Source organism: Lemur catta, chromosome 4 (genome assembly GCF_020740605.2).
Source record: "Lemur catta isolate mLemCat1 chromosome 4, mLemCat1.pri, whole genome shotgun sequence".
Classification (NCBI taxonomy): domain Eukaryota; kingdom Metazoa; phylum Chordata; class Mammalia; order Primates; family Lemuridae; genus Lemur; species Lemur catta.
Window position 1 is genome coordinate 68819434 of NC_059131.1, and position 70858 is coordinate 68890291.

Consider the following 70858-nt stretch of genomic DNA (forward strand, 5'->3'; position numbering starts at 1 on the left):
CAGGTGAGTAGACAAAACCTCAAAATTATGGAAGACTTGGCAGACTCAAGAAGGCTGAAGCTAAGCTGGCCCCTGCAAGGCTCAGAAATTGGAGCCTCAGGTACCTTGGAAGAGAAATGAAGGAGGGGCTTAAAATTAGAAAGACTGAAAAGTCTAAGAAGCCATTTGGGAAGATGGGGTATTAGAAGATGTTAAACAATTATTATTAATTGTATTGGACCTGGCCGGGGGCGGTGGCTCATGTCTGTAATCCTAGCACTTTGGGAGGCCAGGGCGGAAGGATCCCTAGGAGTTCGAGACCACCCTGAGCAACATAGCAAGACCTCAGCTCTATTTAAAAAAAAAAAAATTAATTAATTGTATTGGACATGACATTTTTTGTAGTGTGGTAAGATTTTTAAAAACACTGTATCTTTTAGACATATCCTCAAGTATTTTACAGGTGAGATGTCTAGGATTTGCTTCAAAATACTCCAGAGCAAAAAAAAATTTTAAGTGTGTGAGGAGGAAGAAATAGATGAAATAATAGCAGAAAGTTGCATGTTCTTAGAGCTGGATAATGGGTACAAAGTATACACAGGGTTTGTGTACTCCTCTACTTTCACGGATATTTTCAACATTTCCATAACGAAATTTTTATTAAAGCAACAGCTGTGAAGCCCCAGGATCCTTTTCTCTAGGCTGCAATGTCAGGCATCTGTCTTCCACATGGCATTGGGCTGGCAGTTTACATTAGAAAGGGTACAGGAGAGGGTCCATGCATTGGGAAATAGCAGGCAAGTAATATACTGGCAGTCCTCACTTTGTATGTAGGTGTAGACCCATAAAAATGACTATGCAAGCTGAAGACATGCAAAGGGATCTAATAATCAACAAGAAAAATTATGGTTACCTTGTAGACTTTAAAACTCTTTGTTAAACATTAAAAACTGTTATAAATGTATAGGGAAATAAAAAAATAGTAAAACTATTTAGTATACTGTTATTTAAAACATTAGAAATATTGAGACTAAGTGTTTTTGGATCAGCTTTCAATATTTTATCCTTTAGGCTTTCAGTGCCATAAAAAATCTCTAAGAGGTCTCTCGGTGCGAAGTTTTGCCAGCATCACTTCCTCTGGGTTATCTGCGTTCTCTTCATCACAGTCACTTTCCTCATTTTCATTGGCAAGTTTAACTTCACTATGTTCCTCTGGCTGCCTATCCTAGAATCTCTCAAACAGTAGCCTGATCAACCTTCCCATGGTCAAATATAAGTCAACCGATGTACAATTTGGACTCTGCAAAGTTATTTTCAATGTAGTTTCCATCACATTGAAAATTACCATTAATTCTTCCATGATGCTTTCAATTTCTTCCAAACCGCAGTTAAAGAAATTGCAAGATCTCTGGAGATAGCATCAAAAGCCTATCCAAAGTCCATCTAAGATAAAAAGCTTTAAAAATCACGTATAACCTCTTTGTGCATTGGCTGGATTAATGAAAGTTGTGTTTGATGATAAAAAGCAAACTTTCATTTTCATTCAGGCCCCCAGGAGAATCTGGAGCATGATGCAACAGTAGTGCTAAAAGTTAGCCTACAGTATCTCTACTGCTGGGAGTTAAGGAGGCAACCCAGTCATAGGCTTTCTCATCTATGGGTGAACTAAGTAACAGATGCATAATAACCAATCACCAACAGACTTTGAAAAAAGTGACGTGGTAGAACCTGATCATGATACGCATCTGTCAGTTTCTAAATGTGATAGGTGGACTAAAGAGCTAGCTCTTTAAAGTTTGTACTTCGTGCAATTATGTAGTTAATATACCATGATAACTGAAATACGAACTGTGTTGTCAGGGAACTGGTATTATTTACTTAAACAGAGGTAACTGAAATCTATGCCTATTGGAGCCACACAAAGGAAGGATGCCTGCATTGAAACCAAGGTTAAAATACATGGTGGCCACCTACCCCACTGAGCCCCAGAACTTTGAGCAGTCAGGCTTTCACCCTTCTAAGTCATCTCTGGGGTTCCCCCCCCAAGGAAACAGCTCAATCAGATCACTCTAGAGGAAGGTTTCTCAACCTCAGCACCACTGACATTCTAGCCCAGATAATTCTTTGTCGTGAGGGCTGCCCCATGCACTGTAGGATATTTATAGCAGCATCTCTCAATTGTGACAACCAAAAATGTCTCCAAATACTGCCATATATGAGATGGGGGAGGGACAGGGATGGGGACTAGCAATAGCAAAAGACACCCCTGGTTGAGAACCCTGCCCAAGACAAAGGCCCCACAGTCCGACAACTGTCACCCACATTCATCCAAAATTGAAAAGAGAATGGTAATACAAGTACATTAGATATACAGAGGCAAATACCAAAAAAACTGAAAGTGGTTTCCTCATGAAAGGGAATTGGTGGCAGGAGGCCTCAGTGTTTGTTTTGCAAGCCTTGCCGAACCCCCTGACTCTTTAATATGCACACACAACTTTGATTTAAAAAAAAAACAAAAACCTTTTTTGGTTAAAAAAAGGCAACATCAGGTGGGCCTAGTGGCTCACACCTGTAATCCCAGCACTTTGTGAGGCCAAGGAGGGAGGATTGCTTGAGGCTAGGAGTTTGAAACCAGCTGAGCAACATGGTGAGAGCCTGTTTGTACAGAAAATAAAAAAATTAGCCAGGCATGGTAGCATGCACCCACAGCCCCAGCTACTCGGGAGACTGAGATGGAAGGAGCGCTTGAGCCTAAAAATTCAAAGTTATAGTGAGCTATGACTGGGCCATGGCACTCTAGCCTGGGCAATCAATAGAAACTCTTTTTCTAAAATAAGAAAAAATTAAAAAAAAAAAAAAGAAAGAAAAGGCAACATCAGCAGTAGCAGTGGCTCACACCAGTAATCTCAGCATTTTGGAAGACCAAGACAGGAGGATGGCTCGAGGCCAAGAGTTCTAGATCAGCTTGGGCAACATAGCAAGACCCTATCTCTACAAAAAATAAATTAGGAGTGGTAGCCTACGCCCATAGTCCTAGCTACTTGAGAAGCTGAAATGGAGGATCACTTGAACCCAGGAGTTCGATGCTGCAGTGAGCTATGATTGTGCCATTACACTCCAGCCTGGGCAATAGAGCAAGACCCTGTCCAGGAAGGAAGGAAGGAAGGAAGGAAGGAAGGAAGGAAGGAAGGAAGGAAGGAAGGAAGGAAGGGGAGGGGAGGGGAAGAAAAGGAGGAAAGGAAAAAAGGAGAGAAAGGAAAGAAAGGAAGAAAAACATCTCTGTCAAAAAAAAAAAAAAAAGCCAGGTTTCTCACCAGCATGGGGCCTCACCCCATGGCACACATGACTAGAGGTGGAAACACAAACTCCTCTCTGGTCACTTCCTAGCTCTAGGGGCTCCTCTTCCCAAGGTCTAGCTGATCTTCCTAGAGAAACACTTCCCTGGTCTAAGTATTTTCTCAGCTGTCCTCTTCTGAGCCAAGAGAAAATGTTGGGGAGGATACTATTCTCCACTTAATCACAAGGCTCTAGAAGGGTCTGGGCTTGTATGAGATCATACAGCAAAAGAGGAAGCCAGTACCAGAACTCGGAGGAGACCACCACCTCCTTCCCTCAAAGTCAAAGCTAGTTCCAGCCAGCCCCAAAGACTACAACCAATGTCCATCTCTGCTTTTAACACTAGACAAGAACAGAAGTTATCCAGGCCTGTTTGATCATCTATAAAATCTGAATAAAGTCTACCACAAAAGGTCATGAGGACTAAATGTATATAAAGCTTAGTACAGGGCCTGACATTAAATGGCAAACATCTATGAACAACTCTTCAATGAGATCATTGACAACAGGCTCCAATGGCATGTACCCAATGGCATGAAACCTCTCAGCAGCAAGCCAGATTAGGCACTGCCTTATCCTGTTAGTCTCAGTGCTGGTTTCTAATAAAAATACCATCAATAAACTCATCCCACACTCTCAGGATAGGAACCTTCAACCTCATATGTCAAGAAATGCTCTTTTCATTAACTGTTCTGATCAAGGGCAAAAGAGATAGAACCACCCAACACTGAGAATTTTTAAATGAAGCTTAGCTACACACACACCCCACACTCATTTTTGCTTTCCTTGTACAGCTGACTCTTGAACACGGATTTGAATTGTGCTAAGTCCATAATGAAGATTTTCTTCCACCTCTGCCACGCCACCCTCAAGACAGCAAGGCCAACCCTTCCTCTTCCTCCTTCGCTTACACAATGTGAAGACAATGGAGACCTTTATGATGATTCCTCTCCACTTAATGGATAGTAAATATATTTTCCCTTATGATTTTCTTAATATTTTTTCTCTACCTTAGTTTATTATAAGAATACACAGGATACATATACAAAATATGTGTTAATCAACGATTTATGGTATTGGTAAGGCTTCTGGCCAACAGCAGGCTTCTAGTGAAGTTTTGGGGAGTTATATGTGGCTTTTCAGTCGCATGTCGGGGGTCAGCATGCCTAACGCCTGTGTTCTTCAAGGGTCAACTGTAATATCAAAGCTGGAAACAATGTTCATAAAAGTTATAGTAAAATAGAACAGTTCAAACAGGAAAACTTTGGCTGTTAAAAACCATGAGTAGGTCTATGTATACTAACATGAAAATGTCTACGCTATGCTATTAAAAAGGATAATGCCAAATTGCTACAATAGTCCCTATGGAGTAAAGTCATGCACATTCTGGGGTCACAGGAAACAGGGAGGGGTGCGGAAATTTAAGTTGGAAAGTAGCTTTTACTTGTCAAGTTATTCATATTCTCCTAAGAATCATACAAGGCTAACTGATCAGGACCCCAAATGATTTGAATATGAACAAAAACCGTGAGAACAAATTTTCTAAAAACTGTAGGCTTTTTTATTCAGTTAAGAGGTAGACAGATGAACATGGAAGGCTGTCCATTTAACTTGCCCAAAGTTCAAATTCCACTTCATTCATCCATCCCACACTGCCAGAAATCTTAAAGAGTGAACCAAGTTTGCCAAAAGGCCTTTTCTTCTTACTTCTTCTTAGTGATATCGGTCAATGAATTGCTTGCAAAGAAGTTACTACTAACTTAAATTTTCACTGTGTTCAAAGAACCTCATCCCTCTAAGAAGTTCCCACATATGCCAATAGAACCTGCCACTATAGACAGGAGGACAGAGTACCAATGACTCTATTATATAAGAGACTACAAGGGAAGCTTTAATTACATTTTTTGTTGTTAAATCCCTGTGCATGTTAGGGCAGAAGCTGGTGAAACCAACAAAGCAAAGCACTCTGTCAAATGGCTCTGCATGGTTGTTTAAAAAAAAAGTCACAAGTTATCTTCAGAGACAACATTAAAACATAATGGAATTGAAGCCTGATACAAAAGTAGAGAAATATGTACAGGAATTCACAGCCCAGAAGGAAAGGGGACCTCAGCAGGAACCAGTGGAAACGCTGGCTCTTTTACATAGCTAATTTTGAGACAAGTCATATTTAGCACAAAAGCAATTATAGCACAAGTAATACTTCCCTCCCCTAGCTCCCAAACTTTAAAGACTCTTGTCAGTCTTCGGTAACACTGTAGTCATTCTTCAAGGGAGCAGGAATGTGTAAGGTGGTCCCAAACATTGATGCGAATTTTAATCTCGAACAGCTTCACACTCAGAGGATGACATATTTGAAGACTGCCATGATGGCAGCACTGATAACGCCAGAAATGGGGACCGTGACAAACCAGGCCATAAAAATGTTGCGGAAGAGTCGCCAGTCAACAGCCTTCTTGGATCGGAGCCAGCCAACAGATACAACAGAGCCCACCTAGGAGAGAAACAGACCAACGCAACTGGTTACTGAAGTGCCAAAGGTATTTTGGCAAATAGACACCAGGGATTGAAAGCTGGTTTATGACAGGTTAAGATTACTCATGAGAAGATGAAGGTAATATAAAAATCCAATCATTAAATCTGTGCTACCTGTGGTAAAATGTGATACCAAAAAAAAAAAACTTCCTTCTCCCTTTCTCAGCTATTAGAATTTAATGAACATGTACTGCCTTTAGTAATAAATTAACATTTAGGTTTTCCAAAGATCATTTAAAGGGGGTCTGATATTAAATCCAGTAAGGTGACTGCCAGGAGACATCCTGGTAGAAAAAGGATGACCGGGCAATCTCCATGATGGGCAAGTTTAAATTCTCTTAAGGAAGCCAGTTTCTTCCTTATCCTATAATTATCAAATGGTCATTCAGCACCTTAAGAGCCAATAAATTTCTCAGTACTTCAATCCTGAGAGGCTCTGCTTTCTATAAATATATGGCCCTTCCAACAGTCCAACAAGCCTCACAGGCTTGTTAAAACCAGGCCTTCTGCCACCACAAATGGTAGCAAAAACCCACCTGGCCAGAATTAAACAGCTGGCCAGTTTATTGGCACACACATTCAAACTAAAAAGAACATAACAGTGCTAAATAGAAATACCTGAAATCAAAAAAAGTTATAAAGCTACTGCAATGAGGGAGGATTAAGTAACACAGGAAGAGGTTCATAGCAAGAAATCGTAGCTAGCTCTATATGAAAGAATTTTCCCATTATTTGGGGAGAATATACACTTAACTGCTTAAATAGAAGAAACTGTAAAACATAAGCCTTTATTCTTTTCTCTTGTCCTAAACTTGTAAATTCGAGACTCCAACTGCATGAAACTTCTAAGTCAAGTTATCAAAGTAAAATTAAAAATCCTACATATTATTAGAACCACTTGAAAGACACATGACATTTGTACTACACTTACTTTACAGTGTGTTGTACTGATGGGCAGGCCAATATTTGATGCAATTACCACAGTGAGAGCAGATGCCAGTTCAATACTGAAGCCACTACAGACATAAAAAGATTACTGTCAAGAATTTATTTATTTGATAAGCTAACACTACCTCAAGTTAACATAATTCTGCTTTGTTCTACTCAGTGACAAAACCTCCACTGACATCTTTATTTGCTATTAACTCCTGAAATCTACTTTCAATCAGGCCATGGGATGCCCTTTTTCCTTATTCTAAGGTTTAAATTTCTGCATTCTTCTAGAAGTCCATTATTAAATAAAGTCTGCACTTTTATTTTGAAGAATTTCAAAATAGTGAAAAAACCATTCAAGCAAAACGTTTAAGGGCCAGAAAGTAAAATCTGAAAAGTTCACACCAACATCATCAGAAACTTATACAAATTTGGTTACTTTAACTGGAAAGATTTGTGTGTTAGCATTCTACAGTATTACATCTCTAAAGAAAATGAGCACTCACCTCCCTAAGACCTGCTTTACCTACTTACCTAGAAGGTGTGATTGGTGTCAGATCCTTCCCCATGGTCTGGATAACTCTCCTTCCCCAAACCCACAGGCCCATACAGATACCAACACCACCATAGAGTAAAAGCCATATGGGTGTCGCCACTTTTGAAGAAACATCTCCCGTGTAGTAAACCAAGTACAAAGCAACCAGAGGACCGATGGCATTGCTGGAAGAAACAAGAGGGTGAAAGTGATTTTTCTGGCAGAACTAGATCTTGGCAAGATCCAAGTTGCTGAATGACTTACCAAAGCACAGCTTTCAAGCTCTTTTAGCAAACAAGCCTTTCTTTGAAAGGAAATAAATGGGATCCCAAATATGTTAACAGAAAAAAAATGAATGCAGCTCTGATGGAGGGAGTCCCACACATGTGGTGCCTCTTTCCTCCTACAAGGAGCTTAAACCAACTCCCAGGTTCCAATAAACGGTTTACAAACTACTGAACTAAGACTAATGATCTACAGAGTCACTCACTCTAGGGCAGTGATTTTAAGTTTTTCATCTTATATCAAATTTACTATCCAAAAACTGGATCCCACCTTGATAGACAAAAGCCTACTCTGTGACAGACCTATGTGTTCATATTTATTATATGCAGGAAAAAAGTTAAAAACACTCTTTGTAATTCCTGTAAAGCTGCGGTCCCCAATCCCCAGGCTGTGGCCAGGTACCAGTCTGTGGCCCGTTAGGAAACAGGCCACGCATCACTGCCTGAGCTCTGCAACACCCACCGCCCAGGCCCATGGAAAAATTGTCTTCCATGAAACTGGTCCCTGGTGCCAAAAAGGTTGGGGACTGCTGCTCTAAAGAATAAAATTTTACCGTCTCACTAAGTCAATAACTGCTTTTACCTCACTCAACCTATCTAGATTATTCAGTGTCCCATGGTGGTATGAATACCAATACAACGAGCACAGGCTTATAGAAAGGGTAAGATGGTTTAAAAATAGAGTCAGCAATGCTAAAATTCAGTTTGACTGACCTGACATCATTGCCACCATGGGCAAATGACCCAAAGCAGGCTGTAAGGATCTGCAGAAACTGGAAGAGGAGAGAGACTTCAGGCTTATCCTGGTCATACCATTCTTCTAGAGAGCTACTACTTCCTTTTCTGTCACCCAGACCCATCTCTGCCTTGACACTCATGTCCATCTCAGACGCCGAGTGAAGGTCAGATACAGCATTGCAGTAACTGGTGTAACTGTCCATTCGAATTCGCTTCTTGGAGTCTGCGTTAGGCCATGTCAGCTTCTCCATTTCTTCACCCTTCTGTTCACCTTCTTTGGCACGGAATGAATCCAGAGGCATGCCACATATTGCCATGGTATAGGAAGTATAGCTATTATTACGCCTCAAGGGTTTGTCGCCAGAGTCTCCCATGCAGTCTCCCACCTTGGCAAGATGTAATTTATGGAGCAGCTCTTTGTACAAGCCAGAATCTTTATGCACAGTGTGATACTGATAGTGGCCACTTGAGTTTATCTGGTTGCTGACAGCTTGACTGAACTGGACAAGGTTCCCATTAGGCAACTCCACTGCACCTAGCCAAGACAAAAAAGGTAACATTCAGTACAAAACGCATCAAGTCCAAAACAGTAAGTTTTCTCACCACTACAGATAGCAAAATGAAATTGGAATCCAGCTCACCATTCATGGTGCTGTCTATGCTGGTTTCTTCTTTCAGGTCCACACTGGGAAGCCTCTCTTGTTCTGGAGCTTCCTCCAAGTCTCCAAGTTTAAATGAGACTGTTCTCTCCTCCACCACTGCCCGGAGGGGCACAGTGGCTGACCCTACCTCAGAAACAGGATTCCCATTTTCACTATCACCAAGAGACAACTTTGTTTCTTCATGGTCTTCTTTCAAGCTATTCTTTTTTTCCATTAAGGGGCTTTCAGAAGGACTAGACTTTATTTCTCCTAGAAAAAAAAGGTTTTTGGTTTGGTTTTGACCATACTGCCTTATTACACATCTTTTTTCTCCCACCCTAACAAATCCATTCAAAATAAGAATGTATGTAAACTTAAGTTAAAATTCAGGATAATCTTCCTGCCTGCTTTATTATTTGCCAAGTCATCTTTCACTTGGGAACACAAACCAAGAACAGCCCTTATCAGGGGTCCCAAACTTTCTGTAAAGGGCCAGACAGTAAATATTTTAGGTTTTGCAGGCTTCTGTTGTAGGTTCTTGTTTTTATTTTTACAACCCCTTACAAATCTAAGAACTCGTCTTGGCTCTCTGCTGACCCATTTCTGTAGCAGAAGGTAACTCACGCATGGGGCTGACAGACTATAAATCTGGACCGCACCTAATTTATGTTCTTTTTGAAAAAAAGAATCTTCCAAATTTCAGTATAAGAGTTCAAGCAAAGTGACACAGCTCAATGCAAACAACTGAAGGTAACAACTTTAATTCCCACCTCTATAAAACAGAGATATGCCTAAGGGCTCTAAATCCCATGAACAGACCAGAGTATCTTCTGCCTATCACACCAGTGTTCAGTATGCTGACTTACCCATTCAGGCACCTCAGTCCAACTATACGCTAGCATTAAAGGAAGACTTGTCTATCTCCCAGACTGAGGGGAAAATGAGGTCAGACAGTACTGAAAACCTTGTTCCCACCGTGCACTCAGCATAGCCAGACTAGCGGAGAGCCTCTAGGAGGCTCCTCAGTTCAGCTGCAGTGACACAGCATTCTGCCTAATGCCACTGCAGTCTGTGCATCCCTCAGCTTCTAAAGAAACTCTGACTTGCTAATCTAGCATTTGCATAGATAAAAACTGACCAAAATTTATCTGGTATTTAAATATACTACAACAATGTGTTGTAATGGCCTAAATAATTTCTTCACACGACACTTCAAAATATCTACTTCTAGAATTTGTGCTTTAACTCTAGCACAAATACAATGTGTAATTGTAATACACAATGTGTACATGTATTCTAGCACATACACACATATGCACATTAGACTCTGCTTTGCTTCTTGGAATCTGAAATATAAATAGTTGGGGGCAAAAGTTGGAAAATATTGTGTACCTTTATCTTAGTTTTCATTAAGATATCCTTATACTTCCCAATTAACGTATGCAACAATTCCTCTATCATACCACTGGCAACTGACCGAGATATATTAAGAAAACAAATTAAATGCCCAGCTTGTTCTACAGCACAGGTCAAATATTATTTATGACTGTGTCTTAGGTCATTTAAATCCGTTTAGGAACAGTCTACACAAACCTGTACCCTCACATTTCCATTTAAAATCTCTTACTTTGCTAATCTATCCAACTAGTGGATTTTTACAGGTGGCCAAAAAAACAAATAAGCACATTAGTAAACTTCTGCTACAAGTTATTACTTACGTTCAATTTTTCTCTTCATCCTGGGACATACAAAGAACCAGACGATAAGCGCACAGAAAACTGCACATCCCACCGAGATGAGGATGGTACCCCACAGAGGAAGTTTGTCAAAGCCCAGCACTAGGAGATAAAATGGTGCATCTTGAAAACCCCAGGGCAACAGCCCCCTGCAATACTGTGTAAACCCTCCTTGGGGACTGAAGGGTTCCCCAGGCCAGCCCATCACCCTTGACAGGCACTGCCAGCTTTGTTTCCACAGGGTTTACTGTGCTAGTGGCTACACAAATTTGGGAGAAAGATCCAGTGATCATCTTAAACCCACACCAGCCTGGCCCACTTACATACCTGCTAGACTCAAGTGTCCTAAGTTTTTTCACATACTAGCTTTTTTTTTACCTTCTTCACTTTAAAGGATAGTAAGAATCACTATACTCTGAGGACCTATGACTATAATTATGAAAAAAACAGAAGCATTTCACTCCCCAGCTCCTAATCGTAACTGTCATATATAATATTGGTACAAATTCTAACATTAAAAAAGCAAAGTGCTTCAGTAGTCACATTTGTCATGTTGACAGAATTCTGTGGAAAAGGGGTAACATCTATTGTACTAGTCTTTAGTAAAATCCTTTAACAAGATCATCTCTTTGAAAGCATTATCAAACTAAGATATAGAAAACATGAATATTAACTATCAAAAGATAATAGTTTAAAAAGTTTTGTCTTTCACAAAAGGAGTTTCGTGGTAATTGCATTAACAAGCCATCTTAAGAGACTTGCGTACTAACACTTTTCATATGGCTTAAGGATCAGTAATATCAGTCATTTCCTACTTGTCATTTACATACCAAGTGGCTCCAAACCATTAGCCTATACTAAGGACAAAAACAAAGCATTGTACAACCCTATTTAAGTCTAAAACATATTATAATGATCTGTAGTTGATCCAAGAATAGCTTAATTATTTCTGCTTGTTTTGCTTTATTTGCTTTTTATGTATTAAATTACCGATGCTCCTCGACTTACAATGGGGTTACATACCCAACAAGCCCGTTATAAAGTCAGCAGATCCTTAAGTCAGACCATTGTAAGTCAGGGAACCCTCTGTAACTATAAAATGGAAATTCTTTTACACTCCACAATGATGAGTCTTTAAAAATGAGATATAAATTGAGGTCCCTCCAAAACTAAAATCCTATGGTGCCTATAAGTCTTTTCATTTTAATTTGTTTTCCATTTTGATCATGCAGTCACACAAAAATATAAATGAAATTTAATTTATCTCTATCAAAATTTCTCTGTATTGTAAGTCAAAAGGGGAAATAAGGTTTTTCTTGTAAATGAGCCATAAAGGACAGAATAAAAATATCGAAGTTCCCATTTTCAAAATGATTGAAATTTCTCTAATTTTACCCAACTATGAGCTTTGCTGCTCCACATAAACCATGACTACTTAGAGCCTCATGGGAGACATTTTAGTTTAGCATTAAGAATTCAGTGTACAACAGAATGAAAATTTGACATACAAACTTCTCTTCACCTGCACATGATAAGTGTTCCATATCCCCTAAGTAAGAACAATATTCTCATAAAGTTGTCTGTTTCTTTCCTGATGATGTATGGCCTATAGTTCTTCCAGTGGGTCAAAAGAATAAAAGCCACTGACTATGTAGTCACAGACCATCATCAAGCTAAATGAGCCTAGATACCAAAACTGTATGTCCTGCCTGACAAGTTACAAGTTTTCAATCTTCTATACTTGCTAAATTGAACATGTAGCACCATAATTTAATACATGCCTTGCCTTACTCCCAAACATGAAAGTAATCAACATTTCAACATTTATACTCTCACAAATTATTTTTCCTCTTAGCTGCATGAATTCTTCTTCCAAGTGCACTTACAGCAGGTGTTAAACATCCCAACTCCTCTCATTCAACAGCAGATTTAGGGGAGTAAATTTAGTACTTAGAAATAAAAGGAGCTCCATTTGGGAGAGAAAAAGGAGAATATCCAGCAAACCAGTCCTCAATGACTGATTATTAAAAACCAGATGTAACTAATGACTCATTAGTCAAGGTCAGTTATCAATTCCAGCATTTTTGGCATAGATATAGGAGAAAGGGAGGGAGAAGATCATATTATCGATGGATCCTGTGAAGACTAAAGAGGAAAGGTCTATATGATTTAGAATCTGAGCAGGTCTCTTTGGTTGAAAAACTATCTAGGTTAACTCAGCATACACTAGCCTGCAGCCTTCTGAAATGGGCGCAGGCCAGCCACCTTCTAGGAGATTTCAGCCCTGTAAAGCAAAAAGGGTAAATTGGGCATTTAATGCAAGTCTTGGAAACAACTTTAAATTCACATTTAAATATTTTAGTATATACTTACACGGTGCTCCAGTATACATGATGGAAAAGAGGTTTATTCCAATTGTGCAGGCATAGAAAACTGGCAAAGCTCGCAAACCATTAGGAACTGGATCTGCCTGTAAAATATCATTAGAAGAAATATCTTAAAAGTTGTTAACCATTTCCACAGAACCTTGTGACAGGGCCAGTTTGAAAATTACAGTGCCAATAACTGTTCCTCCAGGGTAGTTTACAAGTCCAACTGGGTTTTTCCTGCATTTACTCCTGGAAATGCCGGAAGTCTCCCTATGAAGGCTCATTCCATTTTCTACCTGAAGCTTATTTATTTTTTGCTATTTGTAACAAGGCTACCCATACCAGTGACTGATAACATCCTGAATAATCACCTTCCATGCCCACATTCTAAAGTACCTAAAGCCAACATGTAAACCTGAACACATGTCTGTGCTCTACTACACAATTGTAAGAGATGTCAAAAAACAGGCTGTGAGAGAAATTCCTATCCCTCTTTCCCTTCCCTGCTAAAAAAAAAAAAAAGAAAAAAGAAAAAGAAACAGGCTGTGGCTGTGAGATGTTAGAACACTGCTTACCTGACTTCCTACTTTCAAAGATTAAAAATAAAACATGCAGAATATACCTGCAATAACCATCTTATCTAAACATCAGATAAATATGCCATAATTAATGCTTTACCAAAGTACAAAGATAAAAATCAATCGTGCAAAAGGTCATCCACTCACTCAACAGACTAAGCCAAGCACTAATCCTGACACTGAAATATACGAGGGAATGAGACAAGTTCCTTTTCTCACAGAACTGATACTCAAATTCTAGTATGGAATAATGTAAAGTCCTGACAAATGCTGTGAAGAAAAATAGAGAGGTAAGAGGATAGTGATGGAAGGAGGGGCACATTTTACTTAGGGGGGCCGGGGGGTGTCAAGAGTGAACATGACATGAATATAGTAAGCCAACAAACCATGTGCATTAACTAGGGAAAGACAAGGAGCAAGCCCTCTGCTTATCTGGGGGCTGAATGTTCCAGACACAGGCATCAACACATACAGAGGCCCCGAGGCAAAAATCTGAAATGTTTAAGGAACCTCAAGAAGGCCAGTGTGGCTGAAAATGAGAAGATGCCACTATAACAAATGTGTATTAATTCTACAGGAAAAGACTCAGGTCAAACACTTAAAGAAGGGTAGCACAGATCTGAATAAATATTTGCGAAGGCTAAACTTTAAAGACCTTGGCCTACAAGTTTAATGCTATCTTGATCACAATTCCAATAGAAAATCTTGCGGAGGGAGAGGGAGGGAAAGACCCAAGTGATTCCAAAGCTTCTGACAAGAACAATCAATATATTGGGGAGAGGGAGGTAGTGGCTTAAGATCATGAAACAAGAGAAAGTTCACAAACTCCTGTGTGGAGGAAAGGTGCCATCCCAAATCAACAGAGATGGGCCCTCATTGAAAACCACTCTATATTTTTATTCTCTCATCCACTGTTTACAAAAAACGCTTAACAGGAGGTGAAATAACCAGAACAAAAACAACCCCCTACAGAACCAAGGAAGGGTTAAACATCCCTGAATGACTCAACAGTGGTCATACCCAGAGGGCAGTCAACAAGGTTATGAACCTGAAGTATATGTTTTTCTTTTAAGGACTATCCATAGTCTTAAGAAAATTCTCCAAAAAACCCAATATCCTCAAAAATTAAAACCCTTTAGGGTTCTACAGACATTACATGAGGACTTCTCTTAACAGATTTTCAAAGACTATTTGGTAATGTGGTATCTATTTAATACAAATCAAACTGTACTTGACTGGTCAGAGATAAGAAGTAGCAGCCTAAGTATTTATTCTCCAGTACAGCCCAATTAAGTATTCCCTGAGGGAAATGTGAGTATTCTTTGCATAAAGAAGTTCAGATAGGGTAGTAAACAAACGACACTACTACCAATAGTTTATTATGAACTACAGGCTCATAGTTTTTTTTTTTTAAAAAGTCAAAGTTCCTAAGAGTCTAGGAAAAAAGAAAAAACAAGAAAGGTTTCTCCCTTTTACTCCCTCTCCAGCCTCCTTTCCTGTCCCTCCCAGGAGGGAACCAGCACTAACGATTTTCATGAAATAGTTTTTATCACTGTTTGATCCACCTCACACACTTAAAACTTTACCTGGAAATAACGTGAATACCTCATCATCTAGTTATGTGGGATGGGAAGGGGGTCTTCAGATCCTCCTCATCTTCAGAATAGTTTATATTTACATTTGGATGTTCCTGTAAGTTTTTGTCTAAAGAAAAGGAAGATATCCTAGATATATTCAACGTGATTCCTTAACAAATGGGAGAATAGTAAAACCCCCATTTTGTTTTTTACTAGAATTTAAAGATACTCAACAATAGTAGGAGGAGCAGACCACTCCTTCTGTGTAAGGACATCACCCTTAACAGAAGCATCGCACCTCCATTCTGCCTTTTCCTACAGTATTATACACATAGTTGGGACAAACATTCAAATAATTGAAAAATTTTAAAAGGCAATTTTGTTGAAATTTTAAAAATGCTACTTTAATCTTAATTTTCAAGATTGAATTTTAGGAGTTGGAATGGTGAAATACTCATACTTTAGCAGGCAGGATTCTTGAAGTTTACCAATGTAAGGATGTTTTCTTGAAATTTAAAACCTAATAGTAACCAGAAATATTCAAACTCATCAACTAAAAACACCCCATCTGTTACTGAAAGATTGGCATGCAAGAGTGAATGTGTGTGTGTGTGTCTGGGTGTGCACACCTACACATGACATAGAGTGAAGAAGGTCCTCAGTCAATATTGTTTTAAACACTTCTAATCATTCTCAATCATTTGATTATGCCCATCCCTACACTCAAGTAAGAAAGACACGGTTCAGTGCCAAGTGCAGGGGCACACGCCTGTAATCCTAGCACTCTGGGAGGCAAAGGCAGGAGGATAACCTGAGCTCAGGAGTTTGAGGCCAGCATGAACAAAATCAAGACCTGGTCTCAACAAAAAACAGAAAAAATTAACCAGGCATGGTGGCACACGCCTGCAGTCCTGGGTACTTGGGAGGCTGAGGCAGGACTGCTTAAGCCCAGAAGTTTGAGGTTGCAGTGAGCTATGATGACACCACTGCACTCTAGCACAGAGACACAGTGAGACCTTGTCTCAAAAAAAACAAAAAAAAAAAAAAAATGAAACACATACTTCAGAAATAAGTTAATGTATCTAACTGAAGCTCTCAGTAACAGGGTGGAGGTACAAATACCTGGCATGCATTCCTTAAATAAGAGGTTGGGGGCACCTGAAAATCCCTCTACACCTCAGAGCACCACCATTCCTTCTGCAGGAAAAAAGACAAGTTTGTTTTGAGGTGAGACACACAAAGCCTCTCCAGAATCAGAATGATCTGCTTCCCAATAATCGACAAATGGCCAGTGTAAACCTTTATGAAACAGGAATTCTTAATAGGGATATTATTAATGCTTCTGATTCTCTGGTATGTAGCAGGATACAGGGCTCTAATAAGAACACTAAAAAAACCTGATCCATGACTACCAGTGAGCCTCAAATTAAAGCATCCTATTATACACTACACCTGTGAGGAGTGGGTAGGTAGGTGCTCATCATACCTGCTTGTTGAATCAAACAGTACCAAACTTAGAGTCTGTAAGTATCAATGAACTGTTTGCTCTCGGTAGAATAATACCAAGCTATAGATGTTTCAAGTTTTGAAAGTGTTAAACTGCTATATTCCAGCAGACACAGGCTACAGTCAATAGTGATTAGTGAATTGCTTTACCAGTCATAGAATTTCTGTAGAGAAGAGACAAATCCCTCCCTAGAGAAGTCTAAAACTAGACCAAACAACAAGTCTGAATACATTCTTACCCCTTGGGATTAAGCTACCTATCTCCCTTCACTCAGATTTCTACAGTTTAAGGGCATTTTTAAGAACAATGGACAGTTAAGAGCCATTCACCTTAGAAAAACCGAACTTTATTCTCACTGTAACCCAGTCCAATGCCAACATAATCCCTTGCTGTCTACACTTATTTTGGAGCCGGCATGACTTCTTTAGAAAAAGAAATGCTATCTGGTCCCTCAAAAGGGATTTTCCAATGGACAGGAAATGGCCTCCTGAAATTTTTTTCCGGGGATCGGGGGCCAAAAACTACCTTTACTGGTTCTTTTATTTATTCTGAGAAACTGGAGAAGAGTCACTATGAGAGGGATCGTCCTCATCTAGCAGCTTATAACCTGGTTATGATTACCAGCACTGCAAAACACCCATTTCACTGGCAGCTTAGTAAAAGCCACAGGAAACACCGTGATTTGTTGAACCCCAAGCATACACTTCAAATTGGCCTGAATATAATGGCAGTTTAGAGAAAGTAATAATCTGCATACACCTACACAAAGACAACCTAAATAAATTTCCTTATTTTTTCACTTCCAGTCTCTCCTGTTTCTTGACACACAGCAGTATCCAATTTTTTAATACCTTTTGGGTATTAAAAACTTATGTCTTTAGGAGAACTCCATAACATACGAGAGGTGTACAGAACTAAGAACTTTCCAAGGCCACATACCACAAGCTAATCATATTTGCAAGAATGCCATCAGGTTTGAGTGTGACCAATGAAAGGTCATAATGGAGGGAGAAGGGTTACCTTACGGAGGATGAATGCACGAACAAGGAAGAATAATATTCCAGACATAATTCCAGAAAGCAGTGGAGACACGAACCAAGACATCACTGGAATAAAACACAGTGACAAAAAAACGTTAAATAAGGAAAATCAGAAACCAAAAAAACACTTTAAATGTTGATGTTCTATTTTCAAAACTCTCAAGTCCATCCCTCCACCTTATACCATAAACTCCCATACACAATGCCATGGTAACATATGACAAAAATAAAAATGAATAAACCATTCAGAATCAAACATACCAATTTTTATCAGTTCAGACCACTTGACACCCTCCTGCCCCTTCGCCACGAGAGAGAAACCAATGGTTGCGCCAACAATACAATGGGTCCCAGAAATGGGGAGCTTCAAAAACGAAGCCACTAGTTGCCACACAGCAGAACCTGAAACGACCAAGTTTTACTAAGTAATTGAAAAAATTCCATTATGTAAGCAATGCATTCTGAAGGCAATAATCTGAAAGGTTCAGCACAAAAATGGAACCACCCATGATACAAATTTGCTCACCCACCACTAAGGGGACAATACATAAAAAGAACTCACCAAACATAGCGCTGACTGAGCCAGCCACCAGCTGTCTCGACCCGTCGGTCGAGTTGTACATCTCCACGTCAATCAAGCCCTTCCGGATGGTTTCGCTCACTTTGGCCCCCAGTAAGACTGAGCCCACGGTTTCAAAGACGCTAGCTAGGATACACGCTTGCTTCAGGGTCACTACACCTGAGCCTACAGCTGTACCAAAAGAATTTGCTACATCATTGGCTCCCACGGAGAATGCCAAGACAAATGCAATAATAAAGCCTACGATGACCATCCAGAGGTCCACCGAATGACCAGAAGCAGCAGTAGCAGCTATAGTACTGGCGATCAGCGTTGCCATGGTAGATGCCATTCTCTATAGTGGTTTTCTTTAAATTAAGAAGAGAATTAACGAGCGGTTTTCAAGATGTGTAAACAGAATATGAGGTATCAAAAATGCTATAATAAATAATATATATTATATAAAATTAAATACTGTAAACTACGGCACAGAAACTGAGCAGGGAAGTTACTGCTATACGCTGCGTTTGGGCGTCTGTTGTCTGGGGGTTCTTTGGCTCTGGAGGGCTAAAAGCACGGAGCGGAATTCCATGGCGGAGAAGAGAAAGGACGAGAGTTCATCCTGGGGGAGGGGGAGAAATGACAATAGCGGCGGCACTCCGCTCTGCCCTCCGCTCGCCGCCGCAGCCCCTGGCCCCGCAGGACGCGCGACGCGGCGAGGCACGTGGCGCCGGGGCCTCCGCCGCCCGCGGAGCTCCCAGTCGGACCCCGAGCCGTCAGCCCGCGCGCGCCGCCCGCGCGCAAACCGGAAAAGGGCCGTTCCCGCGCGCGCCGCCCGGGGACCGCCAAAAAGGGCCCGCGGGCGGGGTGGGGGAAGGAAGCGGAGGGAAGCGAAGCCAGAAGCCCGCCGCGCCGCCCGCACCCGCCCAGCCGGCCGCCGCCCGCACCGCGGCGTCCGCGCCCGGAACCGGGGAGAAGAGCGAGCCTCTTCAGGGCGGCGTCGCCACTCACCAGAGGAAAGGGCGGAGAGGGAGACCAGGAGACCGAGGCGGGGGTGGCGGGCTGGAGCTGCGGACACACGCTCCTACGGATGGCGACCAGACGGCCCGGAGAAGCGGAACAGGCGACGACTCTGTGGTGCTCTTGATCCACCCGAGAAAGCAGTCGCAGGTGCCTCAGCAACCGAGGAGAGAAAACACGCAGCGCGCGCCGGCAGCCATCACTCTGGCGGAGCACGCCGCCGGCCCCTACTTATAGGCGGCGCCACGACCCGCGTGACCCGCCGCGCCTCTTGCCGGCCCTGGAGCCCCGCCCCCGGGATGACGCAGCCCGTCGGCCCTGCGTGCCCAGCCGGGTGAGCCCAACGGAGGTGCTCATTGGTCTGTTCCACACCGCCGGCCACGCCCCCAGGCAGGAGCCGGTCCACGTGGGGTGAGACAGCCCCCTCCCTTCGGCCTTTCGCGGGCCTGCCCGCACCGTCCTGCCGCGCCGGCTGGTGATCGCGGAGACCGCAGGGTGCCCTCGCCTTGCCCCGGAGGTCGTCATACGGGGTTACAGAGGCTGCGACCAAGGTCATTCCTGGTTCCTCCCTCCCAAGCCCTGTTTTGCAGCGCTGGCCGCTCCTCAAGCCGCACTTTCGGCGCTCGGGACCTGCTGCACCCGGTGGCCACACCCTTCCCGTCTTCCAGGTGACGCTGCAGGAGAGCCTGTGGCCTGAGGCTCCGGATCCAGTTCTGGCACGTTATCACTTCTGTGACTTGCCCTTGGCCAGGCACTGTCCCTCGCTTGGGGTGGGAGGAGGACGCTCACGTGGTGGCTTTGCACCCTTAGTCATGGACTGGGTGAAAACAGGACTTAAAAGTCACAAGAACCAGCCTGTCTTTCCAATTATAGCACAGAGCTACAGGATGGCTGTGGGTCATTAATTTCCCTGTGGCACACCTGTGTGTGCCGTGGTGCGGCTGTGGCTGAGGGAAGGACACTGCTTCAGATTCAAGTTCTGACTCCTTGCTGCAGTGTGTCACCTTGAGCAAGTTCCACATCAGACTGCATTCTCAGGGACGTAAAATGTTAGCAGTCGGTACCTGCCTTGTGGTGGGAATTACATAAGTTAACGCCTGTGCACGTGACTAGAACTCAGTAGATACTCAGGAAATGCTGATTTCCGTTTTGCTCTTTCCGTGAATATGCCTGTTTGAGGATGTAGAAAAGGGTGTAAGGGGATGTTCTCTTTGCATCCTGGAAGCTTTCTTAACCTTTTAAGGTGCAGATTGATTTCTGGCCCCCTATGTTGTGTATAGTATAGTTTTGACGTGAAGATTCATTCTGCATGTTTGGAGACATTTCATTATAGGACTTAAGATTGATAAGGAAAACCCCCAGCTATTACTTGGTCCCCCTGAGACCCCCACCCCTCAGGGAAGACCTGCATCAGCATAATACCTATTACCTGGCCCATCAACTAATCTATTACCTGGCGCATCAGCGTAACACTAAACCTATTACCTGGCGCATCAACATAATACTAACCTATTACCTTAGCCACCTGAGACCCCCACCCCTCAGACCACCCCAACTTAATAAAAGTGGGAAAAATCGGGTAGATGGGGCTCAGAATTTGGTGGCGAGACCCCTCTGAGCCCACCGGCAAATAAACCTTGATTCTCCAACTCTGTGTGTGCCACTCGGTTTGTCCTCGGGACCACCCACCACCTGCAGTAACACTTGCTATAACAAGATCTGCACTAACCAGTCACTCCGTGGAGATTAAGGTCTTGGTCTCTTGTCAGGGTTGTAATGAGATTAAAAAATTCCAGCCAGAAATCCCCACGAAGCTTAGAATGATCTGAAGCCCTCCCCACACTTGCCATCTCTAACTGGGCACTGAATAGCAGAAACAAAGACATTGTAAATTGTTGCTGTCTGAGTCATCTATAGAGACTTAAAGTCTCAACCTGAGTGTCCTCTGACCTACCTAAAACATCTGCTGGAGTTGTATGAGTAACTAAGAAAGTTATAGGTCCCAAGGTCAGTCTGAAAAAGAAAGTTCATGCCCAGGAATACTAACCCTGGAGTCTAATCCTGGCACCTTAGAATGAACTGCTCCTGCCACCTCCCTTCACCTCAAGGTTATGAAAATGTTGAGTAAAAAGACTGATCTGTTAAAAGCCCTTCATATTCTGCAATTTAAAGGAGTAATTTTCAAAGCAGGTTTTTGTAAGGAAATTGCCTAGAACTTTGCCGTGTGTGTGTGTGTGTGTGTGTGTGTGTGTGTGTGTGTGTGTCTTTCTTTCTTTCTTTCAGTCCGTACAGGGGCATGCTTTTGATGGTCTGTGGTAGTAGCGCTTAAAGTTAGCAAACACTTGCTGGACCACCACTGTGAGGTAGCCATGGTGACTATCCTTCTAGGTGACAGAATACCTTCCAGGACCCTGGGCAGAGTTTACCCTGTGAGTGCTAGGGTGGAGATTCAGAGGAAATTCCCTTGTGTTGCAAGTGAATCTTGCCACCATCTGCAGGCTGCGGAATGGTCTTATCATTCCTCTTTGGGAAGGAATCCTTATCATTCCAACACACTGAGTGCCTCTGCCTGAGGGTGCGAGAGGCCCTCACTGGCTTACCTCCAGAGAGATCTTTGGGGAATGGCCCTTAGAGACCTAGAGCAGCCTGAGTTGGAATACTTTCATCCTCCCATAGGAAAGAAGAGGTAGGGCTCTATCTACCTGTTGAGAGCTTTGAAAACAGAAAGAGGAGGTATAAGGTCCACCAGTAAAGGAACAAATGTCATTGGTTCTGGCCTTCTCTGTGGACACTGGGGAAAGAAGTCCTGAAGATAATCTAATCTCTGTTAGAATCCAGGCATTGGTACAAACACTTTCTAGGATCTTAGGGAGGCCTTTGGTCTAGTGGTTAAACATGCAGATTATAAGACTACCTGCTCTGCTACTCACTAGTCATGTGACGGTGAGCAAATAAGTTCTCTGCCTCGGTTTCCTCATCTGTGAAGGGGAGAGATTGCTGGGCGCAGTGGCTCATGCCTATAATCCTCTCACTCTGAGAGGCCAAGGCAGCAGTATTGCTTGAGCTCAAGAGTTCGAGACCAGCTTGACCAAGGGTGAGACCCCGTCTCCACTAAAAATAGAACAATCAGCGGGGCATCATGGCACCTGTAGTGCCAGCTACTTCGGAGGCTGAGGCAGGAGGATCACTTGAGCCCAGGAGTTTGAGGTTGCTGTAAGCTATAATGATGCCACTGCACTCTATCCCAGGGTGACTGAGTGAGACTCTGTCTCAAAAATAAATAAATAAAATAAAAATTAAAAAAAGAAATAAAGGGGAGAACAATTGAAAGTTCCTACTTCACAGGGCTGTTGTGAGGACTAAATGAATCAATGTACATAAAATTCTTCCAAAGGGCTCTTACTGTCCTTATTCAGCAACTAGCTGAAGGCCAACTCTGCATAGCCCATGTTTAAAATGAAGTGTGTGTCAGGTGATAAGACCCCACTCCTGTCCCCCTGCCATCTGGGCCAAACTCTTTCACACTTTTCCACTGCTGATAGAATGAGAAACCATGAAGAACAGGCTGCTGCCAGAGGTGGAGGGCCAGGGTTGCAACGCATGGCACATGGATGGGCTCACTGGCCTGGCCCAGACCTTGACTGCCCACAAGATCTTTGGTGAATCCTGCCACTGAGCCTGTGAGCCTGAAGGTCCCTCCCCACCCTCACCTTTAGGACAGAACAAGACAACTTGCCACATGCCACAGAACACCAAGCTGAGCACTGTGGGTTTGAAGTTTCCTTGAGGATATTTCCACTTCTGACTAACTCAGTGGGTGGACTTTAGCTACTGAGAGGTAGGAAGGCTGACCCCACGCCCAGCCCCTCCAGCCCTGAGGAAGTCCAGACAAAAGGAGGAGACAGTACCACCTTGGCAGTTTCTGACCTCAGAGACACAGTCAAGGAAATGCATCTGAGGTCACTGTTCACTGTGCATGAAGTCAGCATCCTGGAAATAGTCTGCTTGGAGGAGGGAGACTCAGTGGGCTTGGACATATTGTGGAGCCAGATCAGGAACAAAGGCAGCTTCAGAGGCCACCCATGAGGACTTAAATGGGAGCAGGGGAGAGAACATCCAGGGAAGAGAAGGTAGGTGCCTTCCAGTGAAGAAGAACCACCTCCTCTCTGCACACCAGTCCCCACCCCATCTCCAGATGCACGAGGTAGTAGTAATATCTGCAGTGTAGTTGAATGCTTACTCTGTGCCAGGCACTTTCAGGTGCTCTGCTATGTGTGATCTCATGTGACACTCTTCCTAAAGCTCTGATGAGGCACTTTCACCTTATTTTACAGATGAAGAAAGGGAGGCACAGAGAAAGAAGCAGGAGGTAAAGCAGTGAAGAACCTAACAAATTTAAAAACTGTGAGTGCTTTTTCCCAGGGTGCCAGTAAGTGCAGAGCCAAGTATGATATAGCCCTAGGTGTTAACTCTTATTTGCACTTAACACATTTACAACCTCCTCCTTTCCTCATTTTGATTAACTCTGTTGCTTTTCCAGCCTGTGTTTTAAGTCTCTCCAAACCCTGTTGCAACAGAAAAGGGCATTTCTAGGAGACCAGTCTCCAAGATTGGCCCCACTTTCCCCAGAATAGGAAGAGGCAGGAAGCCAGAGCACATGTTCTCTCCAGAAATAAAGTTGTTGCAATGGCCTGATCATGTCTTAGAGTTCCTGAAAGCTCTGTTCTCTTGAGACTTCTCAAAAAAGGAAACCTATCTTGCAAGACAAAACCCACCTGTAGTCAATTCCTACAAGAAATAGGTTCAAAATAATGTTTTCAACAAGGACCAGACATCACCACCACTTTCCCACCCGCTTTGGATGTGGCTGGCCTCTCTGTCTCCGGACATTTCCCGTTTCCTCACCCCTCACCACCCAGGACTGGGCACTCAGCCTGTGTGGTTCTGCCCCTACAAGGTCCTCGGGAAGCTGGGGACCTGGGCTGGGGGTAGGGGTGGGGTTCTGTCAAGCACCCAGACAGCCAGGCTCTGATGTGGAGACGCACTGGTTGAGGCTGGTCTCAGGCCAGCACCCCACAGCAAGCAAGAGCTGTGGGAGGCGGTGCCAGGCACACGGGTGGGTCATGTCTCTGCTGATGCAGGCGTGTAGGAGTGGCCACCCACTCTGACTTTATGTGCCTCCTCCCTGGCCGCTCATTGCCTGGTCTCTTTGCTTTGGTTTTGAGTTCACACATGTGTGTGTGATGTTGCCTGAAAGCCAAGCAAAGGGAGCAGAAGCACAGGCCTTAGAGCTGCAATGGTCCAGATGTTTCTGGTCCTCCTCTGAGCCAGCTTCCAGACAGCACAGCCTCCTGAGTACTTCTTCAGTAAGACCTCTCTGAAGACCTAAACCAGGACTCCTCATTTTCCCCAAGCTTTCTCAGCTCTTAATTGGGGAAGAAAGGCAACTCTTTGGAAACTCAAGTTGCTGGCACTGTGTGTGATGAAGATCCTGTGGCAGGAGAAAAAGGGGTCAGCTTGCTGCCCCCACACCCAGGACTGTGGTTAGGCTGAGAAAGTGGTGGGGGGTGGGGGTGCAGCAGGACGTGACTCATCCACACAGTCATCCCAGGAGGAGGTGGAGGGTAACAGCATCAGGCTCTGTGTGGCTTCCCTAGCCCTCCATCCATTCATTCGTTCATTCCACAAATAGCCTGCTGTGGATCTAGCAGGTCAACAGGATGGACCAGCCCACGCCCTCACAAGGCACAAACTTCTCCTTTACTTTAGTTTCACACCAAGGACTGGCCATGCATACAACAGCCAAGGAGGTAAAGTCAACCTCCCCCCATCCACCCCACCAGACCTGCCATTTCTGCACGTGACCCCCACACCCATCTTCCAGTACACCCTATTTGTCATTCAGTCTCTTGGCAGACACTTCCAGAGCACAGGAGACTATGACAGGCCTCTGGTCCCACAGCCCAGCCTACCTCACAGAGCTTCCTGCTCCCCAGCGTCCCTCCCTGCAGGCTCAGGCCCGCTCAGGCATCTGATCCTCCCAGCATGAGAAAGCTGTCCTAGAAGAGCCCCATAGGGCCAGTGGGGGACAGAAGGGTGTCTGTCCTGGGGGAGTGACTAGGGCCTGGGGCTACACCTCGCCCTTGCTGGTCCAGAATTCAGGTGTTCTTGGAGCTCAAAGGAGGGCTTCAGCTGTTGGGAACTGCCTCATGGGAGACTGAGGTTCAGAGCGGAACCCCATTTCTTAATTTTCAGTGGGGAAGTTCATTTCCAGTGATGGAGACTGTCTTGCCCTCTGCCTAGAGCCTTACTCCTCAAAGTGTGGTCTGAGGACTAGCAGCAAGGGAGCTTGCAGAATCTCTGCCTGCACCCTAGACTTCCTGAATCAGAATCTGCTTGCTTTTTTTTTTTTTTGTGACAGGTCTTGCTCCATCACTCAGGCTAAAGGGCAGTGGTGTCATCATAGCTCACTGCAACCTCAGACTCCTGAGCTCAAGTGATCCTCCTGCCTCAGCCTTCGGAGTAGCTGGGACTACAGGCTTGCGCCGACACACCCAGCTAATTTTTCAATTTTTTGTAGAGATGGGGTTTTGCTCTTGCTCAGGATGGTCTTGAACTCTTGGCCTCAAGTGATCTTATGCCCTCAGCCTCCCAAAGTGCTGGGATTAAAGGCATGAGCCACTGTGCCTGGCTGTAACCTGCTTTTTAACAAGCTTCTCGTGATTTTTGTGCACGCTGCAGTTTGGGAAGCAATCACCAGGAGAGTAATGATTCTTGTTACCTGGTAAGTTTAGAAACAGTATGTTAACACATTCTTTTTCAGTCAGATATTTAAAAACCACCATTTTTTTTATTATTTTAAGTCATATTTTTCTGAGCAAGCACTCCTACCGTTTTAAGTAAGGGGTAGTTCCGCACATGGGCCCTGGGGCCAGACTATCTGAAATTAGAATCTTATCTCTACCATTTACCTGCTATGAAGTTGGGTGAGTTGCTTAACTTCTCTGTAAAGTGGAGATAACAGGGTTGTTATATGAGACTTAACTAAGGAAAGGGCTTAGCACTATCCCTGGCATTTAGCAGGCGCTGATTTAGATATTACTTGGATTTCGGTGTCCCTAAATTTTGTATGCACTACATTTACCATCTTTTAGGATGAAATGCTTCTGTGGTTGGTGGTCTCATCTGTTAAGCACAAATTCTTCCCAGCTTTATTTTCCAAAAGCAACTTTACTCCTGGGGGCAACTTACAGCAGTATACCCCTAAATATATCCATTCCAGGAATGTTCATTTCTTCATCCATTCAACACCCACCATCTGCAGGGATTTGAACTTTTTAACTGTAACCTTGAATAATGCCTCTACCTTTTTAATGATGATTATAAAATCCAATTTTGATGATGATTTATAAAAACCTTAAATATGTATAGGACTCACCCTTCTGGTTCTAGGTACCTTCAAAAGCATCGTTTCATTTTATCTTCACATCTATGTGATGTAGACAGAGCAAGTATTAATATTATTACCCTGTGTTAAAAAACATGAGAGTCAGAGCCCACAACTACATAACTAGTAAGTGGGTGTAGGGCCTGGAATCCTGGCACAGTGGGCCCTGTTAGGTGTTGTATGAATGAATGACTCCAAGTCCAGTGTTCTCACTATCCTGTGTTGCCTCCAGATTTAAACCAGAGGAACAACTTATCCTGATGGGGATGCAACCTTCAGGCCAGGTAAGGGAGAGAAGGGAAGAGAGTACTTCATGCAGTGACCTCTGTTGCACATTCTCTTTTCCATTGTCCCCATAAGAATTCATATTTATCAGACTTGTGTTCCGACTATTTAGTTCATAAAATATGGTTGCTGAAACTACTAGACTAATAGGGGAAATGGTTTAGGGCAAGAGGAGCTCAAGATTTTTAAAAACTATTATAAAAATAATACATGTTCATGTCTGTAAAAACTGTACCATAGAGAAGGGTATCAAGTTAAAAGTACACCTTCTGGTAAATTCACACCTAATGGGTACAGTGCACACTATCTGGGAGATGGGCACACTTATAACTTTGACTCAAATGGTACAAAAGCAATTTATGTAACCAAAACTTTTGTAGCCTTTAATATTCTGAAATTTAAAAAAAGTACACTTCCTTAGAATCCAACTATCTAATCTAACCCCCAAAGTGACCACTATTAACAGTTCCTTGTGATATGCACATATATAAGGTGTTTATATTTTTCTCTAATACGTAATATATATCATTTTTTTTTTTTAGTCAAAATCATACCATGGAGTTTTACAACTTGTCCTTTGTTTTTTTCACATAACATTGTCTTTGATATCTTTGCATGTCTCTGCATATAGATCTTTCTGATTTTTTTCTTATATTTGAATGATAGTCCATTATAAAGTGTGTGTGTGTGTGTGTGTGTGTGTGTGTGTGTCCTTGTGCAAGTGGGTTCGCTGGGTCATGGGCTGTGTGAATCTTTTCATGTTAAATGATGCTGCCAAACTGTACCAGTTTAGACACCCACTCAGCGCATAAGAGAATGCCAGTTTCAAGGCTGGGGGATATTTATGGTCTCCCTCAGATTACACAGGTGGCAGGTGCCCTAATAACCCATCTATATCTCCTTTGCCAACATCAACCTCCCTCTTTAGCATCTCTTTAACGCTCAGTTAAACGAAACTGAGAATGAAACCTTTGGACTCTTAACCTCAGCAGGGTGGCTTTCTCTTTGCCTCCCTTTCCAGCCTATACTTTCCTTCCTGAGCAAGCTTGTCTCTTCCTTCACACTGGTCCTCTCCTCCATCCACCCCCTCCCGGCCGGCCCCCACAGCCAGCCCAGTCGTGAGGCCTCCTTCCCACAGGGTTTGAGGGGTCTGTTTGCTTTTCCAGTGAGGTCATCCTCACCGCCACCTCCTTGTTTGTTGATGTTCCCTGCCGTTGGCAGGGTGGTTGTTATGGGGTCAGCGTGGATAACCAAACCCTGAGAGACACAGCTTTGCTGCTAGGAACTCTAAATCTGTAGTTACTCACCATCTCAGCGAAGGCCGGCTCATAGAGCTTGCTGCCAAGGGCGCTGATGAAACGGACCAGCCCTTGCCCTCACCTCCCAGTGGTTACCCACTTTCACTTCCCGTCCGTCTGCTTATGCCTGGGCGCCCAAAACAGGCGCCACTCCTCGGAGTACTCACTGATGTTTACAGCCCTTGGGGTGACTTCCAGCCACCAGTTCTGATGGGGCCCTATATGGAGAAAGGAGGGAGAAGAGGTAGCAAAAGGAAAAGAGAAAATTGCTGGTGCTCAGGGCTCAGCCCTGAGCTGAGAACACCTGGCCATTCCCTGAGAGTGCCTGGTCCGTCCAGCTGCCTGGCTTCCCTCTGCCATCAAACCACAAGACTGCAGACCAGAGCCTGTGGGGGGCCGAGCAGGCACAGGCGGCACACGATGGAGGGATATGGGGATGCAGCCTGTCATGAAATGCAAGCTTAGCATCTCCATCTACTCCTCCGCCTCACCTGGCTCTTTCTCCTCAACAGGTTCAGTGCTTCTCTCTCTGTCGCCTTCCTTTTTTGCCTCCGAACATCACTTTTATCTGCTACATGCTCCCTGAGATGGTGGTCTACACCCATTACTCTCCTTCCCCTCCACCTGCTCTCCTGGACTCTGGAATTGGTTGCCCCCTTCCCCAGCCCTGCTGAAATTCCTCTCACCCCGCTAGCTCCCGACTCCTCAGTACCTTCCCAGTGCTCATTCTCTCTGAAACCACTACGATTGATGATACTGATGGAGCGCTTCCTTCAGGCTGTCTTTGCTGACACCTGTGTACACTCCACCTTTCCAATTCCATGGCAGTATCCTTCACCATCCCCAATCTCTCTCTCTCTCCATGTGTCCTTTGGGGTCTTGCCTAATCCATCCCCAACCTAAATTACCACCTCCATGTACATTTCCACCAAACCGCCATCTCCTGGTCCACAGTCCTAAATGCAAGCTGTGTATCTCTTGTGTCATATGTAATACATTTAAAACAAAATTTCTCAGCTTCTCACCTCCCACCCCAAGCAGCCGCCCTCTCATGACTCCTCTACTTCCATACCTAGAGCTGCGTCTCTCTTAGATACGCTGAAACTTCAAGCTTCGTGTCCTTTAAACTGTTTGACTCTCACACTGTGTCAGTCTTTACGTCCTCTGAGATTTCCCCCAAATCAGAGCCTCTTTCAGCTCCCACCACTGCTACCTTTCCTGGCTTGTTGAGTCCTGGGTGAGCCAGCCCTCTAGGCACTGTGCCGTCTGCCTTCCTCCTCACTCCCCCTTGCAGACACCTCACCTCTAAGGTCCCTGTGGTGCAGACTTTCTCCAGTCCACTTCCTTATGTCCTTCCCCGCTGTGGAACTTCCCTCTTCCCTCCAGGTTCAGTCTGCACCTTACCTCCATGAGTCCCTTTGTCCCTCAGGGATGGAAAGAGATCTCACATCTAAATTCATCTCCAAAATGCAGATGTCTACCCCCTGCATTGGGTCTGGCACGATCAGCCCTCTTTGCCTGTGTGCTTGCTTTGTCTTCCTAGCAATGTCAGAAGCTCCTGGAGCACCGTTGCATTTCCTCATGCCCTGCTAGGAGGGGGTTGGTAAATTCATAAGCCCAGGGGCAAGACTTGGAAGGCAAATACATGAGGTAGACAGGGAGGAAAGTGTATGATATCGTAGAGAGTGGAAAGGCCTGTGTTGGCCAACAAAACCCATCTGTAAGTTGAATGGACCCACGAGCCACACCAGTTTGAGGACCTCGGCCAGGTGTCTGGCCCTGGCAGGGCTTCCATAGATCCTTCTTTACGGCTGATCCCCAGGGGCAGTATTCAGTCCTCAGCGTCTGGAGGAGTGTATGGGGCAGGGTGACCTGATTTCCTGAGCCTGGAGGTGTCAGCTCCTCTTCTCACCCAGCCGGCTGTGCTGCACCTGACGTCAGATGCTGCCCCGGGAGGTCTAACCAGCAGCAGATTTTCTCACTCATTTACTAAAGAAAGAGTGGGCCTGCCCCTCCTCTGCTCATGACCCGCTCAAGGCCAGCCAGACCGAGTTTGCTCAGTGAGGGCGGCGGGGCAGCCCCTTTATCATCTGAAGCATTTGTGAAGCCCCATTTGCACACTGACTTCGGTAGTTGAGGGACTCAGGGCTGACAAGGGGGGTGGCAGGTAGGGGTGGGGTGGAGACAGAAGGACAGGAGGAGAAAGATGGTGGGGGGCAGAGAGAGAGAGAGAGAGACATGCAAGGGGAAGACAGAGCATGTAGAAACCAGGCCCCCAGTTTTCACTCCTCCCGTGGCGTGTCTCCCACCCCTGCCTCCCCAGCTGCCCCAGCCCTCACCCTTGGCACCTCCCAGGTGTTTCCCAGCCACCAGCCTCAGCCTGCTGCAGCCTCCCCAGCTGGCCAGACACAGCTGCTGAGCCATTGCTTCCTAAAAGTCTTTCCCCACCGCCACTGCCTACAGGACAAACTCCAGACGGTTCTGTCTGGCTGGGGCTTTCCATGCCAGGCCTCCACCGTCCATCCAGCTTTATTTTCCACTGCTCCACAACGGGGAGGATCTCTCTTCCCAGTCCAGCTTGTCACCACCACCACCTCCCTTTGGTGCACTGAAGCAAGGGGCCTCACATGGTTGCCTTAGAAAGCAAACTTCCCCATGAGTGATAGCTGCTCCCAAGTGTACCCCTCACTTCCCTCCTTGCAGCAAGCCTGGGAGCAGTATAGTTTCCCAAATTCTACAGATGAGGAGAAAGTGGGATCAGAAGAGGTCAGTTACTTCTCGAGACCACAGGGCTATGAGTGGGAGAGCTACAGTCTCAGCTCAGGCCCGTTTTACTCTGAAGTTGAAGGTCTTCTCATGTTACCCTACTTAAAGGAAAGCTGGAAGCTCCTGGGAATGTGGGCTAGGTTATACTTTTTTTCTTTGACAACGAGTACAATGGTGCCTTAGTTCATTCAGGCTGCTATAACAGAGCCCCACTGACTGGGTGGCCTCTAAGCAACAGAAATGCTTTCCCCACTGTTCTGGAAGCTGGGAAGTCCAAGATGGAGGTGCTGCCAGATTCGACACGTGGAGAGGGCCTGCTTCCTGCTTCCTGGTTCACAGACAGCTGCCTTCTCACTGTGTCCTCACACGGAGAACGGGCCAGGGGACTCTCTGGGGGTCTCTTTTATAAGGGCACTGACCGATCCATCATCCATGAGGGCTGTCCCCTTGTGATCTAATCACCTCCCAAAGGCCCCACCTCCAAATACCATCATATTGGGAGTTAAGTATTAACATATGAATTTGGGGGGAGATACAAACATTCCACCTGTTGCACACAGGTTACAACTACAGTATGTAACAAAGCAGGGCTCGGTGAATATGAACAATCATTCCTTTTTTTACTGTTTTTTTAATCTATAAAGTTGCCCAAGTTCACTTTAAAAATTAAATTTCCTCCCTTCCAGCACAGCACTGTCCTCCTAGAAGGCATGCGATCAGGTTGGAAGAACAAAGACACGATGCGAGTGAGGCCCAGACACAGGCAGAACCTGGCTGGAATGTTCCCACCAGGGCTTCTTTCTGGGGTGGCAGACCCGCTACAGAATGCAGCTCACGTGTGTGTTGTCGCTTTCTTTGTGAAAGACGTGCAGTTAGCACTATCAGAGAACAAACAGGACTCATGTAATGTCGTGATTTATGTACAATGTTTTACAATCTGTGTCATTTCTGACTGTGACAAAAAACGTTTTTACCCCTGCAATGTTGCTAGATTGGGACGAGATGGGGGCACAGCCTTGTCTTCGGCCCCCACCCCTGTATCCACTTACCACATGCACTCAGGGGGAGGCACAGCCAGAGAGACAGTGACGCTCCAGAAGGCTCTGGAGTTGGGTTAACTGTCACACTTGAGTGGTTATCACCTGCCATTACTTTCTTTGAATGGCGAATCAGTTGTCCTTCAACCCCTGCTTTAAGAAACTGCTTTTGAGTGCCAGAGGTCACCTCTGAAGTCCAGGTTTATTTTCTTCATTTCTCAAATTGTGCAGTTTCTGTACAAAGTGACAGGGTAGCTGAGTTTTGTAAACTGAAGCCCAGTCACTGCTCCCTGGCCCTGCACGGCTCCTGCCATCCTGCTCCCAAGTGAAGCTCCTGAGCTGGCAGTGACCCCCTGCCCAGGCAAGCACAGGGAAGAGAGGGGCACCTGTAGACCCCAAGATGCAGAAATTCATCTCCTCTCATTTACTCACAAACTCTTTTGGGCCAGAGCTTTCCCAGGCCAGGCTCCCTCCAGAAGCTCAGCTGAGCAGCCGGCCACCTAGATGGAATTGCCTTATAGCACAGTGTGAGAAAGCCCCCGCAGAGATGAGAACAGAATAGGCTGGGGCAGCAGGCAGAGTGTGCGAGTTCTTCCTGGGACGGCGGATGGTGTGATAAAAGAGTGAAAGAAGGATATGAGGCCCTGAACAGGGAAGCTGCAAAGAGCAGGCCCAGGGCCCAGTCCTTGCCCAGAGCATGACATCCATCAGCATCGTCACCTACCTCTCCTTAACGAGGCCAGACTCTCTTGGTCTGCAGATCAGAGCCGGCTGAAGCCCTCGTTTGTTTACAGCTTAATCCTGATCTGGTCCTGCCTTGGAAGCAAAGCTCTTCTCCCTTCAGCACTGACAGCTTCTCCCCACACTTAGGACCGTGACTTTCCACCAACAAGTCCCAACAAGCACTTTATAAAACAATGAAATAAAATAAAATTTCACAGTGCGTTCAACATGGTATCATTTCAAAACTTTTGTTACAGCTGTGTGTGTGTGTGTGTGTGTGTGTGTGTGTGTGTGTGTGTGTGTGTGAGTGAGAGAGAGAGTGGAGGTAAACTGGGTGGGAAGATAAAATGTTACTGTGGGCTGAGGTTTAAAAGTTTAAGAAACATTGCTTTAAGGGAAAACATTCATGCATCAAATATTAAACAAAAGCAATCAGAAACTGTACCTTATTTGAAGATAAAGAAAAGAGCAAGTCTTGCTCCTGCACTTTGGAAGCTGTGAATCTGGGGGGAGAAGACAAACATACCACTAAGACAGGATGTGAAAACCACACTGACAGAGGGCTTCAAAGTGCCTGCAGTTGGGAGGAGGAGCCACCACCTTCGGGGACCTCAGTGCTCCTAGAGGAGGCGGTGTGTGGGCTGGGCCTGAAGCCCTGTGGAGGAAGGAGGGGAGGCCGTGTTCCTGGTGGGCACAGAGCTGCAGCGGCCTGGTGTGGGGGCCCAGGACAAGGGACTTGCTCGACAAGGCTTGGGCAGGGAAAGACACAGAGGCAATGGTGACAGACAGACAAGATGGAAAAAGATCAAAAGGGGCCAGACATTGACTTTATCCTGTGGGATAAAGTGAGATTACTTTTGTTGTTGTTTCCCAAGGGGATGACGATGGAGGGCAGCGACTTGAGAGCCAGATGTTGTTGTGTTTGTCCCTATTTCGGGAATTTTTCAGGTTTATCTGAACATTGGCCTTGATTAAAATGTAGGATGCAGTGAACCAGTGGTCTGATAGGAACTACTCGTATTTTGATTTTCTTCATGTTTCCTCCTTGCTGTCCAGCTAGACCCAGCGTAGGTGTCTGGCAACCTTCCTTGCCCACAAAGCCTGCTTGCTTCCCCCTCTCATTTCCTCTCATTATCCCTGCTGAGCACCAACCCCCCAGCTGGGTAAGGGACACAGAGGGGGAGAAGCATTTTCCTCTATCACCTCTCTTTACCTTTGGGGGCTGCAGGCAAGCTGGCTTTAGGAAGGTACAGCAGGGCGGGGAGCTTGCTTTTCAGCTCAGCAAACGGAGTGGCTTAGGAAGCAGAAATAAAAGAGAAAAACAAACACAACCAAACCAAAGGTGCTAGCTTTTTATTTCCCTTTTATGCAAAAACATTTTTTAGTTGTAGATCCAGAATATAGGCTCTCCCTTTCCTTAGGTAATCTCTTGGAGCCTAGCAAATAGAAAGGGACTTGGCAAATATCCAATATCCATATGTATCTATCAGAGGGCTAAAGTTTAGGGACTGGGATTCACCAACCTCACCCCAGCTTCCTTATGGACATCTTCCTCCCAGGATGTTTGCCTTGCCGTGGAGCTCTAAGAGGTCTGGGGAGAGTGATGCACGTGTGCTTCTGTGTTGTCCCTTCCTACACAGAAGCTGGTCTTCTCCCCTGCTCCCTCTACGCCAAGCCCCTTTCTTGTCCCTTGGCTCCTGGTGGGTTCTGCTGTCTGGAATTCCCTCGCTCCTTTTCTACACCTACCTGCGTCCTAACTATAAGGTTTAGCTCAAATCCCATATCCTCCAGAAAGCCAGTCCACGCTGAGTTCTCAGAATTCCTAAAATCTTTATGGTCTTTAAATCTTTACGAATGATACAGGAATCATTCATTCCCTTACATAAAACCTCATGAGGTTAACTATTTGTTTCACTGAGATTGTAGATTTCTGGAACCCAGGAACACTAGCTCAACCTTCTGTGTCTGGCCCAGAGCTGGGCATATAATGGGATTTCAGAACTGAGATCTAATACAAACCTGACACAAAACCTGAATTCAAGACCTGGGACTTTAGGAGCTTCCTTTACCTAAGGTGCAACTTCCTGTCTTGTAAAACTTGGGAGAGTCATAGTACCTACCCTGTAGGGGTGTCGCAAATGCTAACTCAAACGGTAGGGAAATGTTTAACAAGTAGTAAGAGATTGAATATTTTTACTATAAAGTGGTAAGATAGAAGTCAAAGGGCATTCTTTTCTAGTTGCTTATTTCTGTTTATATTCAACTTTAAGGTTTTCCCCCTCCTTGTGAGTTTTATTTTATTGCTATTTATTTTTGAAATGTGAAACATTAGAACGGTTCCAAAAGTCGAGTCAGAACAAAAAGAGATATTCAGAGAAGTCCCATTTCCGTTATTCTTTCCATCCTGTTCTTACCATGCCCCGCAAGTAACTAAGCTCATTAGTCTCTGCTTCATTTTCCTTGAGCAAACAGGTACATGTTCTTGTTTCTCCCTCTCAAAGGTATTCTTGAGACAGTTTTCCTCGGAAACGAGTTGTTAGGACCCTGGTCATCTTTTGCACATGCTGGCTGGGAGGTACTGGGCAGGCAGGAGCCGTGACAATGGTGTTAGCTTTGTGCAAGTCCTCACACGGGTTATACCTGGTAAGGATGGGCTGACATTCTTCCCGTGACTAAGTCTATCATAAGTACTTACCCCGGGTCCCAAAGGTGTCCCTATGATTGGCAATGGGGCCACAACCCAGTTCCTGCTACTCAGGAGGCTGAGGCCCAAGTTCCCTGCCCAGCTGAAGCATCCCACCCAGCGCGCCGTGGCCTGCTGCTGCCCCCGGGGATGGATGCAATGCCAGTGTAAGATGGGCTTTCTGGAAAACCATCGTCAATACTTGCAAAGTCACTACAAGTCCCTGCTGCACTCCTGTGACCTTCACCCATTATGGGAAACCAGTGCTTTATGCTTCAAATCTGTATTTTTTAATGAGATCTGAAGAATCAAGGTCAAAAGGCCCCTGGGTACTTCTCGGTAGGATCTCATTTTAAGAAGGGAAAAAACTTAGTAAATAAAAATGCCCAGCCATAGGGAGGTGGGCAGAGGAAATGGAGCGCCACCGCTGGAGGACTTCACTGGAAAAAGCAGTGGGAGGGGAGGACTCGGTCTTGGAGTCAAGCTGTCCACAAGTCGGCTCTGAGGCTGTGACTCACTGGGAGGAAAAGGAGTGCCCTGTATTCTGGGGAAGGCTGCTTTCTCCAAACGGGCTCTGCGGCCAAGGGAGGAAATGAAGCAATCCAGCCTGCTCAGTAGCCATGGGGCAGGCAGGCCTGGAAGTCCAAGCCACCTCCGCTATGCTGCTTAATATTTGCCCAGTGCCCCCAAGTACAGGCAACACTAAAGACAGTGGGTCCTGGGAAGGAAGGGAGTTGGGCCCTATTTCGGGCACGTCGCTTTCCCTCTCTGGAACTTCGTTTTTTAGATGAAGGAGTGGACTGGGCAGAGACTGGGCCAACTCAGCCTATGGCCACATTTTATTTTACTCACAGTTAGCAAAACTGCCATTCCTACCATCTTACCTTAAGTTGGCTTCACAAATTTAGGCTCCCTGCCTGCCCTTTGAAGTTATTTGAAATGGCAACTCCTGGACTAGGGACGACCAAGTCCCTTCCAGCTCTGGAAAAACAGTGAGTGGGAACAGGGTGAGCAGGCTGCACCGGGATGAGACAGAGATGATCCTTCGTCCCAGGATCCTAGAGAGGGGGGCATGGCAGGGTGCCAGGGCCGGGCATCTGCCAGGCAGAACCGACACAGCTTAAGGAGAACTCAAAACAGCTTTTTCTACAGCCTCCCGGTGCTGCTGCGCCAGCAAGCTGGCACCGTGCCCACCCTTCAGTGGGCAGTGAGGGGGCTCTGCACCCATCTGCCCTGTTTCCTAAGCAAGTGGCTGGGAAGATGGTGCCTGGGCGCAGGCTGCCCTCTGCTGGGCAAGCACAGAAGCTTGTCACCGAGATCACGGACAAATCCAAGGGAAGCAGCGCTGCGGCCGCTTCTCCACATCTGTGCGGGACGAATGGAGGCCGTGTGGGCTTCTGCCTTCCTGCCTGCCACCTGCTGGGGAAGACCTGGGGCCCTCCTAGTGGTGTCAGTGCCTCCAAAAGGGTCTCTAGGAAGATAATCTCAGGTCTCATAAGTCTGCATTAAATCAAAATGCTCTTTCGGGCCGGGTGGGATGGCTCATGCCTGTAATCCCAGCACTCTGGGAGGCCGAGGCAGGAGGATCGCCTGAGCTCAGGAGTTCGAGACCAGTGTGAACAAGAGCAAGACCCTGTCTCTACTAAAAATAGAAGAGAATTAGCCTTTAAAATTAATTTTTAATATTATATAATTTAAATTTGAAAAAAATAATTAAAAACAAAAACAAAATGCTCTTTATAGACCAGGGGTGGTGGCTCATTCCTGTAATGTCAGCACTTTGGGAGGTTGAGGCTGGAGGATCCCTTTAGGCCAGGAGTTCAAGACCAGCCTGGGCAACATACTTAGGCCCTGTCTCTACTAAAAAGAAAATGAAAATGCATTTTCTGACCTAGGGCCTGACACAGTGGTGTGCTTGATAAATATTTATTGAAAAAATAAGTAGGCCAGCAGTTTCCTATGATAGAAACTGCTCCTGTTTTTATTTGGGAGAGCAATTTTACAGTTTGTTGTCCTTTCTCAACTTTCTCTAACAGCCGCTAACCCCTGATATCTACTCATTTCCAAGCTCAGGCTCCTCTGCCTGGCTCTCTCCATTCCAAGTTCATCCAATCTTGGGCTGCCCAAGGCATCTGTCTTCCAGTTCCTCAGCCCTTCCCCAGGTTCCCTCTGAGATGCCCACAGGTCACGTCAGATCTAGTTCACAGCCTCTCTCTCCCTCTTCTCTCTCTTCACGTATTTCCCGTGTCTCCCTCTTGAACACCTGGATTCTCGTTTGACCTTGTGTGCACTGGAGTTATTCTCTCCTTCCTGAAGCAGCCATGCAGGTGTCTCCTCACCCCTACCCCCCTTCACTATTAGCTGTACACTCGACACGTGTACACATAACTAAGATGGGGCAGCAGGAAGGGCTGGAAACTTCTGGTGTCATGAGAAGCATCTGGGGCCCCCTAAGGTTAGCCTGGGATGGAGCCAGGCCCAGAGTGGGGCTGGGGAGGGCCACGTGGCAGGATGCTCAGTCAGCACTGAGCTTTTCTTCAGGCCTGTTTCAGGTGTTCTCGCACAGCCCTGCACAATGATCTAACCATACTTGGGGCGGGGTGGGGGTCCTTATATTTTTTCCTATTATGTTTATTTCTCTTCCCACTTGTATTTCTTTTTCTTTCTTTCTTTTTTTTTCCTTTTCTTTTTCTTTTCTTTTCTTTTTTTTTTTTTTTTTTTTTTTTTTTTTTGAGACAGAGTCTTGCTCTATTGCCCAGGCTGGAGCATAGTGGCTATTCACAGGCGTGATCATAGCTCACTGCAGCCTCAAGTTCCTGGCCTCAAGTGATCCTCTTGCCTCAGCCCCCGGAGTAGCTGCAACTACAGCCTTGTGCCACCATGCTTAGCTGAGTAATTTATGTTTTAAAAAGCCTTCCAGGTGGTTCTGATGCATGATAAAGTTTGAGAACCTCTGCTGTGCAGAAATGCTTTACCAGTTCACATGGCTCCCAACTATGGTCATAAGCACATACTTTATATGATCTTACCAATTTTTTATAAATCTTTTCCAAATTAAATCCTAGACAATGATACATATTACACCTTAAGAAGTAAGAGATAAATCTTATAGCTCAATTATTTGAAAATAAAAATCAAATCATTTGAGTCCCTGGGCTTTACTATCTAATCTCATAGAAGAATATTTATATCACATTGACCTAGTCCTGAATTCCTATCCCTAAATTCTGTGTTATTAAAAAATGATAACATTTGGAAATAAATGAGAATAATTAAAAATGCATCAAATATGAGTTATTAAAATACTGATAAGTAGTACTAGATAATTTCTGTTCCTCTTTACACTTTGCAGAATGGAACTTACAATGTTAGTCAATGTGTAAAGCACTGATCCTGTGTAATCTTATCACATCAGCACAAACAACAAATGATCAGAATTTTCTGGCTCTGACTTACGGATGAGTAAGCAGGCAGGCCTGGGGAGCTTAAGCGTCTTGCCTGATATACACGTAGCAATAGAGAGGGGCAGGAACTGGGCTCTGTAATCTCATTCTGTGCTCATTTTACTGGAAGCCACATTTGTAGATACTGGTGCTTATCTGAGCCTAATCCCTGGAGTCTCTGCAATTCATGGGGGAGAGAGAGGCTTAGGGAGGCCAGGGGGTGGATAGGCCAGAGTCCTCCTCACAGTAGGCCAAGTGAGATCTCACACATACTGTTTGGCTATTTTGCTAGCCGTGCTTCCCTTACCAGAAGAATGTGGCCTGTTATGGCAGGAATGGCCAATTAGAGTCCTTGCATGAGTCGCCTACAGCCAAGGTAATAGCCTAAAAACAATCCTGTGCCCCTGGGGACACTGCAGAAATTAGTTCCATAAAGATTTGAAAGATACAGGGCTAGTAATTTTCATAACATCCGCAGGTACTTCACCTATTTCGTCAGTGCAAAAGGCAAGTGGTGGCGAGGGGTGAAAGTAGGTCCACACAAATGGATTCTAGGGTGGATTTGCTTACCCTGCCCACAGCACTTCTGCCAGGACCACTATTCATAGATTTACAAACGCCTATTCAATTGCAGTGGTGTCCTACAAATCATTTGACCATGAAACATATTTTCATGACAAAAGATGTTGGGCAAGAGTTATGGCCGCGGAATTCCCTGGCCTTACTACATGTCACAATATCCAGTGGCAGAGAACTTCACAGAATAGTGGAATGGCCTGCTGCAGCCCCAATTATGGTGGCGGTGTGGTCTCAATACCTGTAAATTAAGGGGATAGTGTACCTGTGGATACTTCCAGAATCCCCCCATCAGGACCAAGGCAGTCATGCCGTGAGCTGCTGGGGTGTAGACTGCCAATGACTCACAGTTGAACCCCCTTCCAGGAATTACCTTGTTCCACAGAACAGTCTTACCCAAAGTCATTCAGCCTCCCCAGTGTGGGGACACACAGACTGTTCTAAGTATGGGTAGTACTTCTGTCCATCATGCTAAAAGGTGTTGCCATTGGGAAAATGCTACAAGGAGAGCAGCAGCAGTAGGATGAGAGCACATCTAGGATCCACGCAGCATCCCTAGTCCAGCCGTGTGGTATGGGTGAAATTGTACAGGAAGGGTGGGGGGCAGAGACCACTGCACTGATGAGAGAACGGGCAGAGGCAGGCATGCTTCAGGACACCATCCAGCAGGCTGCACAGACTGCCCTCCCGCTCAGACCAGTCAGCCCTAATGAGCCTTTTAAGCTACAAATGCCAGTAACTGGCTACTATGCAGAATGGAGCCACCAGACATCAAAGGAGTCATGTTGGTGCATGAAAAGTTGGCCAGATATCCCTGGATCCCAGAGGAAAATTTCGTGCCAGCACCTCCAGCTTCACAGGCGCATTGCTACACAAAGGTCCCTGAGGATGCCTGGGCCTGGTTCACAGATGGATCCAGCTAAGTTAAAGGCTGGTGGCATGTATTTGGCCCCTGCAGCTGTGCAGCCACAGGACAAAAAAATTGTTTGAAACTTTGCACACAGAAAAGGAAACTGCCTGTTGTTTTACGATAGTCCTAGGGCAAAAAAATGAAAAAAGGCAACAGCCCAGTGGACAGAATTAAGGACAGCAGTGCTTCCCCTGAAAAACGCCTGCAAAATATGCCCTGCTGCACATTTTCACTGATTCATGGACAGTAGCCAGTGGGCTATCAGTGTAGCTCCAACCCCTATGGCAGCAAACATGATATCGGATTTTATAAAACCTGTACCCTCTGTTTGCAACTGATGTGGACATCCATAAAAATAAGCATGAGTGCAACTAACTACCTGATCAGACCTGTGCCCTCCAGGTAAGGACATCTGAATACACCGTTACACATCACCTAGGCCATGGCATTCTGTCTACAATCCAGGTACAAAACTCAAAACAAGGCCAGCGATTCCAACACAGGAAGCCACCAAAATCTGCTAGATGTGCCTATAAATTGAGTGGCAAAGAAAACTCCAGGGAACATAAACCCAGGACATCAGATTCTGGCCAGTCCTGGCAAATAGATTACATACCTTCTTATATGCTCTGTTCCTTGGAGTACAAGCAGGCATTGCCTACAGTAGGCATCTTTCCAGGTATGGCACCACAATTTATGTCCTCATAGCATATATGAGCCATACTATTTAAGGACTCTTGGATAAACTAGGTTACATATTTGGATTCTCTGAATACATCTAATCTAACAACAGTGCTGTATTTACAGTCAGGGGTGCCCAGCAGTGGGCAACCACCTTGGACATTCACAGATTATCTCCAGCCCCTCATCACCCACAGGCGATAGATGCCATTGAAAGATGGAAGGAGGCCGGGTGCAGTGGCTCACGCCTGTAATCGTAGTGTTTTAGGAGGCTAAGACAGGAGGATCACTTGAGGATGGTTCTCAAACTTCCAGCCTCAAACATAGCAAGATCCTGTCTCGACAAAAAGTTTTTTTAAAAATTAAAAAAATTTTAAAAACCCAGAAAGATGGAATGGATGCTTAAAGGAGAAACTAAAAAAGATACATGGACAACCAAAGCTCAACTCCCAGTACAGTACACACTAAGACAGCAATATGGGTTCTAAACGTGCCAATTCCCCAAAAGGGAACTTCCTTTTTAAATAGAATGTTTAACTATGAGTTTAAGGAGGAGGCCTGGACTGGCTGTTAGAGACCCGAACCACACGATGTGTTCTTTTTTTTTACTCCTGTTTTTCCTCCCATGCTTACCTCTGGGCAAACCAAGCTACTGAAATTCACAAGGGGCCAAGCATAGACAGGGGATGGAAAACTCTAACCTGATGCTTCTTTTACTTCCTGGATCTCAGCAGTTAGGGATATTGATGATAACAATTATAAGTATGATTGATGACACTGATTACAGGTATGAAGTAACAACTCTCAAAGTGGTCCTGGCATGGCCCAGTATGTCAAGAGATGTTCTAAGATGGCACAAGGTGTGCAAAGAAAAAGAAAAGCTGAGCTGTTTAGGAATGAGTTCAGACATACAGTGTGTACTAGACCTGGTGAGAGTCTGGTTATTCCAATCACGTGGCCGTGAAAAGAGAGCAACAGCTCAGGCTGAGGGTGAAGGAGCACCTTAGACCTCTTTCGGCTCTTGCCTGCAGGACATCTGGCTTGGCTAGTCATCTTGAAATCTTTTGGTCACCTTGTCCTAGACTATCACCACTGCCCTCAGTCTAACTCCTGGACACTCATTCTATCAAGAGACCTTAATTTGACGACCAATGACTTTAGAAGTGGAGGACTTCTGCCCAAGACATCAGAAATAAATTAATTTCCTAGACATTTATGTTTCCACTTAGTCTTATCCTATTACTGATGATATTCTTTGGTTTTCTCCCACCACCTTAAAAAAAAAAAAAAACCAAAATTCCCTTGTATTGCTCAAGCTGTCTTACCCCTCCTGACCCTGCTGACAGACACTTAACAGCTCCTCCTTCGAACACTTTGGAAGTAGCCTTCCAAGAAGTGTTCCTTCTTACAGGTTCTTTCTGATACTTAGATTTTCTTTATATTGTTAGTCCCATCCTCCAGTCTTGTAAAAGCTGGACCTTGACCTTACATCAGCACTGTGCTGCTGCAGAGGTCCCCAAACCTATTAGAAGCATCTAATTCACCCTGAGCGGGACATAGTATTGAAACTAAGCTGGGCTATGATAGTCAGATAGTTACACTTCCAACATAGTTTTGCTCCAGATAAATAGTACTTCTTGTGGTGGCTATCAGCTGTGTAACAGCCTACCACACATAAACCAGTGTGAACTGTCTAGTGTGATGGACAAGCACATTGCTCTGGATTTTCTGCCAGCCAGTCAAGTAGGGCACCTGAACTACTGACGTATCTAACCAGCCTTGCTCTGGATGGAAGTCCAGGCCTATCTTCTTCCAAGTGGGCCTAGTCATCCTCCTGGGAGTCATAGTCATGGTTACTCTCATTTAATGTTGCCTAAGAAAAAGAAAAAGGATTTGCTCCAAGCCCCTATCCATACAACTACCTAAGGTATTTGATGGCATGGCCCATATTTCCAAGAAGAATTCTCAGCAGGATGTGTGGAAGGTCCAGGGTGTAGAACATAGGCCATGTAGCTGAGGCTCAACCACAGTCTGACTCCCGTCTTGGAGGAACACCTGCTAACCTCCCTGAAACATGGCAAGATGGTCTTCTGAGGAACTGTCATGAGCCAGTTTGTCATCTGCCTCCTCGGTTCCCATGAGGCATGGGACACTAAGCCTCGCCCTCCTTTGAGTGCAGCTGCAGACTGTAACATGTTTGCCTACAGTTTAGACTTAGCACCCACACTCCAAGGGAGGTGATTATAAAGGGCATGTACACCAGGGAGTGGGGATTTGGGGCCATCTTAGAATTCTGCATAACCCCCCTTTGAGCAGGCACATGGCTTTATAAAGCTGCTTGATTGCAGCAGGGTGCGGGCTCCACCTGTCACCCACGTTGCTGTCATATGGCTCCTTTTGTTTTTGTCTTGCCCTGTGCAATGGCCACAGGGATCTGGCACCTCTGACTACTCAAACATTCATTGTCTATGTAAGCAATAAACTGCCAAAGCTACAAAAAAGCTCCCGTTTCTTTACTGGCCAAATACATCTGCCAGGCTTACCTTGTGCCTGATACTTAGCAGCTGAAGCTACCATGCTGCTGCTCAGGGCCACTGCTGGGCCAACTGATAGGAAGATACTGGTCTGCTAGGGGAGTAAAGGAACTGTAGGACATGCCCAGCATGTCCAGCCAGCACTGGGGAGATACACATGGGACTGGTTCGCCTTATGCTGCATCAAGTGAGACGAAACATAAAATTGGATAAAAGAGAGTTTATTGATACAGGAGTGCTGTCATGTAGTGTAGGGTTAACACCCTGGCAAGGACCTACAGATGGTACTAATGCTCTACTCAGCTGACTCATTGGAAAAATCAATAGCCCACACTAAGTGATGTAGAACTGCTAGAACTGCTATGCAAACTATGGATAAAAGGATCAAACAGCTCAGAGAAGTCACATGCTAGAGTGGATGTACTTCTGAGGACAGAAAACCCACCAGGCAACTGTGGTCCACAGGAGGGCCTGAGAAACCTTCTATTGACCCAAGTGATAAGGAACTATCAGCATCAGCAGGAAGCTCAGTGTGGCTGTCCTCTGATGGCCAGGGATGATAGTGGGAGAGGCTGTTACAGAACGGTGCTTCTAATACTAACGGGGATGATAGAATCCTGAAATAATAGAAGCCAGGTGACAACACTCCACTGCCAGAAGAAAGGTGGGTGAGATTACTATAGTTCATGGCAAGAACAGATGTACTATACTGCAGGCAGGGGAGTCTGTTCTCATAGAGAATTATAGAGGTGACAATAGAACATAGTATTCTTACAAACAAGGTATAGCTTAATTTATGCAATCAAAGAAAATCAGGAAAGATCACAAAGGCTCAAGCCATCTTAATGAAAATTATGATCCCTTGCCCAATTTCTTGCCCTGAGCCAGTACTCCATGACTAATGGGGAGGCCAAGCCACAGAAGGAAGGATCCTACAACATTATGGCAAATGTATGTGGTAATGATTCCCTCCAATCCCTCTCCAAAACCACCTGAGGTCAGGTACTCAGGTAACAACTATATATTGAGGAATAACCAGACATTTCAAGGACTATCCAACACAGAATCTAAGTTAACACTGAAAACCAGAGACTCAAAACATCATCATTAAATGGACCAGGTAATACATGGGCTACCGGGCTAGGCCATGCTCATAGTGGGTCCAGTGCAAGCTTCCAAGAGTCCTTTCCCAATAGACTCACACAGGACACACTTAATTTCTCCAGCAACAGGCTATGACAACACACGTGAAATGTTGTCTACCAGGGAAGCTCGTCAGAGACTCAATGTGTCAGGTTTTTATGGGGGGCTGGTCATGTGGGCATCCACTGTCTGGCATGCACCAAAATTCCGGCCTCCCAGAAGGAGTTCAGCATAAACCACATTGTACACACAGTTTAGATACAGTGAGCCACTCTAATCAGGGAATGACGGAAACCCTCCCAAAATGCAAGTGCCTAGATGCCAGCCCAGGGCCAACCTTGCAAACAGGCTTTTCCAAGGATAGTAGGCTCAGGCCTGCTATTTCAACTCTTTTCTACACAGATTGTCAACTTAGAATTATATATTCAACACAAATATATTTTAAGAATGAGGGCAAAATAAAGACATTTTCGGGCCGACAGAATAGAAAGTTTACTCCCCAAAAGAGCTTCAGTAAATTCTAAGGGATGTAGTTTAGGCAGAAGAAGAGCAATCTCATAAGAAGATGAGAGATGCAGAAAAGAATGAAGACCGTGGATGGTGCGAAACACGGTACGAGAGTCTCCCGGGCTTAAAAGAACCAGACGAGCAACAATGTGGAAGGGGGAGACGATGTGAGGTTAACATATTCAAACATCTTTGTATGGTTGGAAGGACAGTAAAGCTATTAATTAATTTTAGATTTAAATAAGTTCATTATAAATGTCAAAATATCTAGAATAAAAATTATTAGGCTAGAAATATAAATCCCATGTTTCTATAAAAAAATTAGAAAAAAAGATTTAATCAACCAACAACAAAAAAAAGCCAGAAGAAAATGCAATGATAAAGCATGAAATAAGGTGGTCAAAATAACCCAAACAGATCACTGATTATCATATAAATTATAATAAAATAAATAATACAAGCAACTGAAAATTTTCACTGAAAAGACAAAGATTGTCAGAATGGAATATAGAAAATGTGGCTTTATATTGTTGACAAGGAACATCTAAATATTTAATTTCCAGAAAGATCTAAAGTAAAGAAATGCAAGTAGACAAACCAAGGAAAAGAAAACAGATGTGACCATGTTAGTACCAGATAAAATAGAACTTAAAGCAAAAAGCATTACTGGAGATAAAGAGGATCATTTCATAATGATAAAAGGTTTAATTCACCAGGAATATAAAAAAAGTACAAATGTGTGTAAACCTAACTAAATGGCATTAAATTTATATAAACAAAAAATGGACACAACTACAAGGAGTAATTCATAATACTACCATCTATGGGATATTTTGAGCATCACTTTCTGTAATATTCTGATCAAGATGTTACTATATTGATTAAATTCTTGCTGTCAACAAGCTTAACTTATGGGCAGACATAGAACAACTGTGCAGTACACATTGTTTTGAATCTTGCAAATAGCATATATGAAGAAGGATCTCACACTGGGCCACAGAGAATATTCACCAAATCTCAAAAGATTGATGTCATTCTCTGACCACAATTCAATTAAATTAGAAAATATTAATCAAAAGAAAATTAGAACACCACATTTGGAAATGCATGAGCTCATGTCTAAATAACTCATGTGTCAAAGAAGACACCAGAGTAGAAATCACTTCATATGCAGAAATGAAAGACAATGACAATACTACCATATCACAAGTGCTCTCTAGATATTCATAGCCTTAAAATCTCATGTTAGAGAAGAGTAAAGGCTATGAATTAAAAATCCATGTAAGTACCCAACTTAGGAAGTTGCAAGAAGGACAAAATAAATCCAAAGAAAAGATTGATCCCATAGTGTGAGCATTCATTCTCTGAGAACCAGGACCTCAGATCCAGCAGAACCTTGAGGTGTAAGGATGTGAAGTCCACAGCTGGCAACTGGTTCACTGTGAGTGACATCTAGAAAGGCCACTCTTGCTTACTGTTACCACTTGAGCCCAAGACTTGCAAATTCTGGCTATTGGTGCAAGGCATAGACCTCAACCCTGCAGGAAAGAGAATGTCCTAACCTTAAATGTTTTTTCTAAGAGGGCACCATGTCTTAGGATTATATTATGGGACATTCCAAGGTTTTATCTGGATGGCTGCTTTTGGGTGGTATGGTATATGATAGAACTAGTGGATCCATTATTAGGGTACCTATTGTTATATCTCCTTTACACTCAAATGTCCCCCTGTTCCAAGGTAATACTATATGGGAACCCATGTTGGAAAATTAGGCATTCAGTAAGTCTTCACACTGTGAAGAGTGGCACTGGAAGACATTGGCAGTGAAGTACACCATGTATGGAGGAGGTATCAATTTTAGTAAGGATGAATCACTGTCCCCTCCAGGATAGAAGAGGTCTGATGTAATCAATTTGCCACCAGAAGCCTGGCTGATATACTCAAGGGATGGTATTGCATCATACAACACTCATCCCACAGACGGGATGTTGAGCTAGATCAGCCTTGGAGAGATGGAGCCCATGCTGTTGGGCCCATACATGAACTACACCACCGCCACCATGGCCACTCTTCATGTGTCAATCAAACTCTGTAGTTATAAAAGACAGGAGCTAGCTAATATTCACCAGATAAATCATCCTGTCCACATGGCTGTCAAGTTCATCGTCAGAGGTAGATGCCGTCTGGTGGGCACTGACTTGAAACACAAAGATACACATATCTCGCGCCCACGCACACAGGCTCATCCAAAGGTCTTCCTCACACCTCTTTGTCTCCAATCTTCCTATCTTGCTCCTTCCAAGTCTCTGACCAACTAGCCAAGCCATTCACCACATCTCAGGAGTTCATATACATACCTACTTCAGGCCTCTTCTCCTTCCATACAAAGCGGAGAGCTAAATAGGATACTCATAGCTCTCATCACTGGGAAGGTTCCCCCTCATTGGTATTTTTAGGGCAACCTTGAGTAGGGCTGTAGTATGATAGTAGTCTATTCCAGCTCATACCCACAAGGCCCAATATTTTTCTCCCATCAGTTGATCAAACAGCCCACCCGAGGCTATAGGCATGAGCTGAGAGAATGGCTTCAATGCAACAAAGGTGGATGACACAGAGATCTAGGCCATGTATCCATTTAACTTACTTGTGTTCTCTGGACCTGCTTCTGAAATGCCATTTCCATAATAATTGAAAGGCAGCTCCAGGTGCGAAGTCATTTGATGCCCCACCATCAATTTCAAAGTCTCTTTTAGGGCCCAATGGCATGGCAAGAGCTGCTTTTTCAAATGAATGGTAAATAGTTATCTGTTACAGGAGGCATGCCCTTGCTCCAGACGTCTTGCTGCAACTCTCCTACTGGACCGTCCAGAGACTGCACATGGCATCTTGATCTACCACGGATACACTAGCACCACTGGACTTGCTGGCATAGAGGCCTAGGAGCAGGGCAGTTTGTCCTACACCCCAGATCCTCTGCAGAGTCTCCCATTGCTCTGGGTGTTATTTGAACTAGGAAATAAATGAGTAAATGTTGTATTGCCCATGTGGTATATGATACCTCAAAATCCAGAGAGTTCCAACAAATACCATCCCTCTTTCCTAGCAGTAGGGGGTACTTGAAGTGCAGTGGAGTCCCCAACCAGTGGACTCCTAAGAATTTCACCAATATGACAAAGCCTCTGAATTTTAGGGGCAGGGAATCTTATCTCCCACCAGCTGATATCTGGGCATTTGGAGTACTTGCCATATTTTGTTCAAGCAAGTCCAGTTAGCATTACACTCTGTAGAACATCAAGATGATCAGGTCTCTGTGGATTATATTGTGACAGGGAAGAAAAGAGTTAGCCTAGCACTGGGCCAAGATGGTAAATCTATTCTGCTGCCTTTCCCGCATACAAAGAAACTAACTTTGAGTCTCTTTATTGATGAAGATTGAAAAGAATGCATTTATCAGATCAATAGCTGCATACCAAATGCCAAAGGGTGTATTGATCTGTTCGGGTAAAGCTCTAGCCTAGCAGTTACAATTGGGCTGTCATTTGCTTAAGCTGATGGCAGTCCAGAGACATCGCCACAATCCATATGGTTTTTTATACATGTGAACTAAATGGGGCTATAATGGAAACCACCATCCCTGCATCTCTAGTCTTTGATGGAGGTGCTAATCTCTGCCATTCTTCCCCAGGTGTGGTGTTGTTTTTTATTTATCATCTTGACACTTGACATTTGCATCTTCCTAACATAATTGGTGAAGGAACCAAATATGCAAGTTCTGCTAGCTGTTAAGTACAGCCATCCCAACTGGAGACTGAAAAGTAACTGCAAGAGGGATCTGTGAGCCCACTAGACAAACATGAGACAAATGTGAGACAGGACTCCATTCATTACCTTGCCTCCACTGACCCACTCTAGACAGGGGACCACTGTGGTGACCCTCCACTATCAGTCTCACCTGAGAACCCAGTATTCCAAGCCCTTGAGAAATCTACATATTCCTCATTCTGTGGTGGACAGCTACTCTATAACACAGCTATAGGTCCCTTTCAGGAATATTTATTGCATGTATTTGCAGTGGCATTGTCGGGTCCTTCCTCAAGGGGGCTGCAACTGGGCTGCCCTCTGTTAAGAGGGTCTGAGTTTGAGAACTGACTCACATCCAGAAATGAATGAGGGCTTGTGATTTGCATTGTGGTGGATGACATCAGGCTTTGCTCCCCGGTTCTTCTTTTCCTGGTTATACAGTCAAATAATACTCTAGTCAACTTCCCTAATCCCTCTCCCCCGGGGAACCCTGGATCATTGGCCATTGTCACAGATTCCCGTGTGTCCAGGCACCCTGGCTGCCACTCCAGGCTTGCTGCACACTGCAGTAGTTATAGTCACCTGCCTCTGCTATTTCAGGATCCTGCCGCTCCCATTAACACTAAGGGAGTCAAGTTCAATAGCATCATACCTCACTGTCACCCCTGGCCTGTGGAGGACTCCACCACCAAGTTTGCCATGATCCCAGAAGTTCCCTCACCAGTGCACTCTGCACTGCGTCAGGAGAAAACGGCCATGGTGTCTGCACCTTATTCTCAAATTGCTCAGGAAAAAATTTTAAGAAAGTACAGAGAGAGAGAGAGAGAGAGAGAGAGAGAGAGAGAGAGAGAGGGAGAATGCAATAAAATGAGGCAAAATAGCAACAATAGGAAATCTGAGTAAAGGGAATACAGTTGTTTTTTGTACTATAACTGGGATATTTGTATTTTATACTTCTTGTGTCAAATATGATCCTTAGAAGTTCAGCAGGAAATAGAAGTTCAGTGGCACACAGTGGCCTCCAGACGACTTCTGGTTACTTTTCCTTTCTGATTTTAAATGCATCTCTTTTAACCTTTTACTCTCTTTATCTAAGGATAAAGCTCCTGAGGGGTACATATACTTTATTCTGCAAGAAGCCATTTGGTATTAATACTTTCAACTATTCTTTCCTCTGTTTTTATTTCCTGTTTCATCAACATCAGGTTTTAATTTCACTAATTCCTTCTTTCTAATTTTTGTACCTCAAGAGCCCAGACTTGGACCGATCAAAATCTTATTTGCACAATACATTCTCATCACTATTCTATACATGGCCTGCTTTTATTTATTTTGTGTTTTTAAAAATAATATAATAAACATTTTTGTAGTCAGTGTCCAGCCTAAGAACCAGAAAGAATAAACTATATCTCCATACCTTTAAAATATAGAGATACAGATTTATCTGTACATAATGACTACTCAGTTAATGACTAAGGTTATACCACTTTTTGAAATGACTCCCTTTTTTCAGTATAATGGCTTTGCCCCCAAACACGCTGCATAAATATGCTATAAGAAGTGACACTTGACCTCAGAGGTTCTAGCAAAGACACATTGAAAAATCTCCACGCAGCGGTTCCCAGCCAGTAGCCTTATGCGGAAGCTGCTGCCTCTGGTCTCCGTGGGACAGCGCCACCTCCTGGGAAGGGGAAGGGCAAGCACCTTATAGAATTCCACACACACCTCCGTGTTAACGCCCTTGCTTAGCCTTAATTTTGTTCCAAAGGTGTTTTGGGTGCTATAACTTTATTTCTTGTGCAGTTTGAGTGCAATGTAATGGTGAGCTCCCAAAAGATTGAAAAATTGGGGCCGAAAATGATGCAAAATGAAGAATGCACCTTCCGCTAACCACTCCCATGGTCAAGTCCTGTCTTCCTCTTTTGGGAAGGATAACAAATCTATATTACTTAAAGTTCCATGCACAAACTATTTATTTTCATTAAAATTACTGTTTGTTACTTATATAAACATATTTTGTTTGTTTAGTTGATTTTTTTTTTGAGAGAGTCTCACTCTGTCACCCTGGGTAGAGGTGAAATGGAGTCATCAAAGCTCACAGCAACCTCAAACTCCTGGACTCCAGTGATCCTCCTGCCTCAGCCTCGCAAGTAGCTAGACTACAAGCACACACCACGACACCCGGCTAATTTTTCTATTTTTAATAGAGACAAATTTTTCTATTTTTCATAGAGATGGGGTCTCACTCTGCTCAGGCTGGTCTCAAACTCCTGAGCTCAAGCGATCCTACCGCCTCGGCCTCCCGGAGTGCTAGGATCCTTGTGATGATTTTCTTCTTCTTCTTTTTTTTTTTTTTTTTTTTGAGACAGTGTCTCACTCTGTCATCCAGACTAGAGTGCAGTGGCATCATCATAGCTCACTGCAACCTCAAACTCTTAGCCTCAAGCAATCCTCCTGTCTCAGCCTCCCTCTTCATGATCACAGGCATGAGCCACCACATCTGGCCTTGTGATGATTTTCTAGACTGTGAATTGCTGGTTTAAAGATACTGATATTTTTCCAGGTCTTACCAAGTCTTGTTGTGTTGCTCTCCAGAAATGCTTTCCCAATTTACACTCCTAGTAGCTATGACTGGAGCACAGTTTCCTATACCCTCACCAACATTTAAAAATAATAATTTGCTAAATTAAATACTAGAGTAAGGGCTGCACATACCAGTTTAAAATATAACATAATTTGTGTAGCTCATTTGAAAATAAAGCGCAAGTCGTTTGTATTCTCTGAAACTTGGTATCCAAAATTTCAACCTACTTCCAAGAAATGTCATGAATAACTAAATGATGTAAAACATTTGAAAGTAAAGTAGAAAAATCAAGAACATTATGGAATGTAAGTTATTAAAATATTGATGAAGTAATGGCAATGACTGAGGTTTGTATTCTCTGTCCAAAAGAAGTAGCAGATAGTCCTGATGGTTGTTAGGCTGTGTAATGCTTGATGGGTATAACCTTACCGTGGCCTCAGTTAGATGAGTAGTTTCATCTCCATTTTACAGGCTCAGGGAGCTTAAAGGCACTCCCCACCCACCAAAAAACTCCTGGAAAAAAGTAAGGGCAGGAATCAGATTCTGATCTTTTTCAAAGCCTGTGCTCGTTCCACTAGAGAGATCACATTGTGGGCACTGGTTCTTATCTGACCCTAATTCCTGGAGAGCCAAGGTGCCCCATGGTCCACAGTGGGAGTAGGGGGCACTTAAGGAGGTCAGTAGGTAGAGTTTTGTCCAGAGTCTATCTCACAGTGGGTCAGGCAGGACCAAACTAATCTGGTGATTGTTTCCCCAGTCACACCAAATACACTTCACAGCTAGCCAAGTCCCCACATTTCTTCCTTGACCCAAAGAATAAGGGCTGCTATGGTGGGACAGGCCAGGTGAAAGCTCCTGGAGCTGCTCCCTTTCTGCCTTCACCACCCAGATACTAAAATAAAAAGTGATTCCTTATTCCTGGGGGAATCCCTATCCCTTGATGCCAACATTGAGGGCTTCAGAGATGGCCCAGGTGGTGACTCCCACCACATCTGCATGTAACCCTCATGTTTGGTCTGTGCAAAGTCCAGATGACAGCTTTTCACAAATGCAATCAGATGGTGATGCCAATGCTCAATTGGACCCATGTACAAGTGGGAATGGTGCACACGGAGGAGGCCATGTACAAGATGGCACAGCTGTAGGGCGGATGATGGAGTCTATGCATGAGCTCAACAGAATGGCCTCCCCTCGCCAAGGTTGCTATGGCTGCAACACTGATGAATGTCCAACCTGGGCTACAGACATTAATCACAGCGACCAAACTGCCTTACTACGACCTGTGGACCAGGAAGAGGTGAGTCTGAAATCTTTGTGAGTTAAACATTAAGAAGGGAGTTTCAGAGCTCAACAATACTAGATGTCTGTGGAAGACAGAGAGCACGCAGATTCTTTGAATATCTTGACTCTCAGTCCACTGTTCGCTGCCTTTGCTGGCTTTGTTACAAAAGGTGCACCATCGTCAAACTACCATGAATGATCCGGAAAGCCAAAATGTGGCAGTTTAGTTTCAACAGCCACAGTAGTATGCCCAGAGTTGGCTGATCAGACTGGAGCAGCAACACCACAACCTGAAAAAGTGCCAACAGAAGTGAAGCACCATAGGAAGCCACAGGAGGCGGGTGGAAGGTCCAGTGTCATCAGTCTGTCTGAAGTGGGTGGGGACAATGCCCTGCACTGTGAGATAAACAGGAGCCAACTTTTGGCAGAAGTCACAAGTCTGGCCTGTAGTAGAGGCTCCTGCACCAGAAGCGGGGTCCTTTACTTTGTGCCCAGTATACGGCAGGTGGCTACAGTGCCATGTTCAGTATGACAATAGATCCAGGGGCTATTTGGACAGTACAAGCTCTGTCAGCAGCTTGACTCTAGTCAGTCTCATCAGGGAAAGCTCCCTACTATGGGCCCAATATGTTAAATCATCAACCACAATTTGTTTCCATGGTTTGTGTCCCAAAGAAGGGTGGGTGTCTTTAATTTGCCAGTCTGGCTTTCTGAGCAACAGAGCAGAGGGCTAGGCCACTGGAAACAGTCTGAGTCAGTAAAAATATACTATGACTGGTTCTTAGAGTATCATCTATGGTAATGAGTTCTTGACCAAGACTGATTGTGCTCCAGGGGACAAGTGACAATGTCTGGAGACATTTTTGATTGTCACGACTGGGGGTGGGGGTGCTCCTGGTATCTAGTGGGTCAAGGATTCTGTCAAACACCCTACAATGCCCAGTACAGCCCCCCACACAAAAAATTATCCAGCCCCAAATGTCAGTAGTGAAGGTTAAAAAACCCTGGCATAAGACAACCCAGCCCTCTGCGCCGACTGGCCCTTCCTGCAGTTGGTCTTCCAGTTTTCCCGGGGAGGCTGGATGACTATTCATCATTTTAGTCTATTTTTGTATTTGTTTTAGGTTCTTCGTAGGGAAACATGTAATTAAAGATAGAGACCTAAGGGACCATAATTCCAGGCAATTTCCATTTTTTGCCAGACCTTCAGGTGATTCTCCTGCCTTCAGAAGTCCGAGAATGTGACCATAATTGTCAGGGGCCCCACAAGGGTTGTTATTTCCGGGCCTCTGAGAGTGGAAAAACACACTTAAAGTGTTGTTTTCTATTCTCTTGCTCAACAACAACGAACACAGAAGACTTCTGTGACCAAACGTGTGAAGATTTCTCTCCCCCAATGAGCAAGCGATCAATTCTGCAGCCCTCAACAGCTGGGTGTCCTCCAGTTCATTTCTGTCACTATCTACCTGGAGATAGGGTCAGACCCCACAGGTTGAGGGCTCAATCTCTCATGACTGTCCCCCACTTCCAATGCCAATCACAAGCCCCAGGTTGTTTTACCTGTGCTTCTGACCAACTGGCTGTCAAGTGGGGATCCCAAGACCCCCTCGTTGGGTTCAGCTAATTTATTAGAGCAGCACAGGGAACTCAAGGAAACATGTTTTTCAGTTTATTATAAAGGATATTACAAAGGATACAGATGAAGAGATGCACAGGGCAGAGTATGAGGAAGGGGTGCAGAGCTTCCACATTGGATATGTTGGTGCCAGGGCCTCCATCTGCACTCTGGCCCTGGCTGATATGGTGGCAGCCTGTCTCTGCTTCCCAATTAATATCTCTCTCTCTCTCTCTCTCTCTCTCTCTCTCTTTTTCCCCAAATGAAAACAAAAGGAAAATGCATGCAATGGCCTGGATAAGGATCTAAGGTTAAAATAGAAGACAAGAAGACAAGAGAGCAGCTCTCCCAAATGAAGTTAATATTTCCAAGTCACTATTTGATGAAGTTGAGGTGAATATTCAGCATCTCTTCAGGGCTATGGGGCATCACCAAGACAATGGGTTTCATGTGTTTAAATACAATAGGGATACTGGGCGTAGTGGTGACACCTGTAGTCCCAGCTGCTTGGGAGGCGGAGGCGGGAGGATCACTTGAGCCAAGGAGTTTGAGACCAGCCTAGGCTAAATAGCAAGACTCAGTCTCTAAAAAAAAAAAATAGACTTGCTCTTCACCACTGTTTGTAAAAATGCAGATAGCAGAGAATCATGTTGCTCTGTACAATTAGCACAGCCTTGTTTCAAGGTGGTTCTACTTGGTATGTGATTCTCTTTCATGCATACAGTTTACAAGGTGTTCCCTGTATGAACTGAGGCTCTCTCTCAGGCTTTGATCAAACATAGACAAGTAGAATGAAAACATGGTCTGGCTGATGCTTCCACCCCTCGCATCCACCCCTGGCATCTCTCCAAACCAAGGTAGGCTTGATGGCTGAGAAAGCCCCGTGCATTCGGCAGCCTGAGGGGAGGAAGGCCAGGGAAGGCCTCTCCCTGCTAGGAAGCATATTCACATATTTTTTTTCCTGTGCACGATGTGAATTCATAAATTCTTGAGAAATGGGAAACAACATCCTCTAGTGAGAATTTTGGAGTTAGAGGACATAAATAAAAACCAACAAAGTACTTTCATAAAATTCTGGAAGTTTCAGGAAAATTTTAAAGTCAAATTAAGATCTATAATTAAAAAATTTTTTAATCTATAAAATGTGCATGCTCACAATTGAGTAGGAGACGGGACTATGATCAGGAAAAGTAGAAGATGTAAATTTTAAATTTAATTCGTAGAAAACCTTGGTATATATTTTCTCCTTTCATCATGCCTTCCCCCTTTCTCATCTTGCTGCAAAAGGTCACATTTAGGGGCTATAGGGCCTAAGGGGTAGGAGGTAATCCCATCAAAACAAAGATGAGAAAACCTAAACTCTTCTTCTGCTTCACATCTGCAATGGTGCAGGAAACCACAGATGTAACTGGTGAATTGTAAGAAGTTAGAAGTCTGAAGAATGCAGCAGTCATGGAGAGCTTATTTTCTTCATACAGGTGATGTGATCTAAGCTACAGATCCTGAATCTAAGTAAATAACTGGATATGTAGAAGAAAATAGGAGGGATGGTAGCAAGAGTGAAGAATTGCCCTTCACCAGACAAGACTAACTCTGACAAAATTAACTGAGTCCTCATTTCAGCTTTAAAATGAAAAAAGGGGAATTATATACACAACCCAGGCTTAAGACATGGAGTGAAGTCTTCTAGGAAAAAAAAAAACCAACAATAATAACAATACCAAACCTTCTTTTTCCTTTTAATTTCTCTTTGAAAGATGAATGTATGAATGGAACATGGCCAAATAGAGAGTTCTAATATTTGATTGAGGAAAACTTAAAATCATATGTTTTCCACAGTTTTTAAGGATATTGCATTAAAATAATGAACCATTTAAGTTAAGGTGCTATCAATTGAATTGTGCTTTAAATCATTAAATTGTACCTCAGATCTGATTTTATTTAGAAAAGGCTACCTTTGCTGGGCATGGTGGCTCGTGCCTGTAATCCCAGCTACTCAGGAGGCTGAGGTGGGAGGATCACTGGAGGCCAGGAGTTTGAAGCCAGCCTGGGCAACATAGTGAATCCCCATCTTTACAAAAAAATAAAAAAAGAAAAAAGAAAAAAAAAAAAAGAAAAGGCTATCTTTCTGGACTATAGATAAAAACAAGAGGATGATAACATGGCCTGAAAGACAGTTACCGAAAAGTTCTTCAAAGCTTCTTATACTTTATATGTTTATTCATTTTTCCCCAACTTTTTATTTTGAAAATTTTCAAACCTACAAAAAGGTTGCAAGAATATCTTGATTCATCAATTGTTAACCTCTTCCTGTATAGTATTCGTTTTCTCTAGAAAAGTAGATAGATAGATGTAGGTATATGTTTATATATATGTACATGTATATATACACATATTAATATATATGAACAATAGTCTCTCTCTCCATATATATATAGTTAGATATGGGTATATACATACTTTTCTTTTCTGAACTATTTGAGAATAAGTTGAATTTATTATGAGACTTTATCCCAAACACTTCAACATGTATCTCTTAAGAATAAGGACATTCTTCTATATTAACTCATCATCATCATCAGACCCAAGACATAACATTGGCACAGTACTATTGTCTAATGTGCAGTCCATATTCAAATATTCCCCAATTGTCCTAGTAATGGCTTTTACAATGGGCTCAGGCAAGGGCAATGTCTTTTTAGTCTCTTAATTGAGTACTGTCCCTTAGACTTCCTCTTTCATGACAGTGACATTTTTTTAAATTTATTTTTATTTTTTTTACTTTTTGGAGACAGAGTCTCACTCTGTTGCCCAGGCTAGAGTGCCGTGGCGTCAGCCTCGCTCACAGTAACCTCAAACTCCTGAGCTCAAGCAATCCTCCTGCCTCAGCCTCCTGAGTAGCCGGTACTACAGGCATGCGCCACCATGCCTGGCTAATTTTTCTATATATTTTTAGCTTTTCAGCTAATTTCTTTCTATTTTTAGTAGAGATGGGGTCTCACTCTTGCTTAGGCTGGTCTCGAACTCCTGACCTCGAGTAATCCTCCCGCCTCGGCCTCCCAGAGTGGTAAGATTACAGGCATGAGCCACCGCACCCGGCTGACACTGACATTTTTTAAGAGTCCAGGATAGTCATTTTTCAGTGTCTCTCAATTTGAATCTGTCTGACTGGTTTCCTCATTCAAGTGGAGACACATGTGAGAAGTTTATGGTGCTGCCATGAAAACTTGTAGAAATGGAATCTGGCCCTCTGAGGAGTGCAGGGCAGAGAGGATTCTCTAAGGAACTCTTGGCTGAGCTCAGGTCTGAACAATGAGTAGGAATTAACTAAGCAATCTAGGCTGTTGAAAGTAGGACTATTCCAGGCCCAGGTGGTGAGAAAGAGCATGGTGGCTGAAGAAAATGACAAGCTGGGGAAGATGATGCCTTCAGTTCTGGACACTTTGGGACTGAGTGCTCCCTTTGAGGAATCTAAGTGAAAAGCCACGTGAGCAGGTGGAAGCCTGAGGCAGAGGCCTGGGCTGGAGATAACCATCTGTGAGCTAATGATTTGTCTGACATTTGCTATGAATGAGATCACTGCACAGAGAACAAAAAGAGGCCTGGTGTGAGCCTTGAAGAATACCACCATGTAATGGCTGGGTGGGACAAGGTGGGGGAATAGGTAGAGAGATGAGAGGAAACCTGCAGAGTGTGTGTAAAGAAAGGCAAAGGAAGAAGAGTTTCATGAAATGAGGACAAGTGTGAAAGAAAAAATTATTTTGACACTTGTTAAAACAATAATGGAAACTCTATTCAAGATCATTGTCCCTGTGTCACCTCCCACTGCCCTACCAATGTGTACTGGGATCATATCCAAATTCCTTGTCTCAGGGTCTGTTTCTGTGGGAACCCAAGCTAAGAGAGTGCATCATGAACCAAGGATTATGATTCAAGCACATATGGCACATTAACAAAAACTGAACATATGCCAAGCCATAAAGTCTCAACAAATCTCAAGATTAAATCATATAAAATGTTCCCAAACCAATTGCAATTAGGCAAGATAACTAGAAAAATCTCCTTATGTTTAGAAATGAAGAAATATGATTCTAACTTCTAAATAATCTGAGGTCAGTGGAGAAATCAAAATAGAAAGCCATGCTTTGTGGGAAATTTAAGTGCATATATTAGAAAAGAAGAAAGGCTGAACACCAGTGAGCTAAACATTCATTTCAAAAAGGTAGAAAACAGAAAATTAAATCCAAAGAAAGAAGGAAATAACTAGTTGAATTAAAAACAAATAAGCTGGGCATGGTGGCAGTACACACCTGTAGTCCCAGCTACTTGGGAGGCTGAGACAAAGTCACTTGAACCCAGGAAACCCAGGAGTTTAAGGCTACAGTGAGCTATGATTACACCACTGCACTTCAGCCTGGGTGACAGAGCGAGACCTTATCTCACACACACACAAAAAAAAGGCTTGCCCTCAAAAACAAGTATGTAAAAAAATTAATAAAACTGATAACCCCCTGTCAAAATTGATCAAGAAAAAAGAGTGTATAAATAACCAATGTCAGAAATAAAACAGGGGGCTGTCACCACAAATTATATAGACTTCACGATAATATGAGGATATTAACAAATTGATTGCAATTTGAAAATGTAGATAATTTTTGCCTTTTTCCATTTTCTGTTGCTATAACAGAATACCATAGACTGAGCCAGGAACAGTGCCATATTGCCTCTAGTCCCAGCTACTGGGGAGACTGAGGCAGGAGGATCACTTGAGGACACGAGTTTGAGGCTGTGGTGCACTATGATTGATTGTTCCTGTGAATAGCAAAAATGGGATATCATAGATTAGGCAATTTATATAAAAAAGAAATTTATTTCTTACAGTTCTAGAGGTTGGACTTTGCAGGCCTTTGTGCTGCCTCATAGCATGGCAGAGAGCATCACATAGCAAGAGGGCAAGAGTGTGCCAGCTCAGGTCTCAATGCCTCTTCTTATAAAGCCACCAGTTCCATCATGGGGGCCCCCATCTGATGACCTTGTCTAATCCTAATTGCCTCTCAAAGGCCCCACCTCCAAATACCATCAACATATGAATGTGAGGACTATTTCCAATATATGAAACTTGGGGGATACATTCAAACTGTAGCAATGTGAGAAATCCCAAAAACATACAACTTACCAAAACAGACACAAGAAACAGAAACTATGAAGTTCCTGCAGTAGATTAAATATGGGCACAAATTTCTTGCAGCCAAATGCCATCAAAATTCTCCCCACTCTTTTAACCTGAGCTGGACTCATGACTGCTTTTACTAATAGAATGTGGTAAAAAAATGATGTCTTTTTCTAAAACTTTTTCTTTTTTTTTTGAGACAGGGTCTCACTCTGTTGTCCAGGCTAGAGTGCACTGGCATCAACATAGCTCACTGCAACCTCAAACTCCTGGGTTTAAGTGATCCTCCAGCCTAAGCCACCTGAGTAGTTGGGACTACAGGCACACGCCACCATACCCAACTAATTGTTTTATTTTTTGTAGAGATGAGATCTTGTTATGTTGCCCAAGGTGGTCTTGAACTCCTGGCCTCAAGCGATCCTCCCACCTAGGCCTCTCAAAGTGCTAGGATTACAGGTGTAAACCACAGCATCCAGCCACAGTGATGTCTTTATGGTTTCTATTTTCACTCTATTGGACCCCTAAGGGCCACCACATAAGGAAACTGGTCTAGCCTATTGGAAGAGAGGCCACATAGAGATGTTCTAAAATGTAATGTGAAAAAGCTGGGTGCCTATAGTCCCAGCCACTTGAGTCTGAGGCTGGGGGATTGCTTGGGCCCAGGAGTTCGAGTCCAGCCTAGGCAATGTAGTGAGACCTCATCTGTTAAAATAAAAATGAAATGTAGTCTGGATCTCCATTTTGTCTGTTCTAATTATGTTTCTTTTAGTTGTATGAAGCAGAACCCCACTCAAGCTTACTCAAGCAAGTGGACTGGGCTGAAATCATGCACAGAAATCTGAGGGCTTAATCCACAGCTCAAGGAAAGTAGAGCTGTAAACAGAAAGCCACCAGGACCCAGGCAGCCCTTACAGGGGTGACAGGAACTGATCACAATCTTCTCTGCACTACCTGGGTTTCTTCCCGTCTTAGCCACATGGCATCTGGTGGCTCCTACAACCCTGCCTTTACAAGACTTCCACCCTGACTCCTAAGCCAATGGACAACTTCCTTTGTCTTGGAGATTAATCCCCAGGAGAGACTCCCATGGGCCAGGCTCATTTTTCTAAGCCAGAGCACAAGCCTTAGGTTTCAAATGGCAAGTTATTCCAATTCCAGAGGTTTGGAGTCACCTCCAGGGAGGAGACTTGTTTGAATGGTGAATCTGGGTGCAGGCCAAGGGCATGCTCAGCTCAGCACTCTGGGGTCTCTCTCCTGCATATCTGCCTGCCTGCTCTCTGCCCTGCCCCTACCGGAGTCTGAGATCCTGAGAAGAAACAAGCTGCAGCAGCCAGTGTTGTTACCTGCCCAGACCCACTCAGCGTCTCCTGTGTGCTGAAGGCTGCTTTCCTGATCCCATTACCTGTTCAGGGCTCTCTTCTGATGGCACAGTGCACACTCTGCCCACACAGGGCAGGCCAGAAGTGCCTGACAATCGATGCCCAGAACAGTCCTCAATGACAGATGACGAGTTGGTGGATAAACACAATTCCTTTGCCCCTTGATAGGTTACTGATGTATGTTCTATACAGGCTCCCAGAGGTCCCCAGTGGGATTGGGCCCTAATACACCTTTTATTGGTTGTCTTCCTCTCTCTGTCTCCCTTCTCCACTCCCCTACCAGTGTTTCTGGAATCAAAGTCCAAATATACTATCTGCACTCAAAGTCTCAGGGTTAGCTTCTGGAGGAATGTAAACCAAGACAGAACAGAAATCCAGTGCATAGACTTCCAAGCCACAGCCTTCCGTGCACTTGTTTTCATCTGCATTGCCTATGCCTTCATCTATTGCTCAACTGGTTCTGAATTCAGTGGGGAAAGAGGCATGTTATTTATTGCCCCCCAAGCCTCTAGAAAATGAAATAAAGATCTGGAGAATGCTAGAGCGGCAAGGAGAAAAGGCCTGTCCACCGTGCGCATGCAGCAGGAGACAGGAATGGCAGTTTGGCAGAGTTAACAAGGGAAGAAGGGTTGTCCTAACTCTGGTGAACAGACGACCAGGGATTCTGCCCAGCCAGCTCTCCAGGGCCCTCTCAGGTGCTGACGGCAGGAATCAAAGCCCAGTGTACACAGTCTTTATTTATTGAGAGTCTTGACATCGAGGAAAGCCAGGCCCTAGCCAGGGCCCTCAGGACTCCATCTGGCCACTCTGCAGGGCTGGCTTGTCAGTTTTCCTGCAGTCAAAGGAGTCTTCAGGAGGCAGGAAGCGGCTGTGCCTGTGGAGAAAAACACATCAACACTACTAGCACCTCTTCTGTGCCCCGCCTGGGCCCTCCGATGGGGAGATCACGCAGACCCAGCAGAGGCCGGCCTGGCAGAGCCCACAGTCTGGAGGGAGAGGGTGTCAGGCAGTGACGTGGCCACGTGCCTTGTGAACAAGTCAGCTGTGCTGAACTGTCACTGGCAGCAGGGAGGCCCCATTCTGCTGAGCTTACCAGGCACCTGCTGTGTGCCCAGCAGGCAAAATTCTCACTCTGGGGAGTTTGCAGTCAAGTAGGGAGAGACAGACAACAAATGAACAAAAATATGTCAACTTGTGAGAAATTTAGTGAAGAAAACTAAATCAGGGTAAAAAGCAGAGGCATGTTGGAGCAGAGGGACATGTAGCACTTTAAACTGTCAGCTACAAGAACACGGGATGTTCCAGCAAGGCTTTATACCATGTTGTGTGAGATAGGCATGTCTGTGTGTTTGGTACTGTGTAGACTAGACAACAGAGGAGGCCCAAATCTCCCTGCCCCCAGCTAAGAAGGAAAAGCGGTAACTGGGATGCCAACACCAGGAAAGAGGAGGACAGTGGGGAGGAGCAGGGTGTTAGTTCCTCCGAGTGCACTGGATAGCCATGAGCAGATTTTAAAGGGAAGAGCTGTGACCCAATTTCCATTTTTAAAAGCTCCTTTGGCTGGCAGGGACTGTCAGGGGAGGGGAGGCCACAGGGAGACAAGGGAGAGGCTGTTTGTTTGCTCAGGGAGAGAAGGAGCAAATGGCCCTAAGATGGCAGGATGGGGTCTTAACTGCTCAGATGCCCAAAAAACTTGAAAGAAAGAAATGTCCCCAACAGATGACTACAAAACTTACTGTGGACAGTATGTGATCACTACTGAATGTTTCCTGAGGAGAATTAAATTCCTTCTGGCTGGTTTCTACTCCTGGGGTCTCAACCTTTCACATATCCCTGCCTTACAAAAAGAACCAACACCTGTAGGGCCCGGTTAGAAGAGCATCTCCCCAGTCTTTAGCCAAACGCTCTCTAGAAGCAGGCGATGGGAGGGAAGCAGTTACAAGGCCATAGGATGTGAGTCATGATGGAGGGGCTCGGGGACCTTGGGAGCCCAGGGATGGGGATGGGGCATCAGAGAGGCTTTCTGAGGGAGGGGGTGTCGTCTATGCTGGAATAGGAATTAGCCAGGAGATGGATTAGGAAGGGCAGTCCAGGCAGAGAAAACTGGACAAAAGCAGCAGAGGCAGGCACTCGAGTAACTGCACATTCACTGGGGTTGGAACATGGAACTTGAGGTGGCAAGTGGGGAGAGGTGGGGCCAGAGGTCACAGGGGCTGCAGGCTGTGCGGGTATTGAGTCTTGGCCTAGTGGAAGTGAGCACCATGGAAAAGTTTCTAAGTAGAAGCAGAACATGGTCAGCTTTCCTCTGAGATCACTCCGGGACCATCACAGAGAACAGCATGAAAGGTAGGATGGAGCACGGAGGCCCAGGAGAAGGCTGGTCCAGTGGTATGACAGAGAAGCTGGGGCTGCGGGGACAAAGAGGGCCACAGAAGGTGCTCAAAGGGGCTGGGGAAAGATGCGACTTTCGCCTTTGGAGCCCATAGTCCAGTGGGGGAGGCAGTAAACATCTGAAAGAGTGGTTTTCAACCTTTTATTCATTATTGCTCCCCCCACGTAGTCTTTTAGTCTTTCCAGACTTTTCTTCTAATTGCTCTAGCCATGAAAATTTAATATTACAGATATACTGTATATCTGTTTACATACTGTATGTACTAAAAAGAGTAACAATTTTTTGCCCATCCCACCCCACCTCCTCTCCCAGTATAGCTGAGGAGCAATGAGAAAGGGAGAAAGAGAGTGAGGGAGGAGGTGGATGAGGTCAGCCTGGGGAAGAACACAGAAAACCCAGCAAGGGCCTGGGGCTTTGTTCTCAATGTTAATGGGAAGCCACTGGAGAGCTTTAAAGCACAATGTGACTAGACTGCAATTCTTAAATGCTCACTCAGGCTACTGCATGGAGACAAGAGAGATTCGGGGAAACCAGGCAGAAGGCTGAGGCAGATATCCTGGCGGTGGAGGCTGGTGGTTGGACTAAAGCAGGGGCTGTAGAGTGACAAGAGGTGATCAGGTTCTGCATTCTGAATGCACAGCGAAGGCCTGTGTGGTAGTGGGGTGGGGCCAAGGATGACTCCAAGGTCTTTACTGAACTAGAAGGATGAGGGGAATGTTATGGGGGAAAGAGATGAACTGGTGAGCTCCCCTTACCTCCACAGCCGTGGGAGAGCGTGGTGGCTGCACCTGTTCAGCGCACTGCAGGAAGCGGCGCACGTGCTCCGCACAGTTGCCCACGGCTGCCTCATTCTGTCGAAGACACTGCTCGAAGGACTCAAAAGGCTCAGCACAGGCCTGGCGGATTTGGCGGATGATTGGGCTGTGGGGGTAGGGCAGTTCAGACCCTGGGAGACCCCCCCTCCACTGCCCCCCCCCCCACTGTCCGGCACTTGCCCACACTCACTGGGAGGATGTGCATCTAGCAATGCTCATCTTAAGGTGGTGACAGTCCCGCTGCCATGACTCAGGCTTGGCTGCCACACACTGGCCATACTGCTCCAGTTCCCGGCCGCAGTAGCGAGCAGTGACCTCCAGAGCCGCCTGCCTGTGAGACAGGGTTGGCTGAGGATAATTCCAGGCCGCATGCAAAAAAAAGGAGTTGTCATCTGGCCTGAGGTAGGACTAGGTGTCCTGGGCAGATCTGGGAGTCTGAGGGATCCCGAGATGAGGCCAAGGAGGTATAGAGATGAGGCCTGGCCCTGAGATTGTGAAACAGGGTGGGAGCTTCTGGGGAAGGTAGTGGAGGTCCTAAAACAAGGTCTGATTATTCTAAGGTAGGACTTGGCGGTCCTAGAAGAAAAGTCTTAGAATCCAGGCATCCTCCAGTAGGCCTGGAGATCATGCAGAGAAGGCTTATGGCCTTAGAAATAAGATCTAGATTTCTAGAGACAAAGCGTGGGGGCCCTGAATGAGTTTGGAGGTCTTAAAAGTGAGATTTGTAAGTCCAAGAGGTGGGGGTCTCAGGACCTGGGGAAGGGTCTCTTGGCCAGAGTATTAGAGATGAAACCTGAGGCCTTGTGGTAGATTTGAGGGTCCTGGGATGGGACTCAGAGCCCTAGGGGCATGATCTGGAAGCCCTGATGAGGTGGGGGCTCTGAAGCAAATCTAGAGAGTCCCACAATTAAGCTCTTGGGGTTTGGGAGGGACAAGGTCTGGGGTCTTGGGCAGATCCAGAAAGTCCAAAAGGCAAGGTCTGGTGATCCAAGAGGAGGAACTTGGGGGTCTAAGGAGGGATACTGGAGACCTAGAGGTCCTTAGACAAGTCTGGAGTCCTAGGGTTGCCATGTGAAGGACTGGAACTGGGGTCCTGGGGAAAGACCGTGTGGATGAAGAGAGACTGGGCCTGCAAGTTCTAAGATACCACGATGAAGGGGCGGAGCCTAAACGCTCAGAGGGCGGGGCTTGGGCACGCCGTGGGATGGGGCTTGGGAGGGAAGACGCTGGATCGGGAGGGTCGGAATGGACCAGAGAGGCCGGTGCTGATTCCCGAGGTCCTAGGCTACGTCCATGTCACTGGGAAGAAAAGGGAGCGGCGGCACATACGCGGTAGAAGCTCTCGCTACTCACATCTCGAGACCGGTGCCGACGTGGGGTCAGGCAGGCAGGTGCGACCCGCCTTTTCCGGCATTAGGTTGTCGCGGCCGCGGCCAGCCCCGCCCTCCCCGCCTGGTTCCTTCCGGTCGCAGAGAGGACGAGCAGCCCCATTCGCTGTGGGCCCAACGCGTCATTGGCGGCGCGCTGCCTCTCCTTCCGGCCCGGCCCGGCCCGTCATGGCGGCGCCCTGCGGAGCCACTTCCGTCCTCGGCGGCCTAGTTGCTTTATCCCCTCCTATTTCTGCCTTGCCGTGGCTGCGCCTGTGGGTCAACGGAAGTAAGCAATCGGAGGGACCGCGGTGCCTGGACCCCAGAGGGAGTGCGGCGCCCCACCGGGCTGAGCCGCAGCCGTGAGCGCTCCGAGTCCCCCGACTGGAACTGACGGCGAGCGCTGCTCCACATGCCGTTTGCGGCCTGGTTGGGCGCTGGGGCTGCTGGCATCAGAAACTGGAGGTCAGATCCCTAACGTCGCGCTGCCACCATCGGCCTAGCGCAAACGCTCATCGTCCTCCGGGGACACTGTTTCCTGCAAGCGCGCGGAGCCAGAGGGCAGGGAGGAGGTCGCCCCAAGAGCCGTACCACCCCTGTTGGGCCTCCCCTCTGCCCAGGGTGTGTTACCCAAAACGCGCCTCTTGTCCTTTGGCGAAAGTTCTAAAGCCAGGACATAGATGGGCTTTAATCCTTTATGCGATCATTGGCAAGTTATTCCTCTCTGTAATTTCTCCTGGTGTGGTCATTTAGATCCCTCCTAGTGTAGCAACGTTTCCACCTCTCATCTGTCTTCAAAATGGGAGGTTAGACCTGGGCGTGAGTTTCCGCATTTATGAGGCTGAATATCCGTTGGTCAGAACACTGAGCATCAGTCCTGCTGCCTAGTATGCAGATCTTTCAAGACTGCCAAAGTGAGCAGAAAATGCAGTTAATCATAGTGTTTAAGAACAAGGGCTATTTGACTGTGAGCAAGTGATAACAACTTGTAGTCTCAGTATGCCCGTCTGTAAAATGGGGATGTTGACAGTGAAATCTTTCACATAGGACATAGTGCAAGTGAACGATTTAACACAGATACTGGAGTAGTAGGAGTTCTGGATAAGTGAGAGCTGTTACACGAGGCTGTAACCATAAGCTGCCCTGGTTGGCAGATGACATCTGATGTCTGCACCACTGGCCATCTGAAAATGCCTCAGTTGACACAAGTAGGTTTGAAGCCATGGGCACTGAAAGGAAGCTATAAACCTTGAGATGCGTCCATTTTTCCTACTTGAAAAACTTCAAAGTGTATGTGTGATGGTAGAAGAGTGGAAGGGAACAGCATCAAGGGCTGTGGGAAGAGACAGAGGACTCTTTGGCTTGATTGTGAACTGAATCCCTAGATTTTCCTCTCCTGGGAGAATGAAATCTTAACCCATCCTATGCCCTTGTTGGTGCTCAAAAGTGACACCCCAAAGACTGGAACTTTTGCATGCTGAGAGGCCTTAGAAGCTGCCTCAGAATCAAGATCCCTCTAACCTCGTCTTGTTGCTTCCCACTCCCAAGCACAGGGAGGGACTCTTTCTGGAATTTCCTTATCTGACCAAGAAAGCTTCTTTCAAAGAAATGCAATTGTCTTAAACCCCTCCCTAGGGATATCCTCACGGAACCAGGAAAGATCAACCACCTGAGAAGAGACTGAGTCATTACCACACAGAGATGGACTTTTCATCTGTTCTGGGGGGCAGCTCCAAAAGTTAAAGTCCTCAGGGACTTTATCTGCATAGTAAGACAAACTTTGTTCCCATGCAGCTGCGCCTCTCACTTTCCCAAGTCTGCCTCCCACCTCCCAGGTCCGTTCATTTTCCCTAAAGATTAGCTGCCCCCCAAAAGAATTGTCAACATTTCTCATCTCCCCTCACCCCATGAAAAAGGGCATATAAATTTACTGGGTTATTAATTTTCCCATGATTCCCCCATGCAAGTTAAAAATCTGCATGCCTTGTCTATGAATCTGCTTTTTTTTTTCTTTTGAGACACGGTCTTGCTCTGTCACCCTGGCTGGAGTGCAGTGGCATCATAATAGCTGACTGCAACCTCAAACTCCTAGAATCAAGTGATTCTCCTGCATCAGCCTCCCAAGTAGCTGGGACTACAGGTGTGCACCACCATGCCTGGCTGGCTAATTTTTGTGTTTTTTGTAGAGATGGGGTCTCTCTCGCCCTTGCTCAGGCTGGTCTCCAACTCCTGGCCTCAAGTGATCCTCCCACCTTGGCCTCCCAGTGTCCAATTTTTATCAACTGTGTAAATAGTTAAGTGCTTTGAGTGGAGTGGAATGTACCATATTTTTTTCCCAATAGAAAAGAAACATTTTTGCATTTAATGGATTTTCACTTAGTATCAGAGTTTTCAGGAACAAGGTAAAGCCATCATGTGGGGGTCAGGGGCATGTGAATAATAAGACAAGTTCTGATCCCAAATACCGAGGCACTGGTGGTAGCAGGGGAGAGAGCCATGCAGAAAACAGCTACATAAATGAAAGGGGATAGAACAGCTTCTGCAGTTGATGGACTGTATAAAAGTTGGGCAATGGCACATGGTGTCTGGAGGTGTGAGGCTGTCTGTGTGTGTGGATCAGGGAAGGTCTCAGGGTCAGGGTCCAGATACATCTGAGTGGGGAGGAGACGCCACCTGACCACATGAACAGTAGAGACCAAGAGCGTCCTGCAGGGAAGGTCAGGGACCTGGAGATTTTAGATAAGCCATTGTCTATGGAGAAAATTATTATTTTTTACCTCTTTAGTAGTACAAAATCCCACCAGTCCTATAATAATCAGATATTTCTGTGATTTATTCCCTTAAGGATGAGATTTATCATAATATCATCAACTCCCTTGGCCTGGGCTACACGATGACATAGAATGTTCCTCACTCAGAAGCTGGAAGCCCAGGTGTGCACCTTGTAGCTAGTGTGCGGTGCTACCCACAGCTTCTGCTTGCCACTCTAGCCCCTATCTGTGGGGTGATCCCTGCCTCTGGGGTGGCACGAACCTGAGATAGTGTAGCACTGGACACTGGGTGTCATGGAGTTTGAGGTTGCAGTGCGCTGTGATGACTCCACTGCACTCTAGCTGGGGTGACAGGGTGAGACTCTCTCTCTCTCAAAAAAGGCAACTGTTGATGATACAAGCAACTTGAATGGATCTCAAGGGAATTAAGTGAAAAAGGCCAATCTCAAAATGTTATGATTCTACTCACATAATATTCTTGAAATAAAATTATAGAGATGGAGAACAGATTAGTAGTTGCCAGGGGTTAGAAATGGGGGACAGGGGTGGGGATGGCTGTAAAGGGAAAGCATAACATCTACTTGTGGCAATGGAACTATTCTATGTCTTGATTATGTTGTTTCCATCAATCTACACAGGTGAGAAAATTAAATAGAACTATACACACAACAGAAATCACTGCATGTAAAACTGGCGAAATCTGGATAAGCTCTGTGGATTGTCCCAATGTCAATTTCTTAGTTGTGATTACAGAATTTAAAATGAAAAGTTAAAAAAAAAATTTAACAATTTTTAGTGCTGGTAAAAAATAAAGTGGAGAGGCTTGAACAACAGACCTCAGCTATAGGTCAGATGGAGACTGAACTAGGGCAAGAAAGTCTATAGTTGGGATTCTGTTTACGTAGGGGGAAGTTACCAGACAATACATTCAAGGTGTCTTTCCTTATAGTTTCCAACCAGTTTCATGAAGCAAAGCCAGGACATATCTTGAATGAATAGATTTTTCTGTCTATTCCTATTGGCCTTATAATTAGTGGTAGATCACCTAAAACCAAACTCAGGAAAAAATTATCTTAGGAAAGCTTTTATCATCAAAAAGCCTCTTATATAAGTATATACAAGATTATCTATTGCCAACACTGTTTATAATGGCCAAAGAATGGAACAATTCAAATATCCATCAACAGGGGACAGTATACAAAAAAGAATAAGCAGCACTCTACAAACTGACATGAGAGCAGCTCAATATCAATAATGCAAAAAAAGCTAAGTGCAAACCAAATAGAAGACCCACTAGATTTGAGATTCAGTATGAAGGTAAATTATCTCAAAAAATTTTTTATGGGAGGTGGGGGAAAAAAAATTTTTTTTATATTCATTACATGTTGAAATGACATTTTGGCTATATTACTTTAAACTAAATATATTATTATTTCTAAGATATGGAAACAACCTTAATGTCCATTGGTGGATGTGGTATATACCTCCAATGGAATATTAGCCTTAAAAAAGGAGGAAACATTCTGATATGCTACAACATGGATGAATCTTGAAGACATTATGCTAAGTGAAATAAGCCAGTCAGGGAAGGAAAAATACTGCATGATCCCACTATGAGTTACCTAAAATAGTCAAACACATAGAAACAGAGAGTAGAATGGTGATTGCTTAGGGCCCAGGGAGAAGGGAAATGGAATTGTTGTTCAACAGGTATAAAGTTTTAATTACTAAGCTGAAGAAGTTCTAGAGATGTGCTGTACAACATGGTGTTTATAGTTAACAATACTGTATTGTACACCTAAAAATTTGTTGAGAGTAGACCTCGAGTTAAGTGTTCTCACCACACACACCCCCCCAAAGAACAAAAAACAAAGGGGCAGAAGGACACTTTTAGAGATGATGAATATGTTTATTACCTTGATTGTGGTGGTATCACAGTTGTGTCCATATGTTCAAACCCATCAAATTGTATAGATTAAATATGTACAGTTTTTTATGTAACAATTACACTTCAATAAAGCTGTTAAAAAATATTTGTTTTTTTAAAGATCAGAATTGATCTGAAATCTACCTCTTTGTTTTTACTTTAACATGGCTATAAGAAAATACAAAATGACATACATGGCTTAAATTATATTTGTATTGTACTGCCCTGTTCTGGATAGACTAACAGGTATGTGACAGTCACTGCCTGGTGAAAATAGGGTATAGGGAACCTCTGGCTGGAAAGGAGACTTTTCCCTGTCTAACCTTCTATGTACAAGTATTTCATTTTTTAAGAAG

The 70858-nt window shown here is 44.7% G+C and overlaps 2 protein-coding genes and 1 long non-coding RNA gene across 5 annotated transcripts; all 3 read right to left on the reverse strand.

Annotated features, from left to right (window-relative positions):
- Positions 1–4853: 4853 nt before the first annotated feature.
- Positions 4854–19620, reverse strand: SLC20A1 (solute carrier family 20 member 1). Its single transcript, XM_045550067.1, has 11 exons — positions 19359–19620; positions 18351–18969; positions 18050–18190; positions 17769–17854; positions 13091–13187; positions 10700–10819; positions 8982–9251; positions 8317–8875; positions 7318–7503; positions 6782–6866; positions 4854–5809 (listed from the first exon to the last, which is right to left on the reverse strand). The coding sequence occupies exons 2-11, from the start codon at positions 18697–18699 to the stop codon at positions 5654–5656; spliced, it is 2049 nt and encodes a 682-aa protein (XP_045406023.1). The 5' UTR covers positions 18700–18969; positions 19359–19620; the 3' UTR covers positions 4854–5653.
- Positions 19621–31649: 12029 nt separating this feature from the next.
- LOC123637171 lies at positions 31650–33461 on the reverse strand. 2 transcript variants are annotated; one of them, XR_006734759.1, is made up of 3 exons: positions 33369–33461; positions 32925–33105; positions 31650–32041 (listed from the first exon to the last, which is right to left on the reverse strand). It is a non-coding gene; the product is annotated as an uncharacterized LOC123637171 (long non-coding RNA). The 2 variants fall into 2 exon arrangements; XR_006734760.1 differs by having other exon boundaries at positions 32213–33105.
- A 28493-nt stretch (positions 33462–61954) lies between these two features.
- CHCHD5 (coiled-coil-helix-coiled-coil-helix domain containing 5) lies at positions 61955–65898 on the reverse strand. Of its 2 annotated transcripts, none has more exons than XM_045550068.1 (4): positions 65791–65898; positions 64628–64768; positions 64378–64543; positions 61955–62104 (listed from the first exon to the last, which is right to left on the reverse strand). In XM_045550068.1, coding segments are annotated over exons 1-4 (333 nt in total). In that variant the 5' UTR covers positions 65793–65898; the 3' UTR covers positions 61955–62080. The 2 variants fall into 2 exon arrangements, with proteins under 2 accessions (XP_045406024.1, XP_045406025.1); XM_045550069.1 differs by having other exon boundaries at positions 64628–64785; positions 65791–65874.
- Between the last annotated feature and the right edge of the window lie 4960 nt (positions 65899–70858).

Coding starts and splice junctions, on each gene's coding strand:
- CHCHD5 (XM_045550068.1), bottom strand. Junction 64,544..64,627: donor GCTAGATGCACATCCTCCCA/GTGAGTGTGGGC, acceptor CTACCCCCACAG/CCCAATCATCCGCCAAATCC. Junction 62,105..64,377: donor GCTCTCCCACGGCTGTGGAG/GTAAGGGGAGCT, acceptor TTTTCTCCACAG/GCACAGCCGCTTCCTGCCTC.
- SLC20A1 (XM_045550067.1), bottom strand. CDS start 18,699: ATGGCATCTACCATGGCAACGCTGATCGCCAGTACTATAGCTGCTACT. Junction 13,188..17,768: donor GTGCATTCATCCTCCGTAAG/GTAACCCTTCTC, acceptor GATATTTTACAG/GCAGATCCAGTTCCTAATGG. Junction 8,876..8,981: donor CATAGACAGCACCATGAATG/GTGAGCTGGATT, acceptor TGTCTTGGCTAG/GTGCAGTGGAGTTGCCTAAT.